Source organism: Teleopsis dalmanni, chromosome X, assembly GCF_002237135.1.
Source record: "Teleopsis dalmanni isolate 2A chromosome X, ASM223713v2, whole genome shotgun sequence".
In the NCBI taxonomy this organism is placed as follows: Eukaryota; Metazoa; Arthropoda; class Insecta; order Diptera; family Diopsidae; genus Teleopsis; species Teleopsis dalmanni.
Window position 1 is genome coordinate 35759683 of NC_051848.1, and position 72089 is coordinate 35831771.

Here is a 72089-nt window from a genome sequence, read left to right on the forward strand (position 1 = left end):
CAGACCACATACAACTTTGACGACTCGGAATAAATTGACGGAACTTAATTACGAAGTTTAAGATATGTCTTTTAGTTAGAAATTTGATTTCATGTCAGTGAAAAAGATATAGTAATAGAAAATTTTTGAAATGTTTAGCATTTTAAGTATGTAATATAATATATAACATTAAAAATATAATATATGATATATAATATATAAAATAAAACATATATTATATTTAAATTACATATATTTAAATAATTTATATATATTATAAAAATATTATATTATTATATTAGAAATTATAAAATTAAATTAAATTATTTATATATTATTATTATTAATTATAAATTTTAATTTAAATATAATAATATAGTATAATATCGATAATTGTTTTATTGTAATTGATTGTTATTATAATATCAATGTTTACGAATGCAAACAGTAGATTCTGCGAAAAGAATAAAGAGTCAGCCGCACATGTGCTGTCAGAATGCCCTAAGCTATTGTACATACGGAATAGACTCCTGGGAGTGTATATTCGTACTGAAGGGGAAGTAAAACTCTGTAAAGTAGGTTCTTTACTATTTTTTATTGACACAATAGGGTTTAGAGTCTTACTCTCATAGCAGAAATAATCGATAATTGTTAATCGATTTGAGGATTTTTTAAATATGTCGGCTGGAGTTGGTATAAATAATAGCTGTTGCAACTCATGTTTTTGGCTATTACTCATACTTCGTAGTTTACAATATATGACATATTGTTAAGATGAATTTATTTATAAGAGCTTGTAAAATAAAAAAGTGTTGTTGAATCTGTACCAAATTGCGTAAATTATGCACTCGAGCAAACATTCGTGCCGATCGCTAGACAAAGATGCTTTATGTATGCAAACCCTTAAAATTGTAACATGCGATGCGCTGGCTGGCAGCTTTAAAAAAAGTCATTAAATGCATTGCACAAGTGCAGCATCTACAAAAATTTGACTAAAAAATCATTGTATCGCCTTGGTCAACAACAAATGCAACATCACGCACAAAACCATTAAAAAAAACGAGTCAATTTTTGGTTGAAGTGCAGATTCAGTACCAATTCCATACTGCATTACATTCAACATTCAATTGCAACTTTAATTTAAATTTGTTTTTCGCCAAAAATGAAAAATCAGAAACCAAAAAATCAAAAAATCAAAAAATAAATACGAGTTTAAATAAAAACCAACTCAATAAGTTGTTACTAATTTAACAACATCGCTTACAAAGAGATGCATGCACTGCAATTGTTGCCGACGTTGACGTTGACGTTGGCATTGATCAATATTTTAATAGTGACATCTGCTGGTGAGCGCAGCAGCTTCTGTCGTCTTTTGATTATGACGTTGGTAATGACAGTATAGATGCGCTCATTGCTGTTTCCATTGATATTTGTATCGATAAAGTAAATCACATACGAGAACAGTCAACATTGGCAACAACAAATGCTGCTGCAACTTGAGCGATGACCGCCAACTTGACCAAACTGTGCTTGGTTGCTTGTCAATTTGGTCTGAATTTTTTCTTGATTTTGAGGATTAGTCCACCACTTTAATTCCACATTTATTGAAATTATCTTTCATGGTGCACTCGATGGTAGTGAAGTCTTCAAGCAGCCGTACACTGTTAGCTGCAAGTAGGCAAGCCGTACACTAGAAGTAGTCCAATGTGATTATGACTGGAGTTTATTGTATTCACACTCAACTGTTGCTGCTGTTACCGCTCCGCATTTCCAATTGCATTGGCTTGTCTTTCAGTAACGTTGCCAATGCTATTAGCTGCTATGACAGTAACGAACATCAATATCACGCCTGCAACAGACGGTGGGATTTGCATTTGCAGTTGCACACAGTTCCGATGCAATCCAAATCCAGCTTAAAGCACTGGCAATTGCATATGCATTGGTGCCGTAATTGCGTAATGCTGAAGAGCGTCATTGCACGCACAAATCGTAACATTGTTTTTTTTAAGTATTTTTTTTATTTATTGTTGCTGTTGTTGTTCAAGTTGAAGTTGCTGCCACGGTATTTAGGTACGCCACTGTATCTACTAAATTTTCGGTATTTTTTTCACATTTTCGGCTTATTTTGTTCAGTTTTGCATGATTTCTGTTTAATTGATTTCGTCTCAAATTAAACCGGAAAATACAATTTCAGGGTTTGTTATATATTTCAATGGTATTTCCTCGATAATAGACACATGCGTACATTGAACAAAGTCAATTGAATATGACAACCGTCATTAATGAATTTCATATATTGAAAAATGATTTATACTCGTATAAGTAACACTGAAGTGCTTTAACAACAACTGCTTTGCAATGATAAATCCTGCTTAATAGATTTGATGACTTCAAACTAATTCATTATAAATATTTTTTATCAGACAAAAATATATTATATATGATTTATTAATAGGACTTTAATACCATATATTGGTACCAATTGGTGGTAGGTGTGGATGCGAACACCCTCACATCTATTAGAAGTATTTAGAGCGAGTAAAACTGGCTCTAATTTACACACAGTTGGAGTGAGTTTTAAATTTATAAATAAATAACCAATTACTTAATATAACTTATTGTGATTAAATATATAAATAATTAATATTAGTAATCACAAGAGTATTGATTGAAATGCATGACAACATAAAAAGCGGTTCGGAAGGGGAAAAACTCCCGCCAAAAAGGAGGTGGTTTAGTTTATATACTATACATACTAATGTTAGAAGGTATATATCTGAGAACATTCTTAGATCTATTGCTTCACAAAAAGACACATAATTTCTTATTGTTTTTTCAGTTAAACAATATTTTCGAGTATACATGATGTGGTTTTTCAAATAATGTTCTGACTTCTTTAACCAGTTTAAATTGTAAACTATATAAAAGTCTACTTATTTAAGGCGAATATTAGTTAGTCATAAAATTTGATTTTATGTGTTCAGAACTAATTAGATCTCAAACATACTTTTGACCTAGGAGCAAGTAATTACTTTTCTCTGAATCAGAAAGTTGAATCAGTAGTCGAAATTTTAAATTATTTCCAAACAAATTTACTTATCTTGGAGGTTCATTTCATTTGAAATGTAGTCTCTTCGATATAAAAAGACGATTTTATAGAATAAAAATAAAATGCTTTAAATTTTTTTTTTTCACAAAGTAAATGGTTTTAATTTTACTTGGCTATGGTCAGATATTAAATACCTAAAAAGAGTTTAAATTTCATCATCCGAATATTAAATATTTGAATACATAACGAGAAAATCTGTACTTCAGTAATAATGAAAGTATACTTTCAGAAAATTTAAGGGGAAACCAAAATGCCACATTGTGGCGGCATTGAATTCATTAACAAAAAAAGTGAAGTTAAACTTATTTTCACTTAACTCAGTTCTGCTTCGATAATAAAGTTTTTATTATGTTTTTGTAAAGTGAATTTGCCAAATGTCGAATATAATTAAGTCACTTATTTTATAACAACTTTCTCAGTTAAGAACAAGAAATACCGCCAGCTCAAAAAGTACTCGGATTTTGTAAATAAAACACACAAATTTAAATTTGAATTCCAAATTTATTTTATATCCTTCAAAATATGCTCATTCTGAAGCGATACACATATGCCAACGCTTAGCCCAATCTTCCGTACACTTTTCGTAGGCCCGTGAAGGTATGGCTTTTAGTTCCTTCAGCGAATTCTCTTTTACCGATTCAATCGACTCAAAACGCTTACCACGAAGGGGCAATTTGAGTTTCGGGAACAGGAAAAACAACTTTCTCAGTTAAGAACAAGAAATAGATATAACTGAGTCAAGCAATGGATGGCAGTGACTTAATCCGCAAATACTTTATTTACATTAGAAATATTTTTAATACTCACACACTATCTCTCTTCTAAAATGAAGTCACAATAAATCTAATTAAATTAAGTTTAAGACACCAGTTATTTTTATAAATACTTAAAGTCGATCTGTAAAAAAAATTGAAGCGAAAATCATTTTGACAGCAAAAAATCTTAAACATTTTCGAGATTACATTCCAGAATAAAGTCAAAAAAATAAAATAAATATATTTGCAATGAAGCTCCTGCTTCCTAGTTCGCTCCATTTTTTCTATATAAATAATTATACAAATTTTATTATAAATCGTATCAAATTATACCATATCAAAAAAATGTTGAAAAATACCAATACCAATATATAGTATATAGTATATATCATAAAATAGGTAGAATACATTTTTAATACTAATTTAATATTTTTTTAATATCTTTAATATTCTTTATATGTCGACGAAAACACACTGTAAAGTGCGAATAGCTTTGACTTACTTAAACTGATGCGATGTGGCATAAAATCTATTAGATCTTCATTAACTTCCAAAACAGTACAATACATTCTGTGTCACTGCAATAGTCTCGCCAGATTCAGATTTCGGCACTTATCCGCTGCCTATACACTTATAACGGAATTAGACAACATCTCGCCAAAGGACATAATGGCGCTCTTAACAGCTACTCGTCTCTTCAAAGAATGCAGTGACATGGTGACAAGTTTCGAACCCATCTTAAAATCAAATCTAATCTAATTTTCAATACAGTGCTTTAAACATTTATAAATTTATTTTTGGCATAAAGTTCCAATAATTTTTACTGCAAAGCAGATTCGAGCATTTAAGATCGTGAAAGCTAATAGATTTCTTCAGCAGTGGTAATATATTTAAAGAACGTAACGTGTAAGTGGCAAAAGTATTGCTTAATACTGAACCAGTAATGGATAGTAGAATTTACATTAGTTCTTTAGTTCTATAGTGAATAGTTTATTCAACTTCTACACTAAAAGCTATATGGCAAACAGAATAGCTACGAATATCTGTTCTCTATTAAATCTAGTAAATATCATCGTGTATATATCGTATATATATATTGTATTAAAAATATTATTATATATATAAAAATAATATATGTAATAAATAATAAAAATATTAAATATACAATAAAGAAACAAAATATATATGTATATAAATATGTATAATACATATGTATTTCATTTCATTTATTTAGTATATGATTTGAAATTTTATTCTACAATAATAATTTTTTTTTGTTTCAATTCTTAAGTTTAAACATATAAGACATGTTTTTATAACATTTTATAACAATACATTTTGTATATTATTAACCTAAAGTATTGTACACTATTACTTATTGTATTTCGAATACAATAAACATGATGTGCAGTGAAACTGCTTTACTTTGAGAAAAATTTTTTGTGCAAGCCAAACTTTTCTTAGAAATATATTCAAATTTTAACTTATTGTACGCTGTCTACAGCACAAGATATAAAATATAAAGTGAAATCTTTAATTTTCATATATTCTTAGATATTTAGACTTTCTCTCTTTCATAGATGAACCGCATTAGTTCATAAATAATATAATTTTATTTCATTCAAACTAGTATGTATAATATTTGCTGTCTTACCAGACTGCTTTTCTTTGATATCACTTCATATATTTTATGCGAAACCTTGTCCGCTTTAATAAAAGTATATTTCAATATTTTTAATTATTTAAAAAATGTTTTTAATTTATTTAAATGAAGCTTAATACATAAATAGTTGCAATTAATGTCATATGAATTTACATTAATTTTTCTTTTTAGGTGTAACACAAATGACCCACTGTGTACTTGATATTCATTTAATCGAAAGGAATTCTAGGTATATGATTATATGAACATAATACTAGATATAGTTTGTTATATATTAAAAAGCAGAGAAAGTTTGTTGATTTGTATGGCGATATTGGAAAACTTACAAATAAGTCACAAAACCTTATTGCGGTATAATATCGATATCTATAAATATTAAGCAAGACATACTTAAGGACCTAATGGATTTGTAGGATACCAATTTAAAATAACCTTCAATAGACAGCAATGAGTAGTATTGTTTTTTTATTTATATTATATATCTTTAAAAACAGTTTATAAGATTTGTGTATACTATTACACAGATGAGGAAAAAAGGCTGCCACCAACGACTTAAACAATTACTATTAAGAGAAACAGGTGGTACAGGAGCGTAAAGCAAGAAAAAACCTGGGATGTGTGGTCTGCAGTTATTGTACAAGGACAGCTAGTACAATATCCCAAAGGTCAGGAAAACAAAAAAGAAGAATGCTGTTGAAAATAAAAATTAATATCACTTCCAACAAAACTACTTAAAAAAATATGATTTCATATTGTTAAAAAATTATAAAAATTTAGTCAGTTATCCAAATATATGGATATTTTGACAACTGTTAGGTATTAAATGTATTTACTTTTTAATAAAATTAATTAACTTTACCTTTGTATTATACTTTGGGTTATATTTCCATGACATATAATATTAATTTTCTTTCTGAAATTAAGTTATTAAATTCTTTGTTCGTGATACTTCCTAAAAAAAAAATTGAAAAAATAAGAATAAAATATTATTGCAGCATATTTTATTAAAGTCTAGAACAACAGTTTAAAAACAATGTACGGGCAACTAAATTAAATAGATACATAAATAAACACCACTGCAGATGAATATTTAGTGGTATACGATATATATACTACGAATTCAGAAATTGATTTTATTAAAAATTTGATTCTTGAGTTCTAAATATACACGCTATTAGACCCTTTCTAAATTTCACTGCATTTTTTTATATATGGTAGTGCTTAATCTTTTTTAATAGTGCTTAATACAAAATATTATGAATCATTTGTTTGTTATATATGTTAAGAGTTTACGACTGCATCAATATTAAGGCATAAATATTAAATATTTTTATATTAATTTAATTAATTACTTACATATATGAGTTCAATAAAACAATGTTTAAAACTTTTTAAAATAAAATTCTATCAAATTTAGAAATATCTGAAGAAAATCATGTTTTATTCTCCACAAATGCTATATAAATCATTTATATATTAATATATATAATGAATAAAATTATTAATAGAATTTTAAGAATAATGTTTTACTGTATCACAACAATATTAATATTCTAAATATTGAAAAGAAAAAGATTATTATCCTGATCACTTAGAGTTGATTAAATATGTGAAGTATATATATTATATTCAATTTTAGTATAAATATTTTTAATTTATTTTATTTTATATAATTTTATTAAATTTGGTTTCATTTGATTTAATTAATTTAGTTTAATATAATTTAATTTTATGTAATCTTATTTAATTTTGTTGATTCTTATTAAATTTTATTTAATTTAGTTTAATTTAACTTTATTTAATTTAATTTAATTTTATTTAAAGTAATCTTATTTAACTTCTGTGGAACTTATTAAATTTTAATTAATTTAGTTTTATTTTTTTTTTATTGCTTACTATGTATTATTTTATTTTATTTAAATTTACTTTATTAAAATTTGTTTTATTTGATTTAATATTAATGAATATTATATTATTAACATATTAACTTTATTTTATTTTCTTCTTTGTATTTCATTTTATATAATTTTTGTTAATTTTATTCAAATTTGGTTTATTTGAATTTATTTAGTTTTATTTAGTTTTATTTAGTTTCATTTAATTTTATCCAATTTTATTTAATATTATTTTTATGTTATTTAATTTTGTTTTATTTTAATTTGATTTACAACTTTTATCTATTTTCACTTTATTCATTTATTCATTCTATTTTTTATCATATATGCAATTTTATTTATATAATTTAATTTTATTTCATATAGTTATATATTTTTTTATTTAACTTAATTTTATTTTGTTTTATTTTATTTTATTTAATTTTATGTTAATTTTTATATATATAGTTTTTAATATTTATAATTTTATTTTAATTTATTGTATTTTGTCAAATTTTATTTAATTTTAATTAATTTTGTTTACCTTTATTTAATTCTATTTAATTTCATTTTATTTTATTTAGTTTTTATTTTATTTTATGTTTTATGTTATATTATTTAAATTTACTTCAAATAAGTTAATATGATTTTTTTATATTTAATTTCTTTTATTTTTAATTTTTACAAATTCAAAAAATAAAAACACAACATTTATTATTCTGTTATTATAATAAAAACTATTACTAAACTATTACCACAGTTTGTTTAAGTAAGGTTATATAAATTATATATTAAATAATTAATATATATTCAATTTTTTAGGTATAGCTTAGTTAAAAACACATATTAAAATAATACCCAGCTTTAGGCTGAATTTTTCAAAATGTCCTATATCTTTAGCTACGTCTTCATGCAATAATGTATATCAAATTAACGCACTGGTTGAAGTATTTGTAAAATGCATCAATCAGTTGGGAGGATCTAGTCTACTATTTTCACTATGTAGCTAATCAACCTAATTTGGTTGTCAAGTCACAGTAAAATTAAAGCAGTGTTGATAATATAGAACCTAACACACAATCTACTGTTCGCGTGAGGACTTCCAGATCCTCAAGCTGTTACTTATATTTTACACGACAATCAAACATCTATTATAGCCTTATGCTCTCTTATTAAGGAGCTGTAGCCGACATATATGCTTAGTCCCCTAATACAGAATAGTGGTTGAACAGCTAATGTATCTTTGAAAATTTATGTATTTTGTGCCTTTATTACTATTTTTATTTATTACTATTATTACAATAATCATTTAAGGTAACAGTAACGTGGTGACATAGCTTCCAGCCAGTTTTCGTTTAATAAATTTATTAAATAATTCTTATAATTAAAATATAGTTATTCGTAATTAATATATATGCATATTATATTATTCACAATCTGCTTATCTACTATTCTTATTCTCTTACGATCAATTAATAAGTGTCTAAATATGTGCTTGATGTAAGTATATCTGTTGATTAAAATAAAAAAAACTCTTGTTAAGAATTGATTATTTATTTTTTCACATACGAAAAGCATATATATAATTTCCATATATAATAAAATATGTTCAATTATAGATTTGTTCAACAGCCACCTTTAGAAGCAACAATTTTATTTTGAGATAAAATTTACTTGTTTCAAAGTACATAATTTGAATGGAAAATAAAAGTTGTGGACTTGCAGAATGGCAAGGTTCATTAATATGACGTCCATATAAGAGATCTCACACTATTTTTTAATCCTAAAACCAAAAGAATAATAATAATTTTCATCTAATTTGTTTTATCCTGAAATTTTGACTTGCAAGAAGGGAGTTCTGTCACTGCATTCGAATATTAAAAACAAAGAAATAATATTTCCATTGTTCCAAAAATATAATATCATGACATATCCTGAAATTTCGTAATCGTGTAAAAAGAGATCTTTTCGTATTTCTTTTTACTTTTTACGTATATTTTAAAAAATCGTTTCGCTTTGCATTTGCATCAGTGAAATGATAACCTTTAGCTTAATGCACCTATAATTTAAACGGAAAATCGCCCAGATGCTACAAAAAATTAACTTTAAGACTTATAATTTTCATAAACGGCAGCAGTTCGAACAGAAATCAGAAGTAAAAACTGAAACACATGTTATATAAGAAAAATTGCCGCAACAACAACGGTACCGTTTCAGTAATAACAAAATGCCACAGAAAGTACTGCATCAAAGATGATCATGTTGGCAATGATGGCAATGATCACAACTAGCAAAAGTGCCAACAGAGTAAGTGGAAAAAATATCCACTATATGCGGGTATGAACTGTGCAATATTCAGCTTGGATGATGACTCTGATGCATGACGAAGATGTTGCAGATGCTGAAGAAAATGGAAATGATACAGAAAAGCATAATCATAGCACATAAATGAAGATCATGCAGTAAATGATCTTCATAATGATATTAATGTGTAATTGTTTTTGTAATGCAATAAAGAAGTCCCAACTGGACTTAAAAAAAATACCATTGAGACAATATTCATGCAGAAAAAAAAAAACAAAATGTTTTATACATTTATACATATAAATAAATAAATAAATAAATAAATAAATATATGTTTTTGTATTCATATTTATATTTAGAGTTAAAGTTAAAGTTAAGCAAATTAAAAGCAAAAGATGAAGCTACAATATATTTGCATCTAAAGTTGGAGTTTCAACTGAGAGTAGTAAATTTATATTAATATAACGTATTCAAATTGTTGAGAGTTGAACCATTGAAACTGAAAGTGATCGTACACGATCCACAACAACAACACCATCGCCATTGCCTCTGTAAAGCAACAGCAACAGCAACAGTAACAGTCACAGCAAATACAAGTGTGGCAAACCAGTGAGCTGAAGATACAACCAAGTCTCAATCCAAAACACCGAAAATCATAAAAAAATTACAAATAATAAAAAACAAAAATAAACACTGAAAAATACACTGAAAAAAAATTAACTGAGGTACTCCACGCACGACTCTATGAGTATTTGGCAGTTAAATTGACGGTTTTTACTTTTGCTTCGGCGCTCGAACCTCGCTTACTAGTATAAAAGAAACTGCAACAATTGCTGATCCACACAGAAAGACGTTCCGCGTTGATCAGTGAATTTGGTTGAGTGCGTCCAAGCAACGTAACAGTAACAGTAACAGATACAGATACAGATACAATAAAATCCTCGTAGAGTTTGCCAAAAATTAAATAAGTTCTCCTTTAACAAAACATAAACAAAATGAAGCGTTTTTGTGCGGTATGTGTGTTAATGCAAATGCATAAATATTAAAATATACACAAATATATAAATATATATATAATATCAGAAAATATGTGACTTTAGTGCTAAAAAATACAAAATCCAAAAGTATTTAAAAAGGACATGCATTGAAAGCAACTTGCTATATATATTAAATTTATCTATAAAGTGTCTTTAAAAAAATTTATTCACAAATCTTCTTCTTTTCTTCTTCATATATTTTTCTAACATTCTAAAAAAACAAAAAAAAAATGAAAAAAAAATATGAAAAAAATAGGTTTTATTTGTTTTGGCTGCAGTTGGTATGGCTGCTGCACGTCCTGAGCCACCACGTGATAGTTATAGCGCACCACCAAGCAGCTATGCACCACCATCGCCTAGCGGCAGCTATGGAGCGCCAGCACCACAATATGGACCACCACAACAGCCACCAGTGGTGCACAAGCACGTCTACGTACATGTGCCACCACCAGAGCCAGAATATCAAGCACCCAGGTGAGATAGTCTTATGTTCTATGCCAACCATAAACGCAAAACAATGTGTTTTATGCATATAAGTGAATGTGACTTAAATGAGTCTAAGTGCGAATAAATCCAAAAAAGGACATATTTATAAAGTGTGAGGAAATCTGAAAGGATATAAAAGTGAAATAGTGCCAACATTGATAAAGATATAAATTTTGTGCGTCTACCGAGTGTGGAAACTGTAGAACTGAGACTTAACTCTATGTACTTTGTATGAATTTAAGTGTATTGGAATGGTAATTCATCCCAATATATTTCTGCGCTGTAGACCAGTGAAAGTGATTATTTTGCTATGCAAAAACTTTAATATCTAATGATATGCATAATATATGCAAATATCTATGACATTACGTTGACACTAATATTATAGACCTATCACTTGTAACGCACAGACAGAAGATTTATATGATAATTTGTAATCTACTAAGACTTTAACTTTGTTGAGGAGTATTTAAAATTTAAAGTCATTTAGTGTGACTTTTAAAAGTGGTTTCAATGAAATTTATTTGACATTAAAGACGGTCTTAAAGTAATATATTTCTATATTATGTTTTTTATACCAATTGAAAATTTATAAAATATTATTGCCATATATTTGGCCTCATAGACAATTACAAATTTTTGCAAGTTAAGAAAGATATTAATTATTTAAAAAAAACAATGAATAATGAAATGTTTGGATATATACAATTAAAGTTAGTTCATAAATAATATTGTGTACTTCCCTTACTTCCTTCCTTAGTTACTTTATTTATTTCGAACTTTTGAATGGGGGTATTTACTTTAGGTTCGGTAACTTAGTATTCGACGGAAATATCCTGTCATTTTTTGGCTCATAAACATATTACAGAATATTACAGTAATATATTATGATATAACATATATTAGTTTCATATAAAATATATATATAAAATGATATATTATTTACTGATTTTAGAACAAACTGATTAATTTTAAGAAATGTGTTTTATTTGCACCGATATTTTGACTATAGTCTATAGTCACCTTAAGGTTGCTGATATAAATAAAATGCGGTTATTTAAAATAATTAAATAATAATCAAGTTTTTATAAAATAGTTAAATATGTTATAATATTGTAATAATATATTAACACATAATTTAGACTTAAAGAATTTAGTTTCAACATATATAGAACTTAACATATTCTACACACATTTTGCTCCATTTCAAGACTATTACTCTGAGTAGTTCATACGTTCTTAGTTTAAATTTTCAAAATACCTACTCTTATATGAACTTTCATTTTTTTGGAGAAATATATCCAAAAGAGCCCATATCTTCAAGAGCCCATATATTAAAATATTAAAAATTATATGAATAATTTATGTAGAAATACTTATCCAGTAAGAAATTTAATTTTTTCATATATACCTAGATGTGGGGCATCAACAAACTGCAAGTATTTATTAGTTTAATAATAGGGTAATATATTTCTGTCACATCTTAGTATTTTTAATCACTTAATGAGTACATTTAATTAATTCTGCAGCAATATATATCAGCAATACTTCTTAAATTTAATAATTATTTTTTAATTATATTAATTGTAAAATTTAATTTCTCATATTTACAGTTGATATCTTTATAGTGCTTCGTAGTACAGTGAGCGTGTCCCTAAAACTGCTCAATGGGCTCATATAGAGTCCTTTCGGTAGTTATTGCCTAATACTGCGTACACATTTACAATTATTGAACTTGATTAGAACATTTTTTTAAAAACTTGTCTCAAGTGTCAATTATAAAATATTTTTAAAGTGCAGTGTTTACATTTCTATTTCATTATAGTATTGATTACCAGCCACCACATAAGAACTCTGAGTTCACATTAATACTGTTGGCACAAACCGTTAGACTTGATGAGGTTACGCTGGTAATTGCATTCTAGTACTCTTGAGTGCAAGAAAATCATAACTATCCAATTTTTTCCTCGCGCAGACTTATCATCTAATTAGAGCTATTGTGAGGTAATCCACTATTTGCATTTCGGAAAACGAAATATCTGAAATTGTCATCACACTGTCTTCATATCTAAAGATAAAATATATGTAATCCTCTCCACACTGTTTACATATCAGAAGATAAAATATCTGAAATTGTTCCTGAACTGTGTCTCCATATCTGAGGACAAGTTATATATAATAGTCACCAACCAGACTGTCTTCATATCCGCTCAGAATAACAATAATAGATTTTTTTTTGCGATTTTTACAAAAAATCTATTTGATTGTTTAACTTTAAAAATGACTATAAAAGAAATGCTTTTGCTCAAATAAGTTTTTATCATAAATTGAATTAAAAAAAAAATAGTAAAATTTGTTAATATTATAATCACATAATTTGGTGGATATTTTACAACCCGTAATTTTGTGTACTCAAGTATACTATGTTAAATATTTGGGTTACCACTTAATGACTTCCATTACTTGGTTGTAATAGGGTTAATAGTATACTGGAAGGCTAAACATATAAAAATTTATATTTCAATATGTTATTGAGCAAATGTTTTACCAGTAAAAACTATTTACATAGCTTTTCAAAGTGCTACCAAAGGAAATTACAAAACACCCAGCAATTTTCAACGCTTTAACATTGTCACAATTGCGTAAAGCAAAATTATAGTCGCATTAAACGTCTCTTAATTATTTTTAATAACGTTTTAAAAATATTTTTATTGATTTCTGAAGTATCGGATTAAATGAATTAACCTCAAATACAAAGCCACTAAGAAAATGAATGCAATGAAGTGCATTTTCTTGCAAAATATTAATTTTGTCGGCCCAAAGAAATAGTTGAATTCGATCGCGAGTTCCTCAATCCTCAAAAACTTGCAACAATGTGCTCATAACTGTAATGAAAAACTCCATTAGCCGCATGCCGGCTCCAATTAATAACAACAACATTGGACGCAAGTCTTGAGCTGAAATTATTTGCGATTTAACACAACCGAAAACACGGCTTAATGCCAGCAATTGTCTCTACTGACCAAGAGCAAAGCAGAAAACACTGAAAAAATTTTATAAATAATGTTGAATATCGTAAAAACTTGGCATGAATGAAAACACACAATTCCGGTAATAAACAACATCAAGAAAAAAAAAACGACCCACAAGCAAAAATAAAATTCATTCATCATAAACCATTTGAAGTGACGATTTGTGTTTTACACTTATTTAAACTTGGCTTAAACGTTCAGTTTCGGGCGATTCTCCATGTGCCATTCCAAGCGCTTGTCATGCTTATGTGTTTTAAAGCGGTTGAGTGTTAATTTGATGGCTCAGAGTGCCAAACGATTTAAAAATATTTTGCCTTAACTTCTCAGCAACTGAATTGTTGATGCTTTTAATGTTGATATCAAAATTTTGAAAATATTTCATTAACATTATTCATTATTATTTTTGTATACTTCATCCATTTGTAGAAATAAATATTAATAATTTATTAGTCAATACGGAATGACGACTACATTTTAATAAATTTGAATATTGATTCAAGCCATTAATAAGGTTTGATGTTATATTAAGGAATCAAACCTGCTAAACAATCCTTCTGCAATTATTGCTACTTCTTACTGCCATTCTCTAGTAGCACACTCACAAAGTACTGAAATAATTTTTAACTCAATCGATCCATCTATGTCTTGGTCGTTAATCATATTTACGTGTTGACTTCTGCTTAGCCTCTTCTGCTGATTTTTTTCCTTAGGCATTCTAATTATATGACCCAGTTATGCAGTCTTTGTTTTTTTCGTAAAATATGATATTGTGTCTCTTACAATGAACTGGTCTAATTATAGCGTCTTCTATTTCTACCCCTCTCATATTCATAGAAGACGCTACATACAATAATATATATGTAAATTTAGCGTATAATATTAATAGAAACATTTTTCTCTAAATTATTGCTAGGGTGATTGTGCCAGTTTCATCACTACCACATGTGACTACCAGTTGCAGTGTTACATTACATATTCACATTTCAGTTTTTTAGGTAGAGTTTTTGAACATTATGTTCACGTTCATTTAGAATCATAAAAACTTGCATTAGTTGCTTGACTATTATTCACACATGGCTATGATCAAGTATAACCTTTTATATTTCTATCTTAGTCTCTCTAGACAGGGTTCTTGAATACAGGGTTCTTTTAAAACCACAAAAACATGCATTAGTTGCTGCAATCCTATCCTCTATGGTCGCTATGATCAAGTATAATCTTATATATTTCGATCTTAGTCTTTCTAGATAGGGTTTTTGAATATAAGGTTCTTTTAAAACTATAAAAACTTGTATTTGCTGCTTGAGTCTATGTACGCTATGATTGAGCATAACCTCTTTTATTTGCACCTTAATCTTTTTAATCAGGATTTTTGAACATGAGATTCCTTTAAAAGCCAAATAACTTGCATTAGTTGCTGGAATACTATCCTTTATGGCTGCTATGATCAAGTATAATCTTTTATATTCCGATCTTTGTCTTTATAGATAGGTTTCTTGAACATACACTATCCTCTATGGCCGCTATGATCGAGTTCAACGTTATATACTTCGATCTTAGTCTTTATAGACAGGATTCTTGAAATAAAGTCCTTTTAAAACCATAAAAACTTGTATTAGTTGTTTGAATACTATTATCTATGAACGCTCTGCTTGAGTGTAACCTTATATATTATCATCTCAATCTTTTCAGATAAGATTTTTGAGCATAAGATTCTTTTAAAATTATAAAATTCTGCATTAGTTGTTTAAATTCTATCCTTAATGATCGTAATTTTATTCATGCTACCTACATCTTCATATAATATATATAAATCTTTCTGGTTATAGCACATCAGTGACTGACTCATGCCAATAATAAAACGTTTATTATCTCTTAATATATTAATTGCAAACACTTATAATGTGCTGTATTAAAAAAGCATTATAATTTTAAATGCATTCCCATTAGGCTGTTATTTTATTTGATAGTTACAATAGTTACTTTCTATGTTAAAATTACATTCAAATTGTAGTGCCTAGTGAATAATAGTTACAGCATCTCTGCAATCATCTTCAATCATAATGTGCAGTAATAAATTTTAACAGCCATTACGATTTAACCTACCAAAACACCTTCCTTTAAATTTTATATTACTCTTTACATAATTTTATAACATTTTACAATCGCTAACAGTAACTGCTGCTGTTGTTGTTGATTACAGATTTGTTGCCATACGGTAGCATCACATTCTGCACGCCACTAATAATCGCTGCTATGAAATATTTATGCTTACAGCAGCAGCAGCAGCAACAACAATAATAACAACAAAACCAAAATAGCCAAAATTATTTCATTGCAACAACAATGAATGAAAATTACTTCTGCCATTATATCAATTATATTGTAAAAACAAAAACAAACAAACACAGAAACAAAAATGTGGTGTTGATAGTGCAAAAACAATGCTAATAAGTTTTTGTTTGCATTTCTGTTAACATGAAATAGTCATGTTAAAATAGAGACGTCATCTTGTGATATATGATGTGGTGAACTCTCGGAATCTTTTATATGTGTAGTTTACATAATATCGTTTTAAGTGATTGTCTTTATTTAAATGCGGAAAATTTATTGCATATTGAAAAAAAAATATATTAAAAAAAATTTTACAAAAATGAAAATTTTATGCATAAAATGTTTAAGTGAAACATTTCCTTATTAAAAAATAATTTAATGTCATATAACAGAATAAAGCTCACATATACTACTAATATATGTACCATATATTGCAATATAATATGTACGGTACTTTAATCATTATGGGAGTAAAATTGTCTAAAAGTTAAAATAATTACAGAAAGTCTTCACTAATTTATTTAAATATTAAAATAAAATTCAAATCAGTTTTACTAACTGCTTTCCATCTAATTTGCTTAAATTAAAATATTTTATACGAGTATATTCAATTTAATATTCATGAAGCTTATGGCAAAATAATAGAGATTCATCTCACCATGTGTAAATATATAACTCATTATTTTTTTATATTAATTAATTTTTAAACTTGACGAAAAATAAAATAAAAACGTTTGTTAAATCTTTACTAATCACTTCAATACAATCCACTAGAAAACTCAACAATTAAATCTTCAAACAAAATAATTTACAACCCTTTAAAAAATTAATTTCAAATTATGCTTCATATTGAGATCAGATAAAGCATTATAAGATCCGAGAATGGTATCTTCACATAAATAAATTCATAACCCAATGAAAAATCAAGCTCAATTAATACTTTATATCAATTACTATTGGTACTCAGCGCTACTAGACAGAACTAGACTTATTCATAAATGTTTAACAAGCAATACGTATGATTTCTATATTTTAAGAAAATATGTATACTATTTATATAAAACACAAAAAAATAAAGGCACTCCTTTGGGAGTGCCTTTCTATGGGATTCCCTACTAATACAATCATATTTTTGAAAACGCATGGCACACACACAAAACATAATTAGAAAGTCATTTTATACATATTATATTATATTATAATATATTATTATATTATTATATTAATGTTATATGAATCAGATGTTAATATTATAATTCGATAATAAAAAATAGTACAAAAATATAATAATAGTGTAATAAACTATTAATTTGAGCTTTGTTAGTTTAAAATAAATAAAGATATTGTTTGTGTGTCATAGTACAGATGAGATATAATATGGTTGATTGATTTCAATCAAAATCCAATTGAAATTAAGAAATTTATCTCAAATATGTCATATACAATTACTATATAAACCATTTATTTCCACCTTTTTTTCATATCAACAAATTTATATAATAAAAATATTTCAGTTCAAGAGATCCTTATACGAGTAATCCATTAATTAAATGAAATCTATCGCTTTAACAAACAAACTGGTTCAAAATATAGTAGTTTTTATGAATTCTTTCTCTTTAAATGATTTAACTAATAGACTTAAAAAAATTGTAGTAGTTCTTATTAGTTCCCTCTTTATTTCAATCACTTGCAAATAAGAACTATAAGTATAATTTTTTTATTGTCAAATTTTTTTGATATATTTAAGGTATTTCAAAAATTTCAAATCATGTTTAAAAAAAAAAGAAACCTCCATCTGCACAAAATAGTTAACTGAACAGTATTAACATATGGTGCTGATTTAAGGACCTAAGCAGATTTCATAAAAGGATAGTAGTAAGGATAATAGATTAGTTTTTTTTGCCCTAGATTCATGCAACAATATAAGTACGTATTTAATAACGTAAGCTTCACTCTCAATATCACGGCCGGTGTGGTCTTGTGCGACTGTTTTCTGTTCTCAAAGCTAAGATTGCCATTTTGGGGAAAGCATTTCGTCCCTATTGGTGTTAGATTGCCGAACATTTTGGGGTTATCACTCGGTGTTACACTGAACAGAATTTGGTGGCAAGATTTCTATGTTCCAATGAAAATATATGTTATTTTTGAAACTTGCGATAGTATGCAAAAATTCTGCTAGATTTTAGTGAGTATAAATATAGACCTTACTTTCATTTTTAATTATTTAAATACAATGGATTAAACTATAATGCAAGTGTTTACACAAGAAGCTTATATTGTTTGCTAGTAATTTGTTGAAAAGTAAAAGTGTATATATATTATGTATACCTTCAAATATATATATTATGACAAAGTATACAATTGTTTGTCATTTGCACTGAACGTTTTACGTCTCCGAGGTATTAAGCATTTATTTGCTTAAATGCATGCAATTGTTTTGTTTAATAAAATAATCTTAGCGATGAGTAAGGAAAAATCAAGGTAGAAATACATGTGAGCATGTCTTATATTGTTTTACATAAAGTTTAGTAAATTTTATAACGAATTTGAAATTGTTAATATAAACAACGTTATTATACTAATTAACGCACACCAAGATACATTAGCAACGTTCATGAGCAGTATCTAATAACATATTTTACTGGCATATCTTGCATTTCCATTGCAGATACATAATCGTCAGAAATTTGAACCATTATGAAAATTCAACAATAGGTGAAATTATAGTAAAAGAGTTGCACTAAATACATGTGGAAATGGTACAATGGGTAAACGCGCATCTGCCATAAATTTTCATGCTGAAAAAGCGGTAGATGAGCGCCAAACCATGACTTAAACGTTACCTAAGCAAGCTAAGACAAGATAATTATTTTATGTATTAAGCATGATAAAGCTATAATAATTAAACCATTTTTTGCTATTTTCTATATAATAATTTTTTGTGTTTTTTTTTTTTTTTTGATAAACAAATTTTCTTTTAAGACAAATACACAACGGGTTTCCTTTAATAATTACATTAAATAACAAAGTTTAGCGAAAATGTTTAAAGTATCTGTTCAAAATATTATTACCGTGATATAAGTACTTATTATTTATACATACATTATTCAATAAAATTTTTACATAATTACATTGCATATTTGTCATGCTGACAAATGAGCCCGCCAAAGAGCCCACCTCATTAAAAGCCAAAGACTGTATGAAGTAACTTTAATTAAATCTGCATTTGCATATAATATATTTAAGAATTAGTTACCTCTATAGTCTAGGTTGATACAAAATATACTGACATGCTGAATATTCATATACTTAAAAAATATATAATTTAATATAATATTTTAAAATTAAAATAGACATCCACTTACATTGTTATTTCTTTAAGAAGGTACAGTTCTCATGCTGAAGTACGTAATCTTGGTCAGGTATTAGCACAGAAAAGAATACCTAAGATTAAAGTAACATATCCACATTAGCAATTTATTTGTGCAAAAAGTTCATTAATCATTCCGCATTCAAGTAAAAACTTAATTACAATATACCAACTCCATCTAGTGAACTAAAAATCGCTACAAGGTTTCTTGTCAAGAAGTAAACCGAGTCAATATGTTAACAGCATCCGAAAGCAATAATTAAGTTTATGCTTCGTTTTTATTTGTTATTTTTTTTTAGTATGAAAAATTTTGTAAATTCTATGTCAAATAAATTCTACTAAAATAACTTATGTTCGTATATCTTCAAAACTTTCTGTTAATTTTAAAATAAATATTTAATTTCATATTTTTAGAAAACCAATAATTGTGCCACCAGCACAGAAGCACTACAAAATCGTCTTCATTAAAGCGCCATCACCTCCAGCACCAACTGCGCCTGTAATTCCACCATTGCCACAAACCGAAGAGAAGACTTTGGTCTACGTGTTAGTTAAGAAACCGGAAGAACAGCCCGATATTGTTATTCCCACACCAGCACCTACACAACCCAGCAAACCAGAAGTCTATTTCATTCGTTACAAAACACAAAAGGAAGAAACTGGCCCTTATCCAAACAGCATTGCACCAGCACCTTCTGGAGATTATGGCGCACCATCTGCTTCAGCACCATCAGCACCCAGTTCATCATACGGTGTACCCTCACATTAATCTGGTTACCAATCAAATTTAAACGAATAAGATTCCTAGGAACTGCATGTGACCCTAAACTCAAACCCAACTAAATGAATGAATATTGTACTTGTACTTTCAGCAAATAACTCTACTATATGTTAAGTGCCTATGTCTTTGGTTCCCAACACTATACTTTGTTCTTACTGTACTACAACTATCTCTACTGCTATTATTAATTCTATAACTATAATTAACTATTATTAATTATCATTAATTAGTTATAATCGAAAAACGAAAACGAAAAAACCATTAACGTGTGACAATTGAACGACCATCAAATCATCTATTTTTAATTAATTTAATTAAATGTAATTTGTTGTTTCTTTAGTGAGAAGTGCGACAGACGCATATTTTGGATCCTCTCAGTAGTTCTGAGCAGGGTCTGTGACTTCATAATCATTAAAAATCTGGCTGTTTGTTTCATAATAATAACACATAATACACATATACAATAATTAGTACTTTTTATAAAAACTTAATTTTAATTTTGTTAATGTATGCGTTATATATAAAGAATATCAACTTTTTGTTTGTTTTTAATTGTTTTTAATTTTGTTTTGTAATTTTTAAATAATTTTACTATAAAACACTTTTGTTTTTTATTGATTCATTTTAAGCAAATTTTGAAAAAAACATTAAGTTTTTGTAAGATGAAGGTTAAATGTACTTTTTAATATATAAGGATGTTAAAGGAGAAATTTTTTTATAAATAAAAGGTTAAAAAAAACAAAAGTAATTGTCTTTTAATTCATTTATAATTATTTTTTAATTTAAATAATATCAACATTATTATTTATTAATTTTTTTACAAAAATAATAATTAAATTATTTTAAACACCAGGAAAATATTATAACGTTAATATTAGTATTTACTATTTTTTTTTAATAAAAAAAAAGCAAATGAGTCCGCCTATGTTTAAGTAGGTGTGAATAAGAAGTAGGCTTGAGAATTATACCAATCCTAACTTACTGAATACCATCAGCTAAGAAACGCAATCTTCACAATCGTTTTTATATTAATATTATTATTTATTTAATTTTCTTGTACTAAAATGACAGTGAAAAATAATTTAAAGCGTACCCAAAAATTTTTAGGGAATACCAAAAAATCTACAATATTAGTATTGTTTATTTATTAATTTTTTTTTTAATAATATAACAATTTATTAAACTAACTATTGGGTAATTGGATATTTCTTTATTAACACAGTTTTTTAAAATAATTTAGTTTTTAAAAATATTTTTTTATTTATACCTCGACTCAGCTGACTCTGAGCTTCAAATTTGGTAGAGCACGAGTACTAGGAATAAGTACTTACAGTCACAAAAAAATTATTTCCGAATAATTAAATACAGGAATTACTTCCATGAACACTGATGAGAGGTATTGGGCAATACACAAAACAGCTGTATGGTCAGCCAAAAATTCAATTTATTAAAAGAATATAAAACTAATTTCTGTTGTTATAGTTCACTACTTTTCGAAAACATCTTTATAAAATACTAATGAAGTATATACTTAGGAATATCTAGAAAATGAAAATACATATTGAACTTAGCAGAAGAGCAGAGATCTTATGTCATTATTTAATTGTAATGTTTGTAACATATATTTATAACATAAATTTACAAAGAGGTTTTTCGAACAGTTGTGAAACTACAACAAAAATTTATTTTGTATTATTTTCTTATTCAATTGAATTTTTGGTTGTTTCGAGTATTGTCAAATACCCATCATCAGTGGTTTTGGAAGCAATTCTTGTATTTAATTATTCGTAAATAATTTCGTTGAGACTGTAAGTACCAGAAATCGAACGTTTGTAACACATATTTATTACATAAATTTATAAAATACTTAATTTAACTTTAATCATTCAAAAGTTAAGATAATAAATGAAATTAAAATATATGCGTATATCGAAAAATTCAAAACTAAATATAAACTCAACCCAAGCAGAATTAATTAGAGGTCTTATAATGACAAGATTTTCATTGATTTAAATTTTTAATTGAAAATGTTACGGTCGATATGGATTAAATTCTGAATTAAGTTGGAACTCAAATTCTGAAGCATTTGAATGAAAATTTCAGAAATTGATTATGAAGTATATAATTATGAAAAGTAGATGAAAGTACTTAGGAGTGAATGAAGACTGAAGTGTAATTATAATAAATATGTAACTGAACTATTGATTGCATGCAGTTTTTTTTTTTGAATTTTTTAAAACAATTGTAATTTTTAAAAATTTTAACTAACAACCACACTTATAATATTATAATTAGGAACCCGGTCTGTAGTACAACCCCTCTAGAATTTGAAACCAGAAGTAAAGAGGAGTAGCAGTAAAACTAAAACTTTCTCCTCGCAAAGTTCTAATTAAAAACTTTTTTCGCAATAAAATAAAAATGTGCCTAATAAAATTATGAACTCAAAGCTACGGAACACCTGAAAACCCATTTAGATGCCTACGCTCCCTTATTAGTGACTTTAAGGTTCGATAACCTTCTCAGCCCAACTTATTCACACCTACTTAAATATAAGCGAACTCATTTGCTTGGGCGCATACACACACAAACGCTGTGTAACTTCTTCACAGACATATTCGCACGCACACACACAAAAGTAACAACATTTTCACACACAACGCCCAGAGATGCTGAACAAAACAAAACAAAACAAAGCGAAACAAAACGAAACAAAGCGAAAAGAGTTAAAAGTGTTAATAGAAACAGTCCAAAAGAAGAACAAAATAACCACAAACAACATATTTTAATAGCGGAGAGAACGACACCAACAACAATAACATTAATAATGACACTTAACTCCACGGCAATGTGTGCCTTGATGGATTTGCTTTATGCAAAGAAGTTGAAGTCTGGATGTTAAAGGTGCGAACCTCTCTTGCTTTCTAACAGCGGCTGTTGGGCTGCTGAGTGAGTGTTAACGGCAGAAACGATTTCAAACAAAACAACCAACTAAAGTGAATGTTAAGTCAAGTGTTCCGAATGATGCAAATAGTGGGGCCGCGTTGGCTAAGCGATTTGTATACAAGGTAAGTTGTCAATACTTGAATTAGGAATTTTTGGATTTAAAATAAGTCCGGGTAGGGGAAAATCGCTAGTTTCGTTTTAAATTGCTTTTATTCCTTTCAGAAAAATAAAGGAGCAGAATAAAAGGCTTTGTTTTCCTTATGTGCCATTAACTAGAAATACACAGCTTGCACTGAAAGCGATAAAACTAATCTAAAACAAGCAAAGAGTTTATATGATTTTATATTACTGTTCACTCAAAATAGAGTGACTCCAAGTTAATACACCGCTAGAAACGTTTAACAAAAACTACTATAAGTGCTTTATAGTCACCGGATATTATCATATTGTATTTTAATTATTTATGTTGAAGCTGTTTGAGCCAGTGCACTTGGGAGTTTTTACTTTTTATTACCTCGAGATATCGTCAAAATCCCTCTTTATGCTTTGATTGTGTTATTGTTTATCATTTCATCTGACTAAACAATAATTGATCTCAGATCTGCATACCTCTCCGAGGAGCCTGCAATCATTCTGAGATTCGATAACGCGGTGTTGGTAAGTCTGTCAGTTTTTGCAAATAATATTAGTGCTCTCTCTTTTATATATTTTTTGATCGGATTAATCTTGAAATACCTGAGGATGTCACTCGTCATAATGTATCATGGTACCTTGAAAAGTCTTCTCAGAGCCTGGCTTTGTGCAATTTTTAGCTGGCGAATAATAGTGTTTAAAGCTTTGCTAAACGCTACACATCCATATAGAAGTGACGGACGAATTCTATTTTAAATTGAATAATAATTTGATACGTATCAATATATAGGTAAGTCGATGGCTGAGACCAGGACTATCCAGACCAGATAAGATCGCGGGCCAATACAAATCACTGAAAAGGTTGAAGAGCTGTAGAAATACCTAAATACATATGTTAATAATTTTTCCGAAGAATAATAAAAATATGGCGATAATGTTGAATCTAGTTTTATTAATTCTTCATTAATTTATATTTACAATTCAATCAATGCCAACATTATTAATATTAGTTGTTGCCACACAAAATATGTACATATTACATTTTTAATGTAATAACTTACGGCATTGGATACGAGTTTTTTGAACTAGTTATATAAAGAAATATGTATATATTAATGTCTTCGTAAATTAAGTCAGTTAACGTAAAGTGTAATACATTATTTAAAACGTTTTCATTTGTTTATTTGGGATACCATAAATATAAAATAATATAATGTTACTAAAATATATTTACTTACTTACACCGCTCTACTACGTGCGCGCCTTCTCCAGTCTCGTACATCAATTCCAGTTAGTGCTCCTTCAACTTGATCGCTCCACCGGAGACACGGTCTACCTCTACATCTTTCTCGCTGGAGCATGTTCATCTATTGCCACGACAAGATCAAGCCATCGAAGCCGTTGGATGTTAATTCGTTGAATTATATCAATGTTGTGATAAAGCTCGTACCGCTCGTGGTTCATTACTAAAATATAATGAAGAAAAATTTGCCGAATTGTGTTAGATTAGAAACATGTCGCGGGTCGCATAAAGATTAGCCGCATAAGGCCCGTGGACCGTGCTTTGAACATCCCTGATTTGGATGTTGCACGAGTCAGGAACAACTGATAAATTTGTTTAATATTCTCTTAATTTCCACAAAATTTCTTGGTTTTCAAAAAGATCTATTTATTTATTTTTTTTTTCTAAAACATCCATGAGTAGTACAATCTTAACTATTTGTTATTTTGTTACTATTGCTGAATTGCACTAAATAGGTATTAAGTAATACGTGTGCTGGTTTACTGAACCAGTGTTCAGCTGTCATAAAAAAGATTTATGAAATCTATTTTTCATTGAGGCAAAAGAATGAGAGTCGTCACATATATAAAGACATAAATATAAACATATATAGGCATTTACAGAGTAAATGCTTAATTGATTCTGTGAGTTTAGTTTCTGTATAAGAATATTTTAACAACATTCCTTATAAAATATTAAATAATTATTTTAATGTTTGAATTCATTATACTTAAGTTAAGTTAATAGATCCGTATGAGTTACAAGTAAGATCATTCTATTAAAGATTTTATGAGTTCATTAATTAAGTAATTAAGTCAATTTTGTGCGTACTCTCGCGCTTGATTTTCACACAATACCACATATACAATTTTATTTGATTATCTCATTAATTACCACTAAAATCTACTGGAATGAAAATTTTATATAATTGCACTTAGGATGCATAAAAACAGCTATTAAGGAACTTCAACATATACAATGACTTGCAACCCTTTACCCTTCGAATCATAAGTCAGACTATTAAAATAAAAATTTTTTTATTGTATTTAAATGAAATGACATTTGATCAATCATAATTTTTCCAAATGAATAATTTCAATTTATTCATTCTCAGGCATTAAAGGCTCTACATACCTAAAACTCACTATTTCTCACTCTTCACCCGCATTACTGAGCCTTAAAGTAACTGCAACAACACACAAAAGAAACAAAACACAAATAATATGAATGCCCGGACAGTCCGACCAAAGCCGATACTCGCACAGAGTAGCAATACGAAATGAAATTGTATCTTGTATCTGATATCTATTAATGGTGCAGCGTTATAGATATTAGGCTGCGTATTGTATACTTTATGAGCATTAATAAATTTTATGAGCTCTTATGAAATTAAGTCAGTAACCCGCATAATTGTATACAAATTGAGTAGCGATTATTATGAATATTAATTTTTGACAAATGAGTTCACAAGCGTAAGCGTACGTTAAGATACTTTCTTAAATAAATATAGGCGCTTTCTCGAATTTGTGAGAAATACTTGAAATAATGTGTAGTTACCAATTTCATTGAATTTTTTTAAGGAAATTACATTTTTTGTTGATTTTATCTTGCATAATTATAACAATATATAAATTTATTATATTAATAGAGGCAGAACCTAATAAGTTTTGCTTATATAAAATACTCATTCTCCAAATGACTTAAAACTGGGTTTAAATATACTTTAATCTAAAAGAATGGATTCAGATTTGAATATTAAGAAGCAAAGAATTTCATTCAAATAAAGTCAACTGAAGACCGCAGCCAAAAAAAAAATATATAGCAGTGTCTAATATTAGCACAAAATATTTGTATAATTTGGCTTTTTAAAAACCAGAAAGAATATTAATTTTCCTAACAATTTCATAAGCAGTTTCATTGAAACAGTGGCACAGTTAGAATTCTGCAATGGGGGCCTCTAAACATAAAAAAATGGTGTTTATCTGTTGAGAGTTCGGTTGTATATTTTTAAGTCATGTTCCTTATAACGTACGCATGTATCGTCAATAATATTTAGTATCCTTAGCCAAGACTTTCTTTTCGTTATCTTTAGAGTGATGTTTTATAAAATAGGTTCCATCACGGATTATAACCATATATTTTCACCAGGAAGTTTTCGCTACATGGAAGCTGTATGTCAACTCGAAGAAAACAGTGTTAAGGATCGTGCTAGCATTTAACAAGTTAAGTGCAATCAAACACTTTCCCTTGTGTACACATTCCTTTCCCCTCTTTTTTATGCTGGTAGTGTATTATGTGTTGATTATATTATTAAGGGGGCTGAAGTATCTTACTATTCTCTCTTCACATGAACATATCACTGTATTGAAATTTATAATGTGCGTTTCTCACGAAATATATAGTAGTTTAACTTTATCTATCTATTATCTATCTATTATCTATAGTTTATCTTTATCTATTATAAGTTTTAAATACAATCTGTAAAATTTAGTATTACTTATGGATATAAGATAGAATAAAATGATATGTAGACATACGCGAGACACTGTAAAAAGATTAAAATTACAAATAATAATGAATATGTAGTTGGCTATGTTTTATAACAGTGAGTTTACGATTATGATGCAGGCATTATGGGTTCTATTTGGTAGATCCGACATAAAAAATCCTCTTAGTTGACTTGAATGTTTGTTATCTGATAATAGCTTTTATGCTTGTGAGTTCAAGTGATTTGATAACCTTGTTCGGCAGTTTTTGCTGACTGTTTATATCGTTTCAAACACTGATGATGGTGGAGATCGCGCTGTAAAGTATTATTTGGGATATACCATGGAGCAGTAGCACATAAACGAAATATTTTTGATTCAAATCTCTGTAACATAATATCGTTATAGTAGATTTAGCAGCTGTTTCCTTAAATGCAGGAGTTCCCACAAAGTTTGTATTGCAGACGTCATAAAATTGTGATAATTTAGTTTGAAAAATATCTATTGTCAAAATATCACTTTTAATATATTAGATCTTATAAAACTAATATTGTTGACCTCGTAAAATTGTGATAATTTAGTATAAAAAAGTTACTTAAAATGTTACAAGAATAGAAATCCATTATAACTGAGTCAAATGTTTGACAGTTCCGCCGTTAGGAACTGCCAAATTTCTTAGATACTTTGTCCAATATAGTGTCTTCGCGTTTTTTATTATTACTACATAGAGAAAAATACAATATTAAATATTATAAAAAATTCAATTAAAGTTTTTAATTTTTTTTTGAAATTTTTTTGATACAGAAAATAAAAAATTAAACATACTTTCGGGGGGAGCATGAAAAAAAATTTGAATGAATACTTTCAATTCAGCGTTCGACTGCGTTTGTTTTGCTGGGCACGGAATCCAGTTTTGTTAACTAAAACAAAAGCCAACAAGCGCAGAGGCAAAAATCATTTTGGCCAATTCACGAAAAAGTCACAGAAGAGCCGTTTTCTTGCTGGATTTTAGGCTTTTTAATTTAATTGAAATTAGTTTTAAAAAAATCATTTCATGTATATAAACAATGTATTAAGAAATTAATTAATAATAGATAGCATGTATTGAATAATTTTGATAAACAATTTGCTTTAGAAAAATTTAATTTATATATATATGTATATATAGATACACTCCATATATACACTCCATTTAATAAAATATTTTATAAGGTTTAAGATACTTTCAATTAGTTTTAAGAGAAACCATATATGTTGATATAGTACGTACTATGTATCAAAATAATCATATGAGTAATTTATTTTTACAAAAATTTAGTCTTTATTAAAATATATATTGTACATTTAACGAAATATTTCACAAAGTTTGAGAAATTTCTATATATATTTCAAAATGAATTAATTTTTAATTAAAAATGGATCGTCCTCCATTGAAACGAATAGAGAGGACTGAGAGTAACTGAACCCCCTACTACTTTATTAAATTATTAAATTTATTTATTTATTAAATTATTGTAAAGTATGTGTTTTTTACTTGAATTTGTTTTTTTAAATAAATAAAAAAATAAATATAGAAATTAAACTTTTCATTAAAAAATTAGTAAATAACGAAATTATTATTATATACCAAATAAACTGAGTGTATCTTATATAAATCATTTGAAATTATCCTATCGAAGCATCGGTGGTTCAGTGGTAGAATGCTCGCCTGCCACGCGGGCGGCCCGGGTTCGATTCCCGGCCGATGCAAGTTTTTTTTTTAATCGGTGTTTGGTTTTTTTGATTTCATGAAATAAAAATAAGCTTAAAACTAAATTTACAACTACGTCATATAACCTATTTGGACTTATAGTATCAATTTATGGTGGTCAACTTGCGCAACAAATATTGAAAAAATACAAAAAGAGCAAAACTTCATCATACGAAAAATAACAGGAACCCCTTGGTATGTAAAAAACTCTAATATCCATAAGGATCTAAACATCCCACTAGTAAAAGATGTTGCCCGAGCATATATAGCAAACTATCTTATGAAGCTTAGTGTACATCCCAATACCCATATGCCTAGCAGTTGCTTCTAACATTTAGAACTTCGAATCTGAAAAGAAACACTATTGACCCACTGAATTAAATTTAAATACATTAATATTAATATATTATATTGTCTTAATTTAGTATTGCAAATAACTTACAAACTAAGGCTTTAAAATCCTCAAGTCATGTGCAATTATCTGGTTAACATGGTCTACCTATAATAATATCAGATCCTAGGAACTTATTTGAAGAGACCGCGTGAACACTGCAAGGCTTACTGCAGTTCGTTCTGTTCATTGGTGTTTAGGAACCCACGCAGAAAAATTGTGCATTCCTTATAATCCTCACTGCAGAAATTGTGGAAATCCGCAAGAAAAAGAAACCATAATACATATACTGCGTGAATGCCTGGATTTGGTGTCTAGAGAAATAGGTTTTTAGGAAGATACTTCTTTGACAGTTTATTAGACCGTTCATCGATGAAGACGAGAGACGTATTAAATCATTTAAATTCGACGGAATGGATTTTGGTCGTACTTTTTTATACTAGGGGTTCTTGCGAGCAATGTAGTAGCGAAACGGCGAAGAATCGTTACTTGAGGAACATTGAAGTTATCCAATAGACTGCCTTTAAATTTTTATATTTAATTAAGACTTGAATTCTAATTAAGAATTATGAATTAAATTATAAATTTTATAAGTAAATCTTCCAATACAAGATATTTTTTCTTTCATTTCTGGCTATGGCAATTTTTTTTAGAGAATATTGATATATTTAAGAGTTTAGGTCTTTAGGTTAACGAAAATAATTAAAAAAATGTGGTGACGAATAAATAATCTTTACTGCAAGAAATCCAAATAAAACTAGAACCAAAACTATTCCATATAATTTAAAATTTTAACATATTATTTAATATCACAATACATACATTCACTTGAGGCAAATTTTCATGTAATATTTTTAATTAAATTTTAAAAATGACTCCATTAAAATAAACTAAGACTTTTTGATGTATTCGGCAGTGTAGGTAAATTTAAAGTTCACTGCAATTTGTTAGCTGATACAGATTGCTCGTCTCCGTGCCGACTGTTGCAAGTCCCATAGGGATATAGGGTATGAGTTTAGTGTCTGCGTCAAATTATTTGTGCTAACTTTACTACATCATAATCAACACAACCTTTTCATTAGGGATTCTCACCTTCACCTTCGTTATTTGTATTCTTCCGATGATATTTTCCGTTTGTACATATCCTGACAAAACCTCACGTCACCGAAGCATCGTAACACCCCAGAGTACTTTGTGTGATTTTTGTGCTTTTGTAGTCTCATCGCTTATGCAGTTTGTGCCTTCATAAGTAATTCGCACTTATAAAATGTACACAAATCTATACACAAACGTACAGATGCACTTATCTAAAACGTGTGCTCGAAATTACGTAGAAGGATGAGCTCGCATTTGCATTTGTTTAAATATTCTGTTATGAGGGGCCGGATGCTGGTTTGGGAGGGACGAGTTTAAGTTTATGGCATACAACAAATAATGCAAGAAAATTGATTTCCGTTTGATTTAATGTCAATGCAGAGTACATTCAGTTCACTTTAGTTGCAGACATAATGCATTTAAGCATGGACGTATGTATTGACATTTAGTCGTCCTTTATGTATGGAATTTTTGAATTTGCCACTACAATGGAATTTTGTAAGGTAAATTTTGTTGCCTAAGGAGTATCTGCCTTTGTTATTTTAATTTGGTTCTGGTTTTAGTTGATGGATTTTTAATTTATTCGATTTTATATGAAGACTTTCATTGTCAAGTTATGATAAAATCTCTTTTGAATATAACAATGAAAAAAATAGAGTTTTAAATTAATGCAATTTTGGAAGTTAAATCAAAACTTAGTTTCTTAAAATGGAACTTCAAAAAATTAATATATTATTATTACTTTATGTACAAATATGAAAGTTTACTATATCAATAATTAATATATCTATGTATTTATTTAGATACAGCCACTTTCGGGCTAACTGGCGAAGGTTACTAGACGCGAGCAAGAACGATGTACATTTTTAGTGGCTGACTTAGTAAGTAACTAATTATGAATTTACACTGATAAAGAAAGTATACTGTTTTCTTTACAGAGACTACCGTCTGTGTAAATACTACGTTAGAATAAATACTGTTATTAAATATTCCTAATGAACTCAAGTTGAAGGACGGACGACGATCAAAACTTTAGGTGTATAATGAAACTAAAATTTAAAAACAAATACTAAAGTCAACATGGGCTTATGACGCAGAAACTTGGAGGTGGTGGTTGGTTATTTGCAATGACAGACAATTAGATAACTTTACGATTTTTCACCATTTCGCTACCACTTTCCTCGCAAGAACCCCTAATATAGAAGAGTAGAGATTTAATCCATCCTGTCAAATTAACATTATTTAATACACTCTCGTCTTCAACCATGTGCAGACTGATAAACAAGCATTGCCAAATAGATGTTCGTTGTAGATCTGGATTGGTTTAATGTTTTGATTGTATAACAAGACTTTGTACTTTAAACATAAGAGAAACTGATATCCGATTAGCCAGCGAAGGCTTATAACCTCGAGCTTCGTTTATAGATAAATGATATGATTTGTGAGTTCTGTTGCATTAAAAAAAACATTGGATTTTGTAAAGGATTTGACAGGCACGAATTTTAAGCCTGACACTTGCAGTCCAAAAAAATTTTAAACGGACTAAAATCTAATTAAAATTCGGTAAAGGATTTTGTTACAAAAATCAACTTAGTTAACTATCAACTTAATATTACATTTCAGTCATATTTGTTCTAATATTTATTCTTCGATTATAAAAATATGTGTTGTATTTTAAATGACATGTAATTTATGATTTTTAATCCTTAATGAGTTTTATACCATCTCCACTTCAGAACATTGCTTATATTCCTATTTAATCATGCACATCGTTTGTTGTCATCGTTACTCCTCTCTGTGTCTCTTAATTTGTGGGCATTTGTTGATTTATTTAATGGTATGAACCATTTTGTTGGAATGATTTTTTAATGAACCACACTGGCGTCTATAATTGCAATGCAAAAGGGAATACAATTTGCAGATTACTATCTGTGTTGCATCTAAAACTAGTGCTGTTCTTGGTTGGTACCATTGTTTGCATTTTATTTCCCATATTTTCATTTTTAATATTCATATATGAACTCCAATTTACGAAGCATTGCATATTTATTCAAAACAATAAAATGCATATTAAAATGCAATACGAATGCAACTGCATATATACACAATATGCGTCTGTATCCAGAACTGCACTATGCAATGTGCACTGTGCACTGTGCTTTGTGCACTGTGCATTGTGCACTGTGTGCTTTGAGTTGGGAAGTGGAAGTAGGCCTGTGGGTGTTGAATTAATGGGTGAACATATATGACTGATGTGCTTCGCAAGGATTGTTTGCGTGTTTGTCAACGTACGGCATCGGTATGACAAATTCGTGATTAATACAATTTTCACCTGCCTGTTTACAGAAGCGTTCCCACAGGATTGGATATGTCTCTTATATACCGGATGATGTTGTTGATCCTGTTATGAAAGTAGTTCCTATGTATGTGCTGCAATAATTTTTGTTGCCGTGGTTGTTATTACTTCTGTCGCCGGTGCTGTAGTAGCGATTGAAAACAGTTGCAGTAATGTGCATGCGGGAATTTGGAGCACCGCGTTGTGATGATGATTTATTACAGCACAAAGCTGGTATGAACATTTTTTGTAACATAAAATCACTTGAAAATACGTTGAACTTTGATGTAAATTATGTTGAAGGATTTTTATTTGGAAACGGAGTTGCAATCCCAACAAATGCCAATGTGAATGCGAATATTCAAATGTGCATAGCATAATAAATAGCGACGTAGCCAAGGGGGTCGAGGGGGTGAAGCCCTCGCAAATGAAACGAAGGATTATATTTATAAAAATATTTAATAATGATTTATATTACATACATACTTCTTTTTAAGACCAATATTTTTTTTTATAACTAAATATAATTGATAACCCCTTCGAATTGGATATGTGTCGGCGGACCTGGTAATAGGTGTACATATTTAATATAAAATTTCAAATATTTTCATTTTCGTGTTTTATTAAAGCATAAATAAATGCAAATTTATACATATGTTTGCTAAAGTTTAATAAATAATTTTTTAATGAAAATGCGAGGGTACTAAGCTGTGTTCAAATAACAAATTTAGTTGATAACTGATTAAGTCAAATAAAAAGGATTACTTTTTTGGACAATATTTAAGATTGCATGAAATCTAAATTTATTATTATAGATGTGGATAGATATATGTATATATCAATATATTGACCATATCCTATAACCAAAAACAACACAATTTTGGCTTGCTTCTAATAGGTTGTGGAAGACTAAACTTTAATTAATTATATTGGTAAAGGAAAAAGTGAGAATAACATACATATTATTGATATATTTTCACATAGTAAAGAAAATAATAAACCTTCATCTAGACAATGTACAGTATCAGACGTCACGAATTGCTTCCTCAACTACTATGTTCTTCAGATTTGACCCGAAGTGTCTTCTTTTTTACTTACTAAATTGAAAAGGCTACTGCAGAGAAAGAATTAGCATTTACCTACAAGATTATGTCTGAAGAATACCTATATTCGGAGGGGTAGGATAAAACCTTCTAAAAAAAGAAACAATGCAATGTAAACAAAAACATTCGTAGCACTGTGTACAACTGTTAAGGGAGCCTATATAGATGAGTATTCAATAGCAATACTTTTTTATTGACTTGTTATTTGCACCGAATTTTTATGTCATATAACTTGAAACAAATTTGTTTTTGGGAAACAGTTCTGCTCATGTTAGTAAAGCTAAGTATTAGTTCCGTTGCTTATAAACTCAAAATAAAAGTTCGATTTTGACTTATGGTATATCAAAAATATTATTATCTTAACTCTTTTCAATAGTTGCCGACTTCCTGAATTTCTTCAACATTGAAGAATACTAGCTAATAGGTACTTTGTTTTCATTCATAGATAAGTATATAACTAAGTACAAGATTATTTTTTTCTTAAAATGTGAAGATTGTGGCTACATTGCCAGCGATATAATGTCCAATAAATAAGTTTCTTTCATTATTAGCTTCGCAGTGTTTTATCTGTAGATTTTGTTGTCAAAGAGAAGGTGATTGGATTTATTCCTTTAACCCTAGCCTCATCCTGCTTCCGTGGATATGTCACTACTACTTCGTCATAACATACTCAGGCGCTAATAATCGATTACAGCTGGATTTCCTAGACTAATGTAATAAACGTTGAAACTTAATAAAATGATTAAGTTTCAAGTAAATTCATTTTAAAAAATAGAGGGTATATTGAGTTTCTAATACATTTCTATAAAGAGACTTTCCTCGTTCGCACTTATTTATTCATACATAAATAAGTTTGCAAGTATTTGCATAGCACATCGCTCTCAAAAAATATTAAGTTTCGCGTAGAAATACAAATATCTGAAGTGAACAACAGATCTGGATGTTGGGAACTCATATATTTTAAATGCAAATGTGAATTTGCTAATTCATCTCGTTGGCTGCTTATAATTTTAATATAATACCATTTGTTCAAGTGCTCATCCTTATTCCTTGGTTTCCAAACGCACTTGTAATAATTTTAGTAGCTGCATATAAAACTGCTTCCTTCCGCTCCCGATGTGCACATGTTGAATAAGGACACTAGAAATGCAATTTCTTTCTTTTGTATTCAAGAAATAATTCCGCAGTTGCATGGAAAAGCGTCTTTCTTGTTGTTGTTAGTGCTGCTGCATCATTAATGGTTCAAGCTTTTCGACTTTGGAAATGCAACTTTTAGCTAACAATTTGCAATTGCATGCACTCACTGTTCCTATATGTGCAACAATCTCAAGTTTAGATTTGAAACATCTGTTAACTTCAGGGCTGTCTATGTGCTATGCATAACTAAGACCAATCGTCCTTTAGTCTTTCTGTTCTTCAGTCAACGTACTTAATTTTGTCAGGTTCGTAGTTTGGTTACTTCGCTTGCGTAAAGTTGCTGCTTTAACTTTTTTATATATAGTATTTCTCATTAAAAATTGAATTCTTTTGTTTCATGTTTTGAATTTTACTTTAATAAAATAGCATTTTTTAAGCAATAATATCTTAGTGAAAGAAACGACTTTGCCAGTTCTTATTCAAATCAATTTAAGTGATGTGAGAAACTACACAAGAACGATTAATATATTAACTCTATAAGATCTCTACATCATTTTATCTCAATATAAAATAACAAGTCAATTTCCGATAAAAAGCGTCGAGTTCTATACAATAGCGAATGAGACAGAATAGAGCCTCTTAAAATATAAGGCATAAAATATGTTTAAACACAAGAGGCGAATCTTATAACGCAAGAAAAATAAAGGACACAAGACGGTTTGATTTCAGGATTAACAATATAAATATCTTTAAGCCCTTTAAGCTCTCAAAGTAGTAATAGATAGCTGGTTGTGAGAGATTTGATGGTACTGTACAAGCTGATAAGCTTGTAAAGGCGAGTTTTCTAATTACAATCATAACATCCGATCATTTTCTCGTATATCCACTTATGCGATTGAAGAAGTATTTATATTAATCGAATTTAAATACGATCCGAAATTCAGCTGAGTTAAAAGCAAAGAAAATAACGCGATTCTAAGTAGAAACAAATCTGAAATTAATCATTAATCATTAATTAATATATTCTCCGATAGCTGCAGCCTCTGAAGGATGGGATATCAAGTACGCTTGATATTTGCAAATTCGGTGAAAAATATAGCGAAACATGCTATCTATTTGCTTTGTTATTAAAAATGATTGTCTGAAAACAAGATGGGTGCATCGATATCGATATGGATTCATCAATAAACTTTTATTAACTGATCACCAATAAGGCTTATTGGAAATGGTTGGATGATGGAATTAAGAAGCTAATATTCGGTATGGATTAAGAAGTCAATAAAAATAATTTCCTTAATTTTATTTAATTTATACACTAATATGACGTAGAGTTTGGAATAGGCATACCAGAGAATAGGTTGAACAAAAAAAAAACAAATGCTGTAAATGCAGCCATTGATATACGCAAGGGACTTAGAGATACAAGTATATTTATCTCTGCTGGCAATGCAGTTAAAGCATTTTAATGTCTTCTAATGCAGCGAACTATATGGAAATTCATCGAAATATTCCATGGGGAAAATACATTTTTTTGAATAGAGGACAAAAAAATCAAATATATTAATCGCTTTCTTACTACCAGAGAAATAATGATCTCACTTCGTTCGAATAAAACCTTCGGTATGCCAAACGCGTAAAACTTAGAATATTAGTATCTATATGTAGCCTCGAAGCTAGCATGAGAAGTCTATCTACTTATTTATTGACAGGTTGGATTTGCGGAACCTTGAATGAAATTTGGTGCTCTTTTAAATTTTGCAATATAATTATTTTTCCTTATCCAAATCTTTTGACCATGATGGACCTAACTCTTAATTTTGTGGGTAAGATGTTCTTATAAAAAATTTGTTAGCTAAAGGAATCTATATACCTACTTAGTACAGACTATCTTGAATGTAGAGAATTTACTTTGACTTGTAACCACCACAGATTCTTGATGTCTACACATTTTCGATATAGACTTTTTCATAAATTATTTAGTTTTATTTCATAGTTGTCTAAAATTCTTCTAGCAAAGATATTGAGTGACATTTAGTTCCTCATAAATTGATTCAAATATATATTTTCTTAAATCAGTGAAATCTATTAATGTAAAAGTCAGTCTTTCGTTGAAAGCAATGTCAATGTAATTTAGACAAAAAATCTGGGTTAATAGAGTTGGTTGGGACCTTTTAAAATCTTTATTAAATGCTGGAAATTTCACTCAAATGGTACATTTTCATTTTATGATATTTAGAGCAAAATAAAATTAACACATAATCATCTAAATTATATAATTTCTGTTTTATCAAATTTTTACGTAAACTTGAGTATTATATATTGTTAAACACATTTTTAAATGTAATATAAATGCCGATGTAATATTAAATCCAATTTTCGCTTCCTTGACCAACGTTGCCTCTCTTCTGCTGTCATAACTGCTACTTCACAAAACTTTGTGAAGTGAGTTGAGCTAGCAGTTTCTCAAAAAGTGACACTATATCTTTTATGCCTTCCACAATAATCGTCAAGTTTTGGTTGGCTAATTGGGAAGAACAGAGTCTTTGCATTAAGCAAATATATTAAAATTGTTTTACTTACCATATCCCATCCATTCCGGGAGGTCTACATCTTTTTCGGTGTTAGGAATACCATTGTTTATCAAGGTTAATTTCTCTTGATCCTTTGCGTAGCTTAAATTCTGCATTTTGCCGTTGAAAGTTTTGACAATGTCACTAAGTTTATTAAAGATCGTACGAAGCTGAGTTAGAATGGGGTCTTTGCCTGCTTTTAGTCTCAACGATTGCTGAAAGCGTAGGAATGCACACTCTAGCTTATTTTTTTCTTCTGCCAATTGCAAAACAGTACTTTTAGTATGCCATATCACATTGCGTAAAAATAATATAAAGTCTTTTACTTCGACATCAAATGATTCCAAATCATCGTCAAGTGCTGTCAATGCCTTGAAATACTGCGATGATATACCTGGGGGAAGATTTAAGCGTGTGACTTCTTCAAATATATTGTCATATGATTTTTTTATTATCACGTCTCCAAGTTTACTCATTAGATTACACAACGTATTGTAAAATCGCTCTCCAACATTAGAAAGATTTATATTAATCAGTTGGATTCTACTTCTTTCGCTGTATGACAAATTATTATAAGAAGACATTTTGTTACTTTCAAAAAACAAATTTCTTCTCATACGCTTTCGAGAAAAATTTTTTTGTGCCGAAGACATAATGGAAAGAGTTGTCCAGTGCTGCAAGTCGTTGATTTCTTATATTGACGTTAAATTCATTTTGTAAACAGTGTTCGTAAAGTGCATAATAAACACAAGTATTTAATAAATAGTGAAAAAAAAATTAAATAAGAATAAATGAAATATTACGTTAATTAATTATTAATTAAAATTTATATTTAATTAATTATGATTATTAACAAAAATGATGAATTAATTTATTGCTGCTGATATACTGAATACAACAACTAATTAATAATATATATTTTAGTTTCTTTAAATTAATAACCGTAAAAATATGTTATTGATATATATACATATATTTATACATATATGAAATATGTATAAATATGTATATCAATTGATATTTTTTATCTGGTTAAATTTACTTTAATAGTTCCTTCATAGATCATGTATTGGTTCTTATCAAAAACCGAACCTTTCCATAAAAGTCTTTTTGTTTCTTATTAAAGCAATGAATTTTGGCTTGACTAGGAGTTAGATGTAAGCTCAGGGCGCTGGATGGTGGAAGTGGGTGCGGAGTTGGATTTGAGTTGTGGACGCTAGATGGTGTGTAGTAGGTAGGCGGCAATATGGGGGGTGGGTGGTGGGTGTTGGTGATGGTGAATACATGTAAGATGTATATTTTTTGTTTGAGAAAAAATTGATTTTTATTGACCGAATATTGATATATTTTATAAAATATTTGAAACCGCGTATATCAACGCTGGTATTGGTAAGTTTGTATGTTGAGAAGTATTTGAAGTTGGATTTTTTTAATATTTGGATTTTTTTCTGTTTACTCATTCTAATATATCTTATTTCATAGTCACAAATAAGGTTTAATATTAATTGTTTCGATATATGTATCGATCTATTTTGTGATCGATCAAATAAATATTCTCTGTCGGTAACATGCTTTATGAGTGTATCTAACTCATTATATTCCAAACAATAAATGTTGAGTGTGAGAGCCATATAATTGCTGTAATAGTCAATCTAATTTTTACCTCAAAATAATCATATTTTATTTAAATTGTCGATAGAATACTAAGGTAGATTCAATTATACCACCAATATTAAATTCTTTCTCTAACTTAAAAGCTTTAATTGCTTTATTTACAGTAAGTTTTCGTTTTGAATGATTTTAATGAGGAGCTCTTCCTTTCTCTATTTAAGTTAGATAAAGTTGATGTTAAAAAGGTTAATTGTTGATTTTTAAATTGAATTGGTGAATGAATTCTTATATATAATACATTATTTAAATGTTTTATTCTGAAATTTATATTGTGCTATTTTCAGAAATGACTTTCTTTGTACTTTTTGGTTGTGCCTAAATTTAAAAGGAAATGTGTGATACCAGTGTTGCTTCCTGGTATTCTTTTTTCCAAAACGTATTAAAATTGTAATAATTTGCTCCTAAAAGGCACATATTATGAAACTTATTATTGAACAACACTACTCTATCTAAGTGACGTGGTACAGATAGCCTCGGCTCTCATGACGAAATTTGAACGACATAACGAATCATGACGGATCATGACGACGTATTGGTTTTTTTCTTAATCTCAATTTTATAATTTGCATTGAAAGCAACAACAATTTTCTTTTTAAGGAACCTTTTAGCACCTTTTAAGTAATAAATCGAAACTTTAGGCAATATTATTAAAGTCCTTAGTTAAATGCCATTTCTAAATCCATATATTGATGAATGGTAATATGATACAACATATAGATTAAAAATAAATTAAACTTAAAAACTATTATGTTTTATGTTAAAAAAAAAACATTATCTAGATATCACCAATAACATACATGCATAATATTGTACATACATTGTGACCGAAAGGTTTTCGGAAATTCTCATTTAAAATTCGCGCGCTGTATATTTTTCGATATTTTAAGTTTATGTAGTTTTGGCAGCAACTGTCCTTAATTACTAATGGCCAAAAATGAAGCGCGATCTGTCGGACAGTTCGTTTACGGCAGCTGTTGAAACCAGTTCACCTCAGTAGTGCGTTGCGAAAAAAACAATGGAAAAAAATATTGAACAAAGAGTTTGCATCAAATTTTGTTTTTCGAACGAAATTTCGTGTGCAGAATCGTTGCGAATGCTACAAAAGGCTTATGGGGAATCAGTTTTATCGAAAACTCAAGTTTATGAGTGGTACAAAGCCTTTCAGGACTGTCGTACGACCGTCGAAGACATGCCGCGTTCTGGACGACCTTCGACCTCTACCACCGACGAAAACATTGAAAAGGCAAAGGAAATCGTGTTCAAAAATCCTCATGTGAGTGTTAGAGAGATAGCACGAGAGCTAGGCATCGGTCGTGAGATGGCTCGTTTGATTTTGGTGGACAATTTGTGTATGCGACGTGTCAACGCCCGGCTTGTTCCGATTCACCTCAATTTGTTCAACATTATCAACGATTTTAAGGCCAAACATTCAATAAATACCATCGAACAGCCACCGTATTCACCTGATCTTGCACCGTGTGACTTTTTCCTGTTTCCCAACCTCAAATTACCACTCAGAGGAACGCGTTTTGAATCCATAGAAGACGTAAAACAGAATTCGCAGAGGGAACTCAAAGCCATACCGGAAAGCGCCTATAAAAAATGTTTTGATGATTGGAAGAAAACGTTGGCATTTGTGTATCGCTTCTAATGGAGCATATTTTGAAGGAGATAAAATAAATATTGATGAAGGTTAAGAATTTTGCGTTTTATTTAAAATTTCCCGAAAACTTTTCGGTCACAATGTATATATAGTGTATGATAACTAAATATTCCCTTAAGTTAGACCTTATTTTAACCAAAATTTGTGCTTTAAAACAGTTTATGATAACACCTATAAAGGTCATGAAAGTACCGGGCTATCTCATTTTACCGGGCCCGGTAATTTTCTCATCTCATTTTTAAGAAATATACTGAATTAATCCTAAAAAAAATACATAATGCCAGGAAAATATGACTTCCTTACGATAAAATATCTAGCTGTTGCAGAAGTGATCACCACAGAAGGACAAGTACCTTAAGCCAACAAAGAATTCCTTTTATGTGGTTTATATGTATAGATTATATATAAATATATATAAATTATGTAAAAAATGAAGAATAAAATTTTAAAAAAGTTCTGAAGAATTCTATTAAGTTGTTCTTGAGTTTTCTTAATAACCATTCCAGAAAGTGGAATGGTTATATGAATTCATATACCGAATTATATCATATCAGAAAGATATAATTCGGATGTTCTAAGGATACAATTTGCCGAATACGTAATGTGTAAAATTTAAGTACTAAATATTTACTAGAGGAGTTTGTAATTTCATAAAAAAATATTGTGGTCGTCCAACCTTTAAATAACCAATCGGGCAGTGCTTTCAGTCTCATATAACCGTGTTTATTGCTTCGTTGTTAAGCAAAAGCTTGTTGACATTAATAAAATTAAAAGTGTTTGGTGCTTTTTGTATATTTTTTAAGTTATAAAAATACAACGAATCTTCTTCTTTTCAATAAATATTTTCCAAATTAAGTGGAGATTAATATTAAACATATCAGAATTAATTTTTGAGAATTCCTAACGAAAAAGAAAATGATACACCAGATACTCTGGAGATTTACCTATGTATCCAGTGGTCTAGTTCTTACAAGTTCATTACAGAAGGACTTTATTCTTGTCCGCTCTATTAAGTCATCAATCTTATTGCAAATCCATCTGATTAAACTGTGTATGTATATGTATTCTTTTCCATACTTGCGCACACTTTAAATGAGTATAGAAATTTGTTTCTTCTTATATGCACGAAACTTCTTCCAAAGTACAGAAACTCGATAAGTCTTAGAGAAATGTTTTGTGGCTTAGCTCTTCACTAGAACACCGTTAGTTGGGTGCAGTGCCAGACCATCATATAACATTCATATACCTCAATTAGCGATTTTTCGCCGTTTTGTTACCACATTCCTCGTGAGATCCCCTAATATAGAAAAGTATAGGCTAAATCCATCCCGTCGAATTTAGAGCGTTATAGAGGTCTATTTGGGTTAACATCGTTACTGAGGTGAGAACTTGCAGCGCTTTATATTCTCCATTATCCAAGTATTCGACAACTGTTCGGTATTAATATTAATATTAATATTAATATTAATATTAATATTAATATTAATATTAATATTAATATTAATATTAATATTGATTATTAGTTCCGCAAACCGTTGGTAGTCTAAGTATCTATTCTATTCCAATTCTACTTAATAACTAAGCTCAAAGTTATTCCTTTATTAACATCATAAGTAAAAATTCACTCAATTATTACATCGTATATCATATATCACATATAACATATTATATCGCAGAGAAGGCTGAGTAAATCTTTTAATTCATTTTTAGAAATAATTACAGCAAATCTGATGTATATTATATATATATAACAGACATGCATAGAGATCTAAGGATCGACTCAGTGTAAAAATATATCAAGAACAGAGCCTTACCATTATTCACAAAAGTCGATACGATGCCCAACCCCCGTCCTAACAAACCTTAAGTCCTTCTCATGACGCACAGGAAGATATGCTAACCTACGATCCGTCATTAGTTAAAAGATAAATAAACGATAATAATTTTAGTATAGTTAAAGCTTAGTGTGGGGCAGCACTAACTCAAACCATAGCACTAACTCAAACCATAACAACAACAACAAATCTAATGTAATGAGTAAAACCTCAAAAGTATTTTCTTTACATAAGCATTTTGTTTACTGTCAACTTTTTCCCCTAAAATGTAATTTCTAGAATAATATTGTTTATATCTATTTTTTATTAATATGGAAACGGAAGAGGAAGAGCCAGAACGTAAATCGAAAACTGAATATTTTAAAATATTTGAAAGAAATGTTTCATTACCATCTGATATACGAGACGTGTTAGTAGTAGGTGGGGGAATAGCAGGTCTGACATGCGCGTATAAATTAATCACTACAGATGAAAGCTTAAATATTCAAATTTTGGAAGCAAACACTGTCATTGGTGGTCAGGTTGGAAACACTAAACTTGGAGATATAGGTGGTAAATGGTTTAGTGATAAACAGCACCATATACGAAGTCTTATGAAACAATTAGGTGTACCAGTACAAAAGAGAGAAATAAAGCGTCCTGACCTACAGCGCTGTTGGGATATTGACCAAGGTGTTCTCTCTTATCTGGTAAAATTCGAACTTAATCGCTATATAGATGAATTGGAATTAACTATAGGTTATTTTAGACCAGGCAGTTTTGAGTGAGTAAATGTGTGCAGTTCAATTGAGTTTTAATATTTTCAGTGAACAAATCTTATCTCTCTGTCATTAGTGTGGATCATGAGTCCCGCTCAATGTATTCAAATATATGTAATCGACTTTTTTTCAACAAATCACGGCTTTTTATGTCCAATGTAGTTAGAATCGTTACTGGGGCAGATGCGCGACAAGTTTCATACCTGCACTTTATGAGCATCTGTTACACTTGTGGAGGACTTTTAAATATAATAACTTTGTAGGTTTCTTACTATCAGTGGTTATTTTTTTATTTACAAATTTTAATTACAGTGGTATTTTAGATACTTTGAACATCCTGATACATTGCTGGGGCTTCAAAGTCAACAATTATTTGATCAACTTACTAACAAAATGAAATATGTGAGATCGGAGTTTAATTGTAAAGTGACATCAATAAGACAGAATAGACGTTGGGTTGAAGTAACATGTGCGGAGCAACCAGAAAAATATAATGCCCGATTTGTTGTCATAGCCATTCCATACAACAAAATAAATGAAATCTCTTTTGAACCACCATTACCAGAAGAATTCACTCCACATTGTGTGGAAACGAAACCACATTTTATTACATGTTTCATTGCAAAATATCCTGATGGTCATTGGCGTGAGAAAGGCTATTCAGGAAGTTTTGTTAGCGGTGATCCATTTATTATTGGTTATGAATATAAAAAAAATTTATACTCAGGCATTATAGTACATGAAGAAGGTTTGGAGGATTCACGAAATGTAGTGCTGCAAGCACTTTCAGTACATTTCGGACGAAAAATGTTGAAACCTATTGAATATCATGAAAAGATGTATGAACTGACATGCTTACCATCTAAGCCATTCACGAAACCATTTAAACGCATTATTTGGTCATCATCTTCAACTTCTGCAACATGGTATCGCGGTTGTTTGGGCGGTGCTGTGCAAAGTGGCATGCGAGCGGCAACAGATGTTATGTATGCCCTCCGTCCTCAAAGGTTATCTTACCATCATCTATCTGATGTTAATCACCGATGCCATGAATTCAAAATCAGAGTAAGTGAGTATGAAGTGATGAAGAGTAAACTTAATTTGTACAACGTTACCTATTATGGTCTCTTCGCTAGTTTTGTTGTAGTCTCGCTGGTAAAACTCTCCGGAAAAATAAAAACATAAAAAAAACTTTTTTAAAATATTGAATATATTTTAAATAAAAATTTTTTCTCAAAAATTATTTACAAGTATTTACTTGCAATAAATGTGAAAAAAAAGAACTAACAAGCAACAAAGGATCAAGTATTATTAATATCGTTGAGTCCACGTACTTTTTAGGGTTTTTGGCTGGGAATAAATATTCTTAAGTCAAATTAGTTAAAGCTTAAGTTTTTTGCAGCTTCAGACTAACTTTCGCTTATTAGTTCAATATTAGGTGAAGGTGTTAGATGGGCCCCGTTTCCTTCCAAAGAGTAAATTATATTCGAATGTTTAGCCTCAATAAGTATCTACAGACGTCTTTGGAATTCAAAATGGGAGCATGTATCGTTGTATTAACTGATACATATATTGAAAGCACTGTGGTATTAGGCCTTAATGGCAGATAATCATGTTCAAATACTAAGACTTTAAGAGTTTAAGAAGTAAGTAAAAGTATTAATTCCAATATTTAATATATAATTAATTGCGTGTAGAAGTCTTTTCTTTGAATGTTATGAGTCAAATAACCAACACTAGGAATATATTTTAAAACTATATGGAAACATACCCAGGTTTTTTGAAATTTTTACTTTGCTCTTACAAAATAATTGATAAAGACCTTCTAGACTGTTGTAACGGTTAACATAACTTTTGGAACTAGATATACTTTTCCAAAATAGTTTAATAATATTTGTAGAAAATCACGAGTGGGTTTTGGTCATATCTAACAAGTACTATGGCTGAAGAAGCATTATAAAACTGAATTCGTATTATTTGTTATCAATAAATTATATTGAAGAACAACTAGTTACGACGTTTTCTCTCAAAATTGCTTGATTTTGATCAAGCTAGGTAGGTATATTATGCATAGAAATTTTTTACTTAACAAATTTAGTTACTATTCCACTAACCGCTTTGTCACGATCAAATTCACACTTAAAATAGATATTTTCTACATATCTGTAAGATCTCTCTTAAAAACAATTTTCCAATTGCTAAATAATCTAATCACGATACGACACACATAATAATATAATGTATACAACATTGTACTGTCTAATAATGTGAGAATTTGGAACGTATAGTATGCACTAAAACTCTGTTCCGGTGATCCCTCTCTAATATTAGTTTGTGTTTCATTTAGATCATTTAAGTAAAACAAAATAAAGGGTCATATATATTTCAGTAAATCTATCTCACACAAACTAAAACTTTAAGCCATAGATTTTATAGATAGATTTAGATTTCTGTGTGTTGCGGTGGTAGTTTGTGGTTTAACTACCACCACAACACATAGACTACTATGTTATCATAGACTAACACTACTAAATGAGCCATATTCCGTCTACTTATAGTTCCGACATGCTCCAAAATCTGACAGCACTTTATGTCGCAACAGAACAATTGGACGTGGGTTTTAAGATATAAGTCAAACACAAAAAGAAAAATGCTATAAGTTTACTCTCTCGAATGTGAGATTTTTATAGTGCTGTTCATATTATTCGGCTTTTTTAAAAGACTCGTACCTCGGGAAAAAATTATGTAATTTTTGTTCATGGAGCCATGGGGTTTTGAGAATTGGCATTGTAGACATATATTCAGATGGTTATATCTCAAGCTCTATAAATAGTAACAATTTAAAATTTACTAAGTTTTAAAGATAATTCATTAAAATTTAAGAAGTTGTTTAAACAATTAAGATTGTTTATATTTAAATACTAATATGAACCGTTAAATTTCAAAAAAAAAATTTTGCAAATCATGTCCCTAGAATTTTTATTTTTAATATTTTATTTATATTCAGTTCTAAATTTTATTTCAAAATAAATAATTTTAGGATGGCTTTATTTTATGAAATTTTTTAAAATTTTTTTTCTCCCGCAAAACACATTATGCATATGTGTAGTATATTTTCATTGAATGAATTTTCAAAGGAAATACTACAAATATTCTTATACAATCTTTTTGATATTGATTTGTATTAAAATTCTACATAAATCTCAAAAATTTCAGGACGATATTGTCATTGGAAGTACTTTTAAAAAATTAATTTATTCTTCACATCATACTAAACACATACACATCATTTTTCAGTACAAAAAAAAAGAGGAATAAGTCACACAAATTTTTCTTTTTTAGTTTCAATTCTGATTGACCAATAAATTCTACTTAAAAAATAAATATTTCCAGTGTGGTATTGCTTTTTGAAGTAATTACAAAAAATTAATTTAACTGGTGTCCTGCATGTCACTCATACGCACTGCAAAACCATTAAATCAATTTTCCATGAAAAACTAAACAAAAAAAAGTGCAATTCTTTAGGACGTTATCGGTATCGGAAGTGGTTTTATTGAACAAATAATTTTCACGGTTTCTCAATTTTTAAATTATGAAATCATAAAAAAGATGACCCTCATCAATTTTAAAGTACCTACAGCAAAAATTTAATGGCACAGCAGATAACATTATGAAAATAAAAATATTGGGTGTGATGTTTAATATGTCTTTCCGAAGAGTTACGACTTACTTCCCAAACGCCATAAAGCATATGATCACTATTGCTAAAACAATTGCTTCAGAAAAAGGTATATTTGAAGATTCAAATTTAAAAAGCCAATGATCGCTAGAAAAACATGAGACTGAGATAGTTTTCTACCTTTACAAAGATAAAACGTAGAATATAATAAAAACAGTCAAATAATGCCTGGGAGCAAAGCCGACTTATTCTAAGTAAATTGAAAGAGCTGCATAATCTTTTCCAACTAAACCACCCAGACCTCAAATGTGGTTTTTCTAAATTTCCATCTCTACGACCACAGTATTGCATTTTTGCAGGAGCAAGTGGCACACATACACAAAAACCTAAAAATAATGATAAATGGAGTATATATAAAATCACTAATTGCATGTACTATAGATTCGATATATGATTATAAATATTACCTACACCACATGATTTGCATACTTACTATTATATACAGAATGTTATTCAAGAACTTGCGCCTAATGTCCTGAAACTGTGAACATCAAGCAACAACTTCTGGTGATCTTTGATGACAAAAATATTGAAACTGTACTATATATAAACAATGGATTTCTCAAGCTTGAACCACATTAAAAGCTTTGACATTTCCAGTTAAAGAATATTTGCAATCCCTAACTGGCAGTCTAAACAAATTACTGTTGTCTTTCTTTATCGTTAAATAAATATGCAATATAGAATAATATAGTGGTATAAAGAAGAGGCAAAAGAAGAAGAAATGAGAAAGCACTAGGGTATTTATCAATAATGGAAACCGTAAAATTGGTGGAAACAGATCAAGAAATGCTAGTGCATTCATCGTATTAATCAGATTTGTGTATGTATGTCTATATGTCCGTTAGTTTTATTCATAAACTTAAAAATGTGGTTTGCTTCGAACAAGCTTTAATAATATTTGGATATATCTGTTTGAAAGTTCTCGAAGCTATGGATTTCTTTAAGTAGTTTGAGGAACCTATTTTATAGTTGGTATAGAACTTTAAAATACCATTTAATGAAATTTGGATATCTCTTTAAAACTCTTCGAAGCTATGGATCTCTTTAAGCAGTTTGTGGTACTAGAGCAGAGTACAAACTAGTAGTAGTAGTTTGTAAGTGGTAGTAGAGTAGTTTGTGTACCTATAAAATTATTAAAAATTCATTGTGGCGGGTATATAAAGTTCAATAGATTGTTTAGAAAATCAAATAATAAATGAAAGCAAAATAGCCTTCCTTTGTTTTAATAAAAATAAAAATAGAATTTCTAAATAAGTTTTGATTGCTTTTTTTTTGGCTTTTATGCAAAAATCGTTACAAATGGAAAAACCATTAGTTAAAATTTTAATCAAATTAATTTGCAATATTCTTATATTTCTTATATTGAATGTCTGCTATGTGTATTTATTTTTTGTATATTAATGCTAAAAAAAAAAATATATATGAAATCGTTGTATTGCGTGTTAAAATTGAATCGAAATGTAATTCTATATGTAAACACTCAAAATATTTCATTAAATAAAATGCATAAAAATAAAAAGTAAAACAGAAACAAAAACTAATTTTTCATATGAGAAAATGTGAAAATCATTTCACATCATTTGAAAAAAAATTAATTAAGTATTGAGTAAAAATACAATTTATGTTGGAAATTAAAAAGTGAATTGAAACCAGAGGATGACGGATTGTAAAAACTTTTTGAAAAAATTTAACTTAAATATATATAAATTAATATAGAAGTGTATATATAAATACAAAAAATAATATTTGTTATACTGTGCCAACGTTTATATGAATTCAGAAAACGAAAAAATTTGCACTTTTAAACAATATTTTAGCCGCCATTAACCTTTTGCAATTATTTTTAATAAAAATTTCAATCTCTGCATTCAGTATTTCAGCTTAAATGTACAGTGGTTAGTTAGCGAAATTTTTTTTAAAATTTACTAATATTTTTAATATTTTTAATATTTTTACTTTTGGTTTAAGAGATTTAATGTACACGGCAACAAAGGATTTTTCAGTGTTTCCACATTGCTTTTATATTGCACTTTGGCAAATTTTTATGTTTTTCATCAGGATAAAACACCCAACTTTTTGTCCTTTTTAGTTATCAACGATATTAAATTCACAATCGGCAATCTGCAGCAATGCAAGTGTAAAATGTCTGGCAATGTTCTGGCCAAGTAAGAACTTTGCAGAATAATTACGATGCGGGTGTACTAGCTTTTTAGTAACATCAATGGAGCAGACGACGTTTACATAACTCCAGTTTAAAGGTTTATTGTCACTCATGCCAAACATTCACCAATCCGAATGAATGTTCGCTCATGCTAGCATTTATTTGTCTGAGCTACTATCTGCAGCTTTCCACCGTCTGTCCGGGCGTGCGTGTGCTTGTTTGCGTATCCATAAGCGGTTTTATCGGATTACCAAGGATTGATGGATTGTTTTTGGCGCGTTTATTTTTGGTGCAACAAATCTATCTCTCTATCTATCTATTTAGCTATCTACTATACACTGTTGTGTCTACATAAGTATACTCGCATGTACAGTATAAAATTATTGTTCTCACCCCTCTGTATACTCTGTTGGTATATGAGAAGTACAATATTTGTTGCTTGCCATTTAGTTCAGTACAGCTCAGTTCAGTTCAGTTCAATTCAGTTCTTTTCTTTGATTTATTTGATTTTCGTGTAAAACACAGATACACAGATACACAGACAAGCAAGAATTATGAATATGAATAAAATTGCTGGCTAAATGCCATCAAAACGAAATTTGATAACGAAAATTGAAGCGTTTAATTTAACAAATGTGAAAATTGTAGCCCCCAAAATTGTGGTTAATTCCAAAAAAATTAGTTGGGTTTTTTTTTAAATACAAAAAGTATTAACATAAATATTTATTGCATTTCATATAAGAAAACTCTTTTTGTAAATATACTTACTTATATACAGCAGTAAGTAATGCTGTTCATCTCGCCTAGTGAAGCATAGGGCCTATCTCTGTAAATAAGCGAATTGACTAAACACTCTATAGTGGTGGCTTGAAGTGGAAGTCCTCTATAGCACAAGTAAATGTTGAAAGACTAAAACTTTGAAATCGAATTTATTAGAAGCAAATATAGCGTTTACTTTAAAAAGCAAAGGATAAGTATAAGTAAGAGTTCATCGTTGAAGAGACGACCTTCAAAGCGGTCCTAAGCAACCTGAGTTTTGAAAGTTTATATAATGGGAAAAAATTAAGCGATTTGAGCATAATAAATTTTAAGTGATATAAGGGTTTAAATAGTATTGCAAAAGAATATTTAAAACAAAAAGAAACTTGTGTGACATGGAAGTTACAATGGTACACCACGACCCTTAAGGGCCAATAGGTCCCTTTGAAACGTCTGTATAACATATTCATAATTTAACAGTTTTATCGCTTGGGTTTAGCTTGGTGATACTTAAGGCTTTTCACTTGGCTTTCTATAAGTCCAGATTATTAAAGTATTATAACCTTTGATATAAAATAATTGAGTATGCTGGTAGTATTAAATTATTAAAATTAATGAAAGAAAGAATTTACTTAATTTTATTTAATTTCCTTTTGAGATTCTTTCATATTCTCTATTAATGAAGTAAATTTTGAAAACATTTCAATATATATACAAAATTCAAAATATATATAGGATGGATGTCAAATTAAGAAACTATTAAGAAATTTTGACAAGTTCAAGAAAAATAATGAAACCACGAAATTTAATTCATTCAGCCATTAAATATATTTTCATCAAAAATAAATCAATTTTGGACATTTGTCATGTCATTAATGACATTTTTTCCTATCAGAAAGCAAATAACAACTGAGTAAACGGCGCAGATTTGTAAATAGCACGGAAATAAAAAGGGTTCATAACAATAAACCAATAAAAATATTTAAGAAAGATGATTACAAACTAAAAGGAGAAAAGAACAAGGGTGCAACTCACCATAACGTATGGCGTCCACTTCCACTTCCACTTCCACTCCCAAAGCAAACAGTGGCCGATTTGACACACGAACAAACAGCCTTGCCATACTTTTAGACTTTTGGACGCGGCGCTCTAATATTTACCGAATATCGAATAACGAAACTTTGGTTTCTACTGCTGGAATGCGAACATTATTAACTACGAGAAATGACTGCTTTTATTTGCACGAAATGTCAATTTCGCATTTGGGACAATCCTTTTTTCTTCGCATTTTTGATGACCATTTCAGAATTATATAGATTTTTTAGTCGTCAAACATACCTTAAGGACAAGCAACACATGTTTTAATCTACAAAATATTTTTCTGTTGGCTAGAAAAAATGTTGATTTCACATTTATTTTTATGGACTGAATGATAAATGTATCTATACGTATATAAAAGCAAATTCCGACATTTTTACTCAAACTAGATTTCATCATATTAGGTTTGTAAATCTATGTCACATAGATTTTCAATGTCAAATTGTGCCATAAACTCACAAAGACGCCCATTTATGGCGTTTTATTGACATCAAATATTTTTATTTTTCTATCGTATTTTGGTATTTATTTTGATATTCACATATAAATACATATATAATATTATTCCTCTTTTTATTGCTTACTCCAATGAAATTGATTACTTTGCTTTATATATTACTTCCTTAACAAAGTTTACATTGACCACGTAATGCAGTTTTTCTGGATAAATAATGATGATTTTATTACTCTCACACAAGAAAGAAGTATGCCTCATCTTCCGGGAGTTAAGTCTTTAAGATACATTTGTATGAAATATGCTATATATGCTATATTGCACATAAGCTGAATCAAAGTATCTTCGTAATGTTGCAATACTGAATGAATTTTCTTGTTTCATATTAAAAATGATTCCATATTCCATATCGATGCTCTTCATTAAAATTTATATATCAAGGCGTATAAATTAGTTGACTGAAAAATTTGAATTAAATTACAATATATTGTCAAAAAATTTTATAGATTGTGCTTTAGAACAACTTGAAAAGGTCTATTATTTTATGGAATAATCAACTTTGAAGATAAAACTCTTTTTAAATTTAATGGTAGAAAGCTCAGAAATTGTTCTGGAGCAGACTGCTGTTTACAGTCTGAAGCAGTGATTTGATGGCATATTTTTGAACATGAGAGATTAATTATTATTTTTTATATAATTTAAGTTTTATAATCTCATATTCTAAAACAACGTTCAACTTTAGTTCAGATATTTCATCTAAATAATATTCATAGCAGTACAAGTAACTCGATGATGGTCAGAATGACTCAACACATCACCGGAGAAAAGCTTCATAAGTAGTTTTTGATAATTTTGGCTATGATATTTATTGGGAATTAAAATATTGCGTTCACAAATTCTTAATTTGGGTTCACAAATTCTTTATTTTTACACCGAATCAGTTTCGTTTACTTTTTTCATTTACTTTTTTATATATTTTAATTCCTTAGGCTTTTAGAAAGCTAATGCCAGATCTTAATAATATTTTTAATATAATTAAGAATTAAAATTATGAAGTTATAGAATAAGAGTTTTATATTCACAAAACTTTTGAGTTTTGGTCATGACATTCCATTTATAAAATGCTACATTTTTTCGCTTATGATTTGAAATATAATTCATATCATAAATTAATAATAATAACAATAATATATTAAATTTAATTTTAACGTCAATGTAATAGAAGTGTCTAATTAATTGAAATTTTGGCTGACCATACAGTGGTAATTTTTTAGAGACTGCAAGTATCAAGAATCGAACTCGTGCCCTGCCAAATTTGAAGCTCGGAGACAGCGCTCTTTAACCAACTGCTCCTTAATATAAAAATAATTTTTGTTGTTGTAGCTCAATGCTGTTCGATACTTCTCCAGTAAGAATATATATTATTTTTGTTATTATTACAAAAATAAACAAAACACAGCAATCCTTTTTTTATATTCGTAAACTAAAAATACAGTTTTGTCATTTCAAAATCATCAAGAAAAATTATAATTCCCATAATCATTGCTGAACTTATATACTTACCTTTACGATTTTTGAAATATATTACTTATTGGGAACAAAAAAGATGGAATACGACGGCAACTCATTCAATACTCACAAAATAATAGTGTTTAAGTTGCTATCAAAACTAATTGATAAATGGAATCAATTTAATAAACTACGCATGGAATACGCAATAAAACTGTGTGATCTGAAAAATAAAACTGGTATTTTAATGTCCAAGTTCTCTACAATCCAAGATAATTCGACTGATAATATAGAGATTGATATTCTTTCGGACGAGATTGAAGATATTAAACGTCATCACGCTGAAATTAATTTGTTTTTTTCCTCACACAAAGAGAAGGTTATAGATGATGCCAAGGAATTAGTGTTATATTTAATAATGGAAAAAAATAAAGTAATGAAAATATATAATGAAATCCTATTAAATGAAAAACGTAATATCCTTCCTGATCGAACGCACAATTCTGAACAATATTATTTGAGACCAATAGTTGAAACACAAGTTTGCTTCTTTATTTATATTAGAAGAATCCGGAAAATTGAAGAAAAACTCATCCCGTTTTTTAAAATCTTGTGTATGAACGGAATAAATATTATATCTCCCGCGGGGTGTTTGCCACTTTGGTTGCATTCAGGTAATTTGATTAATTTTTTATAAGTACAAAAACGATGTTTACTAATATTTTACAGCTCGTGGCACTGAGAATGTAGAAAATTTTATTGATTCCAGCTATGACGAAACTTATTATTTTAGTAGGTCATGTGGTTTTAAAGATGGAGATAGTACGAGAGACAATATCTGTGATAATGTGAATGATTCAACAAATGACTAGAAAAAAACAATTCTAAAAATTATTCCAGCATTATTTCGGTAGGCGTGATATCTATCAGAATCGTAAATGAAGCGAGTGTTATCATTGTTTCAAAAGAATATATTATATACATGTTATATATTATAGAGAGATAAATTTTCATCTAGGGGCTCATAAATTAAATTCTAATTGTCTTACTATAATTGCTATATCAATAAATAATAATAATAATAATAATTGCTATATGCATATGCATTTTCTATAGTCTGTAAAAATTATGATTACATATTTTCAAATTAAGATATACAAAAACTAACAAAAAAAAACTTTTGGACAAAAAAAATAAAATATAAATAGAAGCACAAAATAAAAAATTATTGTATAAAAAAAAACGAAGTTAAAAATTATAACATATATATTATTCACAAAATATTGATCTCGCCCGTGCGACTCGTGGAGTAACATTAGCATGACTTCCTCAGTATTACGTTTCCAGATTAGGTTCCATACATAAGAATGAACAAATCATGCCTCTACAAACGGAATAGTATTAAAATCTAATAATTAAAAATAAAATATAATTAATTAATTTAATTATTCTACAGTTGGTTTATAATTTCGTTCTAATATAAGCACAGCAAGTGAATTTGTTCGCAGGAAATTAACAAAACTCCAGAAAAATGTGCGAACATTAAAACAAATACGGCTTTAGGTCAGTTGGTTAAGGAGCGCTGACTCTAAGCTTTATATTTGGCAGGGAACGAGTTCGATTCGTGATATTTACAGTCTCAAAAAATTATTTACTAAATAGAAGAACTATTTCATAATACAAGAACTATTTCCAGGACCACTGATAATGGGTATTTGACAATACTCGAAAAGCTGTATGATTACCCAAAAATTCAATAATTAAAATAATAAAAAAAAAGAAGAATTTTTGTTGTTGTTTACTACTTTTCGAAAATCTTTTAATGAAATAAATTTTTAAAAAACTAATGTGTAAATTAGTTTCAAATATTTCAAGTTGAAGTTATGAAAAATATACTTTATTAATATATTACTTACAATAGTTTCATATAACTAAATATGTTTAATAAAATTTATGTAACATTTAATATGTTAATATTCGGACTAACTTAACTGACTTAAAAGATATTTTCTTCACATGCAGAAAGTTTCCAAAAAGATGTTTAATAAATTTTGTATGCCTCATCAAGCTGTCATAAAAGATGGCCATTCAGCAACAAAATTTCTGGTAGTATTTGATGCTTTAGCAAAAACTGCTAACGGAAACAGCTTAAATGAAAGACTGCACACTGGATCTAAGCTACAGCTGGATATATTTCAGGTAGTAATCTAGTGATGATTGTGGAAATACATTATGACAGCTGCTATAGAAAAAATGTATCGGCAGGTGCTGGTAACAGAAGAAGATCAGCCATATTAACTATCTTATGGCGTGAAAATCCAGAAAAATCCATTGAAGAATTTGTACTGAAAACTACGGGACTTCTTGTGCACCGTTCTTAACAAAAAGAGCTCTACTAGATTATATAGATCATAACTTAAAATTATATTATATAATGAAAAATGATTTCTATATGGAAGATTTGATGACATGTCCTGACTCCATAAATGAATGTATAAATATATAAACCGAAATTATTCGGCATCTAAAAAAGTTTGGATTTCACTTACGAAAATGAATAACAAACGAAAAGCAAATTTTTGGCGAAATTTCGGACTTTGCAGACAATTATATTACTAAAATAGAAAACGGAGAAGCTGTACGCAAGTACCATCTATATTGGTTCAATTCTATGATCCACTTGGATAGTTGGCACTAACGACAACAATGGCGAAATTATTTAAACAAAAACTATGGCTTATAGACTTGACGTGGAATACGAAGCTAGACATCAAATTATCAAAAGAATGGAATACGATTGTTTCAATGATTTCTACTGTTGAAAATATAAAAATTTCTAGATGGATTGCTACTTTAGGTGAATTAATTTTAAAACTTCATAAGGTTTGCGGATGCTTCAGGGAAGGTATATATAGCAGTAGTTTATGCTAAAACTCTTAATGCGATTACTATTCTAAATCCGATAAAGAACAAGAAGACATTACTTTCCATTATTCCATTATTACATTACCATTATTACCAAACTGGAGTTATGTAGAGCTCATCTGGTAGACAACTTATGAAAAGCATTAAAGTTATAAACCGAAAAGTCAAAATGTATGCTTAGAGCGATTCAAGATGAAATTATAATTAAAGATATATTTATTGGGACTCGGGTAAGAGAAATTAAACAGTGCATGCCTAGGTATAATTGGACTCGAAGTGATCATACATAAAAAAAATTATTACTGGTATTATTTGAAATACATTTTCAAAATTCTTAAACATCTTTTTAGTTTTTAAATGTAATAAAATTCATTCATTCCTAATAAAGTATGTATGAGTAATATAAGTTTTACGTGCTCAATTAATCCACACATCTCTTCGCAATGCTAAGTCTTAGATGTCTTTAGCATATAACATATAACTTTAAGGAAAAGAGAATATAAGAATCATTTTTTTTTTATATATTTATATATGTTATATAGAGTTTATTAAAATGTGTGATGTAAGTATATTAGATTCTATATGATATGTATTGAAATTATTGGTAAGGGGATTCTAATATATACACTGACTAAATAATTACAAATTATTTTATATATAAACCAAAATTAATGACAACAGCCTTAAATTTAAATGGTGGATCAGATAACAGATAATGCACTTTCTCTTTACGTTTTAGGCTACATTGTTTGCTTTTATCCAACTTCCACTTACTAAAAGTCAAATGAATCGGTTAGGATTTGCTATTATAAAATCAAATGGAACATAATGAATTTTATAAGAGTATATAAACTGAAATACGTTTCTTAGCAGAATATTAAAGTTTTGCACTTCCTCTCATTTTAAAAATAATTAATTTTGCTCTCAATGTTTTAATTTTTTCTTAATATAACAATAAAACGCAAAAAGTCGATAAAGATATATCTCACATATAAAAGCAGAAAAATTTCACCTTATTAAATGTAGGAGAGGATACATTGTAGCGCTTTTGTATCCGAGTCCGTTTCCGTTTCCTTTGCTGTTATAAGCTTACTATGAAGAATAATATAAAAGTGTAACAAAAACTCCCGACAAAAGTACAAAAGAGGGAAGCTCTGGAAGAAATCAAAGCGCAAATAAGTTGCAAAATAATGTTAAATTTTGATAGTCTTCATACGTACTGAGAAGAAACAAAAAACAATACAGACATGAAAAAATATTAGTAATTGTAATTATATAAAAAATTTATTTATTTAAGTTTTTGATAAATATTTTTATACTAGAATAACATCACATCTTGATTCCGACAATGGCTTCTTAATGATGTACAAATTATTTTGAAAATAATATTCAGTCCAATTGTTCCCGATGTCCCTTTTGAAGGGACATAGTATTTTAAACAAAAATTGTATATTTTGTGATATACGCATAAATACACAACTCAACAAACTGAGATAAGTCGTCTTCTTTTCCTATTCAACATCAAATCCAGAGACTATTTCAAATAAGCGTTTCTTTGTAGTTAATCGAAAATAATTATATACAGTCAAATTAAACTAGACAGATTGTAATGGAGTGGATTCAAAAACAAAGATTAATTTTTACTCATATTTAATATTTAATATGTAATATGCAATTCATATATAATAATTATCTGCACTAAAATCCTTTCAACGTAAATAAAATACTTTACGAATTAAGCTTTAAATTATCGTTATGGAATCTTAATATATTTTCGGGTTCATCTACTACATTACGACTTCACTTATCTTATTTTAAAATAATACCGGTAGGCGTAACGTATGTACATATTTTAGAGCTTGAATTAATTTTTATTAAATTTAATTTTTTAAATCAGTTTATGGAGTGTTTAGTAAATTTCAGTTAAAAAATGTACTTAATTAACAAAAAATGTTGTTATTGTGATTCACTACTATTCAAAACACCGTAAATTCAATAGTTGATCTATGTAAAATTTACTTTCAATTAATTTTCATTTAAATAATTTTAATGTATCTCAACCTTAAAACTTACAATTATTATTAATTTTTTAAAATATTTTAATATAAAATTGTAACTCGTTTAAATTTACTCTAAATTTATTTATATAACTTTAAAATTAGAAATCTATATCGTCTGCTTGGCAGTAACTGCTAGTACAAATTTAGTTAGTATTATAATTTTTAATTTTTTAAATTTTGAATCCATTATGTATAAAAGTTTTTAAATAATCCTTTTCTTGATTCTTGATTCTTCTTCTTCTTGAGTTAGTGCTATTACGCACTTTTACTCTATAATGGCTGGGGGGCTTATCTCTACCCCATACTAGGCTTTAACTAGGTTAAAAAAAAAATCATATCATTTATTTGTCTTTTAGTTGATGACGGACCTTAAATCAGCATATCTTCCTTTTAAAATATTTTAAAAACAAAGCTGCAGATAAAATTTCTTGAAATAGTTTTTTAAGGTAAGACAAAACTTAATAAAACTTGATATAAAATCTATAAAAGTAATTGGAACTAAAATAAAAATTTCTTGAGTTATAAAATCAAATATATATTGTATGTTTTCATAAAATATTTATAATCAATCAAAATAGTTCTTTAATCTAAATTTTAACGCCTCTTAATAAAAATGTATTCAAGTAAAACCTGGAAACTGTTAAAAAAGTATCGATAATAAATAAATGACTTAAAACTAAAAAAAATATATTAACTTTGATTCAATTTTAATGAAATATTCGTGAATCAATTCAATTTTTAATATTTTAAATAAATTAAATTTAAATTTTAAATTAAAGTAACACCTTAAACCTAAATATAAAGAAAAACACAAACAAAAAGTATACGTGATAGAATAAAATATAAATCACAATTATAATTCTCATGTACTTAACATATTATGAAGTAGTATAGAAAACTGTTAAGATTCGTTAAACGTGTAAATTATTTTAATAAATTTCCATAATCCGAAAATTTTGAATGCCTTTTTTATATCAATATTTGTAGTACTTGGTCCCATAATTTAACTTAAGTAAGATTGTAAAGGCCAACTCAATCTGTTAGTGAGTTGTTCTTATGTTGTCCATAGATTGTTTAAGTACTTTAACTAACGTTTTTTGTGGAAGTAAGATTGTTTCTCATAATATATAAAATCCACTAAAAAATGCATACAAACAAGTACACAACAATATTTGAGTATAAAGAACTGAATATTATCAGCATTGCATTTCACCGCATTTTATTTAATTTCTTTTTCGTGTGAGCTAAAATCTGAAAAAAGCACACAACATTAAGGAAACCTAAATTTTAAAGTGAAAAACTAAAAAAAAAAATTGCTTATGCCAGTGTTGCACACAAGATAAAGTTTTTTCCAGTTAAAGTAACGCGAAGTTAGTAAAAATTTCAAAAGAGAAGAAAAACTGAATTGCAATGAAGAAGAAGTAGCGCCATTATAACTTCTTCTTCTCTCCTTGCCATATGTATTGGGTTACTTGCATACCGTCACATCTACATTCGGGATAGAAGTCTATATGCTTATGTCTTCTGTCATGGAGTTAAGGATTCCGGCTTAAATTTCTTTTAACTGCCTGTAAAGGGAGTAAAAATTTAATAGAAGAAAAAATTACTAATTTTTCTTGGTTGTTATCTTGATGCAAGAAACTATAATGCCACTTTTTTCCTGTTGGTTACATCGCCCGGCCTTTTTGTACTCGGACCAATGCCTTCGCTCGTTTTTGTACCATGCCTGCTTTTTTGTCTGTAGTAGCTGAAAAGAATTGTTTTGTGCCTGGCTTATCCTTATTTTAAGTTTAAAAATTACAAATAAAATATAAGTATATGTCCTTTTTTAGTAGTGAAAATCTTTAAAATAGTATTAAAGAGAAAATGGTGGTAGGGTTTGCTTTTTGAGCTTTCGTTTTTAATTTGTTTGTTTATTATATTTTTTTATACATTAATGTTGGCAGAGTTTTTGCGAAGTTCTCTTTCATCTTTCAGATGTTGTGGTGCCCTATGTCATTATCTTACAGTCTCTCGTAATAAACTTAATTTTTATTTGGTCAAAGGCAGCCACAAACCTAACTTGACAGACACGAATTGGAAAAAGAAATCGAATTGAAATGAAAAATTTTAAAAGATTTTTATATTTATTATGATAAATTCAAAAATTTACAAGAGAAATTTTGTGCAAAAATATATAGAAATAATATAAAATAATATATAAAATTTTTTATAATATTTCTGTTTAAAAGAAGCGAAATATAAAAATTACATTAAAACACAGAATCATTTGTTTTATAGAATCAGTTTCTTTTATATTCCATATATTATTTTATAACACATTTGATTTAAAATTTATTTTAACATTTAGTTACCAATTTTCAATCATTTTTTCAATCATTCGTTTGGGTATCTTAGGGAAAGCATACTGGATGTTATCTTCCAAATCTTATCTGCATAAATCAACAAATAGCCTCATAAAAGGTAGTTCAGTACAGTCAGGTTTTTGTGTTCCGATTACAGACTCATGAACCAATACATAACCCCTTAGACAGTAGTGCAGTACAGTCAGGTCTTTGTGTTCCGATTACAGTCTCAAGAACCAACATATAGCCTCTTAGAAAGTAGTTCAGTACAGTAAGGTTTTGGTGTTCCGATTACAGGCTCATAAACCAACAAATAGCCACTAAGAAAGTCCTAGTACAAACAGATTTTGATGTCCTGATAAAAGGCTCATATTTGGAAATTGTTATTCTCAAACTTTCACACTTTCAAGTCTATAATTTCTTTATAATTTGAGTATATAGTACATCCTTAAAACTGAAAGTTTTCCAAACCATGTACAATCACTTCAAAGAACAAAGAATTATTTAATATGACAACTCTATTGTTCACTTACTACAGAGGTATAGACTGATGACTTCCACTAGCCCATAACTAACTCTAAAGGGAGCATTTGTTGATATGTGATGATAGCTAGTTGATCACTTTAGGATTTTCCTCGCATTATATACATACAGTTTGCTTGTCTACAAGACCTTTAAGATAGAAATATGCTTTGTAAACAAAAATGTAAATAAATAGATCGAACAGTGAAAGTATCAACTATTTACTGAAATCACAACACAAACATATGTCTCCAATTCTTAAACTCATTAAATCTTGTAAGGATATACGAGAGGGATTTATCAAAGCTGGCTTAATTAGTAACAAAAAAACAAAATTAAAACAATATTTTGAACTATTATTTTTAATTTTTTCAACATAATTTCTATTAGTCTATAGATCTATACTTGAAAACTGAGTTTAAATCAGATTCGACTGATCTGTAATTTCGGCATTGAATGCATTAATTGTTTCATCATTAGTGCCAAAAACCCGTTTTCTCAATTTATTTTTTTTGAAAACATCATGAAATTAAGCGCTACTAGATCCCCGGAATACAGGATTTTAGTCCAATTTTGATTTTGATTTTATTATAAAACTGATTTATAAAAATTTGTTTTAACTGTACTTTGTTTTTTTATTAAATATTTATTTTATTTTAATCACAGTTGCATTTGCTTTTTAGATAATTACGTTCATAAACTGAAATAAAAAATTGTTATTAAAAATATATATTTTCTATTGGTAACATCCAATTTTCGGTTTTCTGATTTCATTTAAAAATTTCTGTAATATGGATGATAATCGTTTTCAAAATTTTCTCAACCATTTTGAGCAAAAGAGTCCCGATTTAACAACGAAGGAAGCAATTACCTGCGGTGGAATTTTATGGAATTGTTTTCAAGAAAGCGAAAAGGAAGAGTTTTCACCGCATAGTTACCCAATATTTATGGGCGACTCTACTGAAATACTTCTTCCTATTGCAAAGCCCAAACCCTTTAGAGGTAAAAGCAAACGCAAACCTACTAAAAGGAGATGTGGCGCAAAGAAATGGTGGCCAAAAAAAAGTCAACTGGGCCGACGTGGAGGAACGTTCAAAAATAATAAGAAAACATTTTTCGATACCTGTTAATGGTAAGATATGTGTTCCAATATACCGAACATTTTTTAAATAATAAAACAATATTTTTATATAGAACATTTTGTAAATCATCTATAAAATACTTGCGGTATCGATACTAATATATCCACAATCTGAAGTGTATAAGTAAATTTCTTATTTACGCTGGTTTAAATTTGCTTTGATACGACTAATTTGATATTAAGGTAGTTACTAATTTAAAAACTTACTCTAGTTTTTTTTTTAGTTGTATAAATGCATAAATAATATATATTAACATATATAATTTATTATTCGTATAGACTATGAAGGCAGATAAAGGACCAATAATCTGGACTACATATTGGTATTAATAACTTCTTATTTTCATAATTAATATTTTCTAATATTTTGAATATCCACAATATTTGATGTACTAGTAAAATGTGATAAATTTTTATTTTAGGAAATCGATGAAGGTGCAACGTAAATTATTTCTACGATTAAGAAAACTAAATTTAAAAGCGATTAAATGTACTTGGAATTACTAATAAAGATTTTTAAAATTATTTCATTTCATTTTCTGATTTAATATCGTAACGAAAATAGATCCCAGTATAGATACGATAATAATAAATAAAATTGATTAATTAAGAAATATAATATTAAATAAAAATTAACAACTTTTTTTACATGAAATGACTGCAAGGATAAAATAAGCAATGTATTTTATATATGTATGAAGCTCTGTATAATAGTGAACATTGAAATTATATTGCCTACATGTTTTTTCCCTAAATACCATAAAAAATTATTAATAAAAAAATTGAAAGAAAATAGCATAAAATAAAAAAAATATTAAAAAAAGGCTTAAGATAAAAGATACAATTAAAAATTAAAAAATTAAAAAAAAACTAAAATATAAGAGCAAAAAAAATTTAAAAAAAAATATACTTACCATACTTACTTGGTTGGTCATCACAGACATGCGTCGAGAAGTCTTCGCCAGCGAGCCCGATTAGTTGCTTGCTGTCGCCAGTAATACCACCAAAGATGCGGACTTCCTCTAGCGCGTTTTCCGTACCCGCAATTAAATACCTTTTTAGCCGAAGCACCTTCTTCCATTTGCACGACATGCCCAAGCCAGCGAAGACGCTAAAAAAATATACAAAAGTTCGCGGCTACAAGTCAAGTACGGCTTTGGGTCATTTAACTAATGAACACTGACTCAGACTTTAGAGCTTCTCAGAGCAGGGTATGAGCTCAACTTTTGGTACTTGCAGTCTCAAAAATCTATTTACGAATAATCAAATGTAAATATGGTAATATCGAATGTAAGACCACTTATGATGGATATTTAGCAATACTCGAAATAGCTGTGTGGACAGCCAGAAATTAAATTACTTAAAAATAATAAAGAGATTTTTCGAATAGTAGTGAACCACGAATCGAACACATGTTCTGCCAAATTTGAAGCTCAGAGTCAGCGCTCCTTAACCAACTGACCTAAAGTACTTGTTTTAATGTTCGCATATTTTTCTGGAGTTTTGTTAATTTCCTGCGAACAAATTCACTTGCTGTGCTTATATTAGAACGAAATAATAAACCAGCTGTAGAATAATTAAATTAATTAATTATATTTTATTTTTAATTGTTAGATTTTAATACTATTCTGTTTGTACTTCTTGCATGCGTTGTTCTTTCTTATGTTTAGAACCTAATCTCGAGTAGCACGGGCGAGAGCAGTATTTCGTGAATATAAGTTATAATTTAACGTCAAATTTTTCAGACGGAAGTGACTATTATACATTTAATGGAAACAACTAGTACATTTCATAAAGAGGTTTTTTGAACAGTCGTGAACTATAACAACAAAAAATAAATAAAAATAATAAAAAATTGAAATTAATATTTATGTTAATATGCTATAAATTTTTCGGTAAACAATAAAATTTTTCAGTATTAGCACATTAAAAAAATCAGTTGCAAATAATAGATTTAATAAGAATACTTGTCTATATATAAACATGGTATATTACCATACATAACTGACTCACTTCACTAAGACTTTCATTACCGATCTTATATAAATATGTTTGATTTTACTGATATTTAATATTATTAGTTTATGAAGATTTAAATTATTATTATTAATTACTTAAACTATTATTATTACTAATATTAAATTAAAGTTTTTAACAAGTAAAGTTGTTCATGCAATATAGTTTTAATTAATTGATGTCTTAGTGTTAATGAAGTATGTTAAATTCAGTTTTGTCTAACTCACTTCTGATATATTAATAAATATATACAGTTTATTTAGTAACTTATAATAATTTAATTTGTGTCTACCCAACCAATTAAAAGCTACTTAAAAACAATTCCTTAGTTTTTGATACGGGTACCCCCATAAAGGTACGAATGCAATTGTAGCATAGATGGTGTGCATTCATAAATGAAACACCCTCGCAAGTGCATGGACTTTCCACTCCTAACTTTAAAATGCAACTCACCGAAGTTATAATGCAGCTTAACAATAATAGCAAAAAAAAATAAAAATTAAAAATAAAAATAATAAAATATAAATATATAAAAATAAAAAATGAAAAATAAAAATAAAAATGAAATAAGGAACATTGAAAACAAAAGCTAATAAACTGCAGAACTCCACTTGCAACAAAGTCCAGAACGAAAGAGCTACAATGAGAAATTGAGCCAAGGGCTGGAGCAAGTACCAGCAATGCACTAGCGTTGGCAGCTGGTCAAGTGTCTGTTATATCTCATAAAAATATGAAAGCGGAGTGAAATGTGCTAGGATATTTATAGATGTTGCACACCATTTTTATAAATTCTGTTGCACTTCCTGCTGTGGTGGGTTATAGTTAGCAGGCGTTCGGTGCTCGTAGACGGTTTGGATTTTATGCTGGCCCCCTTTTCTGCTGCCAGTGGCATCGTTAAAGCCGCTGCTGACATTCGTCAACGCTAAAATGTGGTTCATTGTCATGTTAAGTGTTGCATTTGTGTTGCAATTAAGTTGTAAACTTTTATAATTGTTTGCATTACAACTGAGAAATATATACGGATAAATAAATATAAATTTCTATAAATCAACTGATATAAGTTTAAAACATTTTCGTTGCAGTTCAGCACTTTTCCATTCTTCTTAACAATATAAAATGAAATTATAGCCATTTTAGTACATTAGTACTTACTTTACATGCCCATGTGAGAAGAAAGTCTGTAGAAAATTATTTAAACATTTTAAATGTTCAGTGGTCATGCAGATACATTTTTCTTATCTGATATTCTATACAGGCATTTCTTTTGACCACATGCTATATGGCACAATAATTAAAATATACTACTTCACATTACGAGAATCATTCCATTTAATTGTTGCTCATTTCAAAGACTTTAATAAGGCTTTCAAGAATATTTGGAAAAACATAGATGACCAAAACTTTTAATATCAAATTGGTTCGTTCACCTAAACCTGATGGAAAATAGATCGTTTGCTTAAATCTCGAGGAAAATGGTTGTTTATCTAAATCTAGTGTTACTACACTACTTGTAATAAAATGAAAATTTGTGAAGATGTTAATTTTAAAATAGGTTACAATAAAAAAATATCCAGTTACAAATATATAAGCAATAACTTTAATATCAAAATGATTCGTTTACCTAAAACTTGTGGAACTACAAGTCTCTCCCTAAACTTCACTGGAAAGAAATAATTTTTAGGAAAAAAAAATTGACTAAAATTATAATAAAAAATTTTAAAGGTTGAATTATTTAACAAAAAGTGACCTCTAGCCGGATTAAAAATTATATAAAAATCATTATAAAAAAACAAGTCGATAAATAAATTCAACAAATTTTATAGTCTAAAACGTTACTATCATATTGGTTCCTTTATCTAGATTTGTAGAACTATCATCAGAAACGATGATAAGCTTGCTTATTCAGAATACATGCAAGTACAACATATAATATTAAATACTAAACGAACTTTTATAACATTTCTTATAATTATCGGCCCGAGTTGTCTTTAGTATATCTTATGGCGGTGTGACTTTCGATAAACTGCTGAATATAATTTTGTTTACCATTTAAACATATGATGTACTGATATCATATAACTATATATGCGTAAATACATTTTTAAGATTTATTTTGGAAGAAGAAATGTCTTTAGCTTCCCAAAACAATCCAAAACTGCTGATTCCGTGCCTGAGACAAAGTTTTGCGAATAAACAGGACGATATCAATTCAACTTAACTTTATAATCAAATTTATTTTGGTGATTAACTAAAAATTGCTAAAAGCTAAAGCAGATCGATATGGTAAATGATTGATGACATCTATCCATTCTAGTTAAGATGTCACATACTATGATAACTTATCGCGATGGTGCTCTATTTTGCATAAAAATACAACTGACTGTTCGATAATTCGTTTGAAGTCAACAAAAACACACAATTATAGACGAATTTCCATATAATATTCTGTGCTTACCATATACCTTTCTGAGATGAGTTCTTTAACCTTTTCTTTTGGATCCAAGAAATTAGGTAGGTATTGCAGTTTTAGCATTCTCTCTTTATGAACCATACTAGTGACTTTCACATTTCAATACGGAACTGTAATATTCTATTTTCGGTATGTATTGGCTATAATAATATTTTGACTGTCACAAATTACAGTGACTGATATGCTTCTTGATTCCTTGACATATTTTTAACGAAACTTTGCATTGTTGAACTTTTGAGCCATTTTTTGACGACTTTATGTGTATGATATAAAGCGCATACAAATATTTCCTTTATTCAAAACTTCATTCGAAGTTGCTAAAAATTTGATCTATCTTGGCACTGTCGTAACGAACAATAACTATAAGAGCTTGGATGTCGTCGAATTACTATTGTCTATAGATGTTACTATAGGTCTATAGGTGCTCAATAACTATTGGGATGTAGAGCTTTCTCTCGACATATTAGAGACATTGCTTTCTGCGTTTAAAATTATTGTACTTTGTAAGATCTTTGGTCCTCCACGAGTGGACGACGACTACCGTATCCGAATAAACCACGAGCTAAACAAGCTCTATTACAACATAGATATAACTCAACGAAATAACAATTAGCGGCTTCGCTGTGAGAATGAATAGGGCGTAGATGTAGACTATGTCCCCTTTCAAATGGAGTGATCAAATTGACGGAGTACAAACCGCACTTAATACACGAGATTGAAGAATATGAATGCGCAGTAGAGACGTCGGCCTAATGTAGAAGTTAAAATCTGATAATAGGTTGTTATGATCATTTAAGTAAGTATACCAAAGTCATTACTCAAGATCATAGATATCGTTAATGTAGTAACTTTTATTAAGTAATTTGTTAATAATCATTTCTCACGACAAGTTTGTAAACTGCTGAATTTTTAAACTTACTGCTGCTAAACAGTCTGATTAAAGTTCTTATACTAATTTTTTAAAAGTACAACACTTGTAATAATGGTACTAAGTATTTCAATATAAACGATCATTCATCTGACGATTTCACTGCAGTTAAGTGGACATGTTCTGATTAAATAATGAAAGCTACTCCTTTATACTATACTTTTTTAGTAGATGTTATAAATATACACAATCACTTATTCTATTTTATTTCCTTTTTTTCACATACTCTATTGAGTAAATTTAATTGCCATCACTGGCCTTATATCTGAAAGTACTATTTCTAAGAAAAAAGGGTGACTGTTTTTTTATTAAAACACTTTTTGCCTTTTTATATGTATTATTAGTTTATTATACATCCATATATTATGTTCTCGTAACAAGATTGACCTCTTCACTCTGTCATAGTTCAATTTATTTTGGATTCTCATAATTTTATCTCAGACAATTTTGACTAAATGAATTCAGTTAATGTTGATGTGGTAAATATTTAGGAAAATATGGAAAAACAGGCCAACAGGTACTAAATATATAGACAACTAAGAATGTAGTTATATATTTCATGTTCTGCACTCTTGAGACAAAAGGTTAATAACATCGCCTTCGTTAAGGCAACAACACTAAACAGAAACCTCAAAAAGCACTTTGCAATATAAAACTGAAATCTTTTTAGTTTCTTTAGTTTAACTTGAGTTAAAAGCATACAAATTACTTGTAGCACATTTTATAGGTCAGAATAACATAAGAAAGGCATCATTGCTTGCAAATATAAAAAAAATAAAAAAAAAATACAAGCGGCTAAGAAAGACTAAAAACAAAAGCAGAATTGGAAACAGAAAGCAACAAACTATTATAGGAGATACAACAACGCACTCATCACAAATTCAAATTGGAAATAATAAAGTTCATTGAGCATCAAAACCACTAACAACCTAACAAGTACAAGCAGCAACAGCGGCAACAAGAGCATCCGTAGTGTTGCAGAAGGAACAACACTACCATCAATATCTTCAGCGCCATCGCCAACAGCATTAGCATTAGCATCACCATCACCATCACCAACAGTTTCATCTTCAGCATCAGCATCATCAGCTACAGCATCAGCATCATCAGCTTCAGCTACAGCATCAGCTACAGCATCAGCTACGGCATCAGCATTAGCATCATCAGCTTCGAAGTGTATAGTCGAATTTTGTTCGAACGCTCGACTTCACAGTAGCACTGCTGGGCATGAGTAGAAATGATAACGAACAAACTGGCCATAAAATATAATATAAAATCTGAAATATCTCTAAAATAATGCTAACACAGATATGATATGAAATGCATTCAATATGCAACAAATGCTCCAACGTCACCGTGTAGCTACATGGCTGAAAATCACCTTGGCGCTGTGTGCCTATTCGACGATTAGGCGATTGTGGCAAATCCATTGGATAAGGCATATCTTCACATAATCGAATAGCATTCGGCAATTGTTATTGGATTTTCATTAAAAAGTGGAAATCAGTTCTCCATTTGTTTTATAGAATAACTGCGTGAAATGCGCGCAGAGTGCAGTTTACGGCCACTTTATGTTATGTATCTTAAATAAACAAAGTAAAATGCAGCTGAAGATATACATATTCGTATTAACATATTTGGAGGTGTATCAATAAAATTAAAATTTATTGCAGACTAGCCATAAGCTGAATTTTGTGCTAAATTCTATGCTTATTTAATTTTTTATTATTGTTTATACAATATTTTTTTATTAACTATTCTCATTTATTAGAATTTTATCGAAAGATTTCGTTAACATTTATTAAAGTTGAACTACAAAGCAGTACTGATCACACAGTGGAGTTACCTCAGTGTTTCAACTATGCATGCTTCAAGCAATAGACATGACTGGCCAACACTGACACTGACTGACCATACATAGATCTCTGAGTCCTTAATGATAGTGGTCAAAAATGCTTTCTAAAATATAATCACAATGGTTAAGTCTAATTAGAGAACTGGAGTTACCGCAGTGTTTCACCTATGCATGCTACTAGCAATAGATATGACTGGCCAACACTGACATTGTCTACCCATGCATAGACCGCTGAAACCTTAATGATAGTGGTCAAAAATACTTTCTTAAATATAATCACCATGGCTAAGTCTAATTAGAAAACCGTGCTTACGATTGCACACTTAGCGTTGAACGCTTAGATAAACACTAAGGTGTTATTAAAAATCAATTCAGCTAAAATGTATTTTTTTTAAGGGATAAGAGACGTCTGCATGCCATACTAAAATTATTTCTCAATACAACAATGCTTGGTTATACTCTGATATTTTTCTCAGATTGTTATAAACAATCTATTAAATATACTCTATCTCTATGTAAGCACATACAGCCTAAGTCATGACAAAAACCATATATATATATATATATATATATATATATATATATATATATATATATATATATATTATATGTAATATATAATGTATTATGTATTATAAACATATGTTATTTTAAATATATTTACATAAATATAAAAATATTTTTTTTAGCTTAAAACTGTGTCCAAAAAATCTATTGTTGTATAAGCATACTCTTTTGTTTATTATACCATAAGTGGTTGACCTATTATTGTTCCTATGCGAGGTTATTATTGTTATTATGAATATATAAATCATCAATATGACAGCTATATTAGTTAATTGCATTAAAAGACTGTAATTCGGTTATACTTCTCCTATTCAAAAGTTCGTTTCCGAAAGTTCATTTCCGAAAGTTCGTTTCCGAAAATCCGTTTCCGAAAGACAGTTGTTTCGTTTTCGAAAGACCTGAAAGTCTTCGCTTGTAATTACGAACTATTCCTGGAATAGATTTATTGGAGTGTATTGATTATGTTGTGAATTCGATCACCAATGCAATGTAGTTTATGATGAATGGATGTCACCACGCATATATTAAAGTTGCCAGTTGATAGTATTTGTGACGCTTTAAATACCAGAAGAATTTCCTTAATACGATAAAGTCAAAACTGAAGTCGAATTTAAATGATTTTATTAAATAGTTTATTTTAAGACAGTTCTATTGTTAAAGTTCTATTCTTAAGTCAAAAAGTTCTATGATCATAAATATGAAAATTATTTCCGCTCAAAGCTAATGGAGGAGCTAAGTAACATATCACGCGCGTTAAGTCGTTTTAAGCTCTTGTCAAATGTCTTTCCTCTGTCAGTTTGCCACAACCCAATAGCATGAACTCAAGCATGTCTTCAATGTCAGATTTGTTGATTTTGTGTCACAATTGTTGTTTATTTATTTTGTGATAAAAAGCATTTATGTTTGTATATTTATTTCAAGTAATTTAAAGAAAACATTACAAAAAATGTTTTTCCAAAATTATTTTTACTCCAAAATAATTTCCTAAACATTTTCAATATTTGTTTAATTTTTATGGTAATTTGAATATTTAAGAGAAATAGGTTCCGTTTTTTAATTTGAAGGCCTTATCGAACGAAATTTGAATAAATAATATAATTTGAATACAATTAATTCAATTTCAAAAAAGAAATCCATTTTTCTGTCAACAATCGAAGATTGAAATCTTAATTATGCCAATTTGTCGGAATATTTAAGAGTCTTTCGCATTTGAATCATTGGGATCACTTCAAGAAACTCAAGCTCAACTGAGTACATGCCCTTTCCTTTCACTTTTCATGTTTATAAAAATATTTTTGAATCAGCTATTTTGTCTGTCCGTCCGCTTTCTACAATGCATTTCCTTCTACAGATACATTATTTCTTCGATGATTTATTCTGGGCTTAGTTTATTTGATGTTAGCGTGACTGATGCATATCGCATGCTGCCTTTCTTTTGTACCGTGCCTAGTCCGGCACGCACAGATGCAGATACGGTAGCAGTATGATGGATTCTTGAGAGATTATGAACTGCGGGCTTAATTAACACTTTTGAACATGATATGCTTACTCAGTACCGATTCAATTGGATTTTCTACAAAACAAATTTTTTTTTTTAATTTTCCCTAGTGACTTAGTCGTCATTTACATCTACCATTAATTGATGACTTACTTAATGTTTAT

The 72089-nt window shown here is 28.8% G+C and overlaps 4 protein-coding genes, 1 long non-coding RNA gene and 1 other non-coding gene across 6 annotated transcripts; 5 read left to right on the forward strand and 1 right to left on the reverse strand.

Moving 5' to 3' along the window:
* Window positions 1–10679: 10679 nt before the first annotated feature.
* LOC119661996 (proline-rich extensin-like protein EPR1) lies at window positions 10680–20712 on the forward strand. The gene is made up of 3 exons (XM_038071532.1): window positions 10680–10697; window positions 10978–11195; window positions 20358–20712. The coding sequence occupies exons 1-3, from the start codon at window positions 10680–10682 to the stop codon at window positions 20710–20712; spliced, it is 591 nt and encodes a 196-aa protein (XP_037927460.1).
* An 8533-nt stretch (window positions 20713–29245) lies between these two features.
* On the forward strand, window positions 29246–29316 carry Trnag-gcc. The gene has a single exon. It is a non-coding gene; the product is annotated as a tRNA-Gly (tRNA).
* Window positions 29317–37741: 8425 nt separating this feature from the next.
* LOC119662754 lies at window positions 37742–38498 on the reverse strand. Its single transcript, XM_038072501.1, has 2 exons — window positions 37959–38498; window positions 37742–37899 (listed from the first exon to the last, which is right to left on the reverse strand). The coding sequence occupies exons 1-2, from the start codon at window positions 38422–38424 to the stop codon at window positions 37799–37801; spliced, it is 567 nt and encodes a 188-aa protein (XP_037928429.1). The 5' UTR covers window positions 38425–38498; the 3' UTR covers window positions 37742–37798.
* Window positions 38499–43421: 4923 nt separating this feature from the next.
* Window positions 43422–45060, forward strand: LOC119688307 (putative flavin-containing monoamine oxidase AofH). The gene is made up of 3 exons (XM_038102986.1): window positions 43422–43880; window positions 43952–44134; window positions 44199–45060. Exons 1-3 carry the CDS (start codon window positions 43429–43431, stop codon window positions 45058–45060), a joined length of 1497 nt encoding a protein of 498 aa, XP_037958914.1. The 5' UTR covers window positions 43422–43428.
* An 8581-nt stretch (window positions 45061–53641) lies between these two features.
* Window positions 53642–54611, forward strand: LOC119662368. Its single transcript, XM_038071971.1, has 2 exons — window positions 53642–54272; window positions 54328–54611. The coding sequence occupies exons 1-2, from the start codon at window positions 53696–53698 to the stop codon at window positions 54468–54470; spliced, it is 720 nt and encodes a 239-aa protein (XP_037927899.1). The 5' UTR covers window positions 53642–53695; the 3' UTR covers window positions 54471–54611.
* A 7573-nt stretch (window positions 54612–62184) lies between these two features.
* Window positions 62185–63116, forward strand: LOC119661973. Its single transcript, XR_005250648.1, has 4 exons — window positions 62185–62582; window positions 62645–62774; window positions 62871–62914; window positions 63014–63116. It is a non-coding gene; the product is annotated as an uncharacterized LOC119661973 (long non-coding RNA).
* Window positions 63117–72089: the final 8973 nt, after the last annotated feature.

Coding starts and splice junctions, on each gene's coding strand:
- LOC119661996 (XM_038071532.1), top strand. Junction 11,196..20,357: donor CCAGAATATCAAGCACCCAG/GTGAGATAGTCT, acceptor TCATATTTTTAG/AAAACCAATAATTGTGCCAC.
- LOC119662754 (XM_038072501.1), bottom strand. CDS start 38,424: ATGAGTAAACTTGGAGACGTGATAATAAAAAAATCATATGACAATATA. Junction 37,900..37,958: donor CCCGGAATGGATGGGATATG/GTAAGTAAAACA, acceptor CTTCCCAATTAG/CCAACCAAAACTTGACGATT.
- LOC119688307 (XM_038102986.1), top strand. CDS start 43,429: ATGGAAACGGAAGAGGAAGAGCCAGAACGTAAATCGAAAACTGAATAT. Junction 43,881..43,951: donor TTTAGACCAGGCAGTTTTGA/GTGAGTAAATGT, acceptor CTCTGTCATTAG/TGTGGATCATGAGTCCCGCT. Junction 44,135..44,198: donor CTTTTAAATATAATAACTTT/GTAGGTTTCTTA, acceptor GTGGTATTTTAG/ATACTTTGAACATCCTGATA.
- LOC119662368 (XM_038071971.1), top strand. CDS start 53,696: ATGGAATACGACGGCAACTCATTCAATACTCACAAAATAATAGTGTTT. Junction 54,273..54,327: donor GCCACTTTGGTTGCATTCAG/GTAATTTGATTA, acceptor AATATTTTACAG/CTCGTGGCACTGAGAATGTA.